Source organism: Pungitius pungitius, chromosome 9 (genome assembly GCF_949316345.1).
Source record: "Pungitius pungitius chromosome 9, fPunPun2.1, whole genome shotgun sequence".
Taxonomy (NCBI): domain Eukaryota; kingdom Metazoa; phylum Chordata; class Actinopteri; order Perciformes; family Gasterosteidae; genus Pungitius; species Pungitius pungitius.
The window spans coordinates 1,225,226-1,295,857 of NC_084908.1; the positions used below are offsets into that span (position 1 = coordinate 1,225,226).

Below are 70,632 nucleotides of genomic sequence, written 5' to 3' on the forward strand. Positions count from 1 at the left end.
TCTGTGAGCAGGGACGTACAAGGTAACCGCTGAGATCTATATAATGAATCCACGAGTAGAACATTACAGCCGCTGTCACTCGCACACGATGAACCAGAAAGGGCCGAGGCTGTGCCACGTGTCCGATACATGATGTTTGAAAGGTGTGAACACCAGTTACTTAGTTCACCACAGATTGCTCATTCATTCAAGTAAAGAAAATACAAATGTGCAAATGCCTACAATTTGCCGGAAACCACTTCTTGCACACGGCTTCTTGACCCAAACAGAAGGGGGTGATTATCAGTGAAATTGGTTGTATATACACTACATGTAACACATTAATATCAAAGTTTTCCCATTAAACTGTGCTCGTTATTCCTCAGTGTGATTTCAGAATATCATTCAGCTCAAACAAACATTTCTGTGTAGATTAGTTGTCAGAACGCGGGTGCGAGGGCAAGGAGGGAGGACTCAGACGCGGAGTAGTGTAGAAAAATAAAAGGACTTTAATAGTCAAAACTCGAACTCAAAATCGCTCCAACCAAAAAAAGGGAGGAAGGAGGAGAAAACAAAACAGACAAAAACAGGGACCTGGACTTGAAAACACGAAGCGACACAGACTTACTTGACACATGAAGAGTCGACATGTAATGACGCCACACAAGACAAGAGACTCACAGGGCTTAAATACACAAGGGGGGTGCAGGTGATTGAACACAGGTGGAAACCATCAGGCACGGCAGACAATCACAAGGGAAGACAGGACAAGGCAGGAAGTGAAGTTACCCAGGAACACAAGAGACATGAAAACTACAAAATAAGACAAGAAACAGACCCAAACCGTGACATTAGTAAAGGATCAGTGTCAATGAAAAAATAGAGAGAAATAAGAAACATCTCCAGGGTTGACTTCTACAATGAAGAGACTAACTAATTGAAACAGTCTTTTGACTGAACCTGAAAACCAAACAATGATGTGGGTGGCTAATAACATGCTGTAATGTTTTTAATGTTTTTAATCTGCAGCTGTGACAAGAGGACATGGACAGAAAAATCTTTTTCAATAACAAAGAAATCTTATGTGAGTTTAATTTCTTTCCCTGGATCATGTGACCGGAGATGAACAAAAAAGTAAAATGCATAATAATAAATGCAATAAACAGTAAATTGTTCATTACAAAACTGTCTGGACGGAGATGAACACACTGATAAATCCAGCAGTACAACAGCTTTATCTAGTGGTTGAAGTATAACATTGTTTTTTTTAGGTTTTCCTTTCTAAACAAGTCAAAATATCAATAGGTTGGTACAAAGCTGAAAAACCCGATGACATTATCATCCAGCAGTGTGTTACTAACAATTATAAATGTCCAAATGTTTAATGAGCGTTTTGTGCAGTTCACACGTCTTGCAGATGTTCTTCTCCTTGAAAAACTTGAATTTGGAATTATTATTTTTTTTAAACATGCGCCCTCCGTGTGCTCTGTGTCGACTGGTATGAGGTCGTTGTAACATTAACACCTGCCATAACAGACGTGTTCCTTCTTCTGCAGATGGTGTTTACACCCAAATCAGCTGGAGACTCACTTGACTGATCCACATCCAGAACATCCAATTACAGAGGTTTTGTTTCTATTGTTGGGCTGCCTGCGGTCTGAAATCATAATTTTTTTAAAGCAATGTTTTAAGAGATGTGTCCAGGGCTCTGCTAGATCTAAATCCGGTTGGTTGAGGATCTCCCCCGTCTGAACTCCATCACGCAGCATCTAAGCGCCTGAACAGTAAGAACTAAGAACAATAAGAACACGGGTCTACTCGGTACACACGAGGGTAGAGATGGATTGTAATGGTTCACTTACACAGAGTGGTTAAAGTTATAGTGTGCTCACTTCTCAATAACAGTATGACAACGACAACTCTACAGCGACATGCAAGGAAAGTGATGCACCGATGCAACTATCCACTTCTTCTGAAACACGCCCAACACCTGTATTCAGCCTGCAGGACGGAATCAACACACCGAACCCTCTATGCAGTCGACAACCTGTCGGCACATTGTTTCGTGGTTTGAGGGCAACAAATCCAACAAACAAATTCAGAAGCCGTGTTTGCCATTGCAATGATTTGCAGTGTTTTCAGACAAGAATCAAACATTTTGGATCTGTGTCTGATGAAGCATAAAAGGCTAAAAGGCATAAAGAGATTTATTTACTCACTTCTCAAAAATGTAGCAAAGACAAGGGAAACCAGGAGGGAAATTCTGCCAACATTTTATTAGGAAGCTTCATCTTCTCAGAACAGAAGATCTCAACAAAGTTGGCGCGTTTTGACATTTTACATCGGGACGGATTTGGTTGATTGAAAGACCAGGGTATTAGTTTGGTTGCAGTAGTCTTCATGTGAGTCTCTCTAAAGAGGTACACAAACTATATGAACCTAAATGAATGATCACACAACTGACTGTGGCAAAGGGACTCTGATCTCACCATTGTGTGAGAAGATGACCATTAGCAGCTTCATGTCTTCAATGATCCTTTTGATCTCTACATTGCAGACAAAAATGTAGTGCAATTTATGTTAAGCCATTGACAAGGTGCTTTGTTCCACTACTACCGACAGCAGGACTGAAACTGCTGCTGAGCCTCTTGTGAGATTGTAGTGAGTTTATTAAAGAAGTTGGAGTTTCACGTGAAGGAAAACAAAAATTGATTGATAGAGTTAATTGTTTGAAGGTCAACTTTGAAACATTGAAATTGTCCAGTACTTCAATTTGGAAAAACCCAGCACCACCAAAGAAAAGGACCATTATTCCCAGAATAATTAATAACATTTCCCCTCCAATTAAATTCATTTTCTAACAATCTATGAACTCGGCCACCATCATCACTTCCTGTTATCGCATTAGGCGTCCACCACCTCTGGCAAGATGCTCTCATCCTCCTCCACGTCCTTTTTGACCTTCTTCCCAACCACGTGGAAGATGTCCTCGGCGCCGATGCCCATTGGTTCGGCCACCTTCACCGCCAGCATGTCCTGAGTCAGGACAGTTCCTTTGGGGATCTTCACCTTAGCCACCAAGGACTTACCCAGCTGGAGGAAAGTACATTTATTATTATTACTCCTAAAAGGTTTGCTCTTTTAGAAATGTAATTTTACAAAGGCTCACATTACTTGCATCTTCTTTTGGTGAAGAGAGAATATCTCACCTTGTCATGGCACGGCCTCTCACACGGAAGCATCTGCTTGACGCCGTTGCCCAGCGCCCTTTCCACCAGTCGGATGGAGCGAACCAGCTCGGCCAGCTCACTGGGCACCAGAGAGGCTTCGTGGTCGTTTCCTTTCCAGCTCTTGTCCAAGGTCACGTGGCGCTCGATGAGCTTTGCTCCCAGAGCTACGGCCCCGACTGAAATAACCACGCCAGACTCGTGGCCAGAATACCCAATGGGAATATCGGGAAATTCCTTCTGGTATTCCTGTAGTTTACAAGGGGTTGAGTGATACTCAAATTTCTGAAGAGATTGACACTATATTCACTATTAAAAAAAACAACACAACGAGCCTCTCGTCTGTCAGAAGCTAGCGCGCATGCGTGGTGGCCTGACATGATTTATTTGTTTTTCCCCCCCAATCGAAGGGATCCACCCGCACTGCGTTGGTGACCGACCGGGTCCCCCGGTCTAATGCATGGGCTCATTCACAGAGCGCGACCCCCAGCGGACATTTTAGGAATAGCAGCCATTTTTTTTTTTTTTGAAATGCAATTCATGTCTTTCTGTAATTCTCACAATATCAAAGCCTTCCGGCGGGCCGAGCCGGACCCCCTGGCGGGGCGGATTCGAGGAGTTCGACACCTGTGTCTTAAAGGCTAAACACCTTCTAATCAAGCTTTAAATAAAGTGAGACCATTGGACAACTCTGGTCTTCTTGTTTTTGTACCCAACCTTTTGCTATCAGAGTAATGCTGTAATCTATTCTACTTCTCTCACCGTTAGCACTCTGAGGTTGACATCTTCTGCTTCCAGAGGGTAGGCGCTGGTGCACTGCAGGATGGCAAAGTTTGGGTTGTGCGCCTTCACTGTTTTGTAGACTCGACGCATCGTCTCCATGCTCTGCATCCCGCTGGACACCACCATGGGCCGTCCTGACACAAACAGGAGGACAACCGCCTGTCAAACGTTACGCCTTACATGGGCGACAGGGGAAAAGCAGTACTACTCCTTCCTCTTAGTGAACTCCTGAACATGACTAATATTCATATGGGTTTATGTTATTTAACATTAAATACATCTGCTAATTGAACTTCCTTCTTGAAACATCTCCCCCAGATATGACGGGTCATTGTCACCTTTCTTGGCCGTCTTCTCCAAATAGGGGAAGTTGTTGGTGTCTCCTGAGCCCACTTTTAAAAAAGGAACATTAAGATCATGGAGGAACTCCACTGCCATCTAGAGACAAAAACAACATATATGGTTAAACTTCAACCTGATCAAAACCATATAGAGCCTTCTTCCAGAATGTCTATCTCACCTCATCCATCCCAGACGCAGTGAAACAGATGTCCACCTCCTCGGCATATTGCTGCAGTTCCTTGTACTGCTCATGGCTGAACTCCAGGTGGCGTTTGTGTTCACCATAAGTCTTCCCCCAGGAGTGAACAGAAGTGTACGGGCGCTCCAAGGCTTTCTTGTTGAATTTATGATCCAATTCACTCTTCTGGAATTTGGCACAATCCGCACCGCAGTCCTGTGAAGGCACGAGTGAGTAAGGGGATAAAAAGAAGGTATTATGATGATTCATTTTAGGGCTCCTACAGATGGTCCCAAAAAACAGATTAAAGTCTTGGAAGGTACTTGGAGAGAACTGTTTGGTACTAAAAGGAGGAGAGTGTTCAATTACCTCATTTGTGTTTCATTATAATCCAATTCCAGTACAACAAATAGTTGTTTTTAATCACAAGGTGTAGTTGTCATGCAAAATGACATTATTCCTAACTAAAAGCGGCATATAAGCAACATATATGGGAATAAAGTTCACATTAAAAAATAAATAAAGTACTATACAGTAGTTTCATTTATTTGTTCTTAATGATTTTTTTTCAAGACACCAAATTCTTATAAACTTAAATCATTTTAAACGTAATTTTTCCTGTAACATGGGGCCAAAAAAGCCGACACAGTTCGTAGTTTGGGGATATTTCCTGGGAAATTATTAACGCGCATGTACAACAAGGCTGCTTTTTATTTTAGAGAAGTCATGGATTCAGTTTTTTTATGCTAAGTAGATTTAAATGTTCTTGCACCGCTGCTTCTTTAAGTAACTGTTCTCTCAATATAACACTATGGTACAATGCGCGTCTTTCTAATGAGAACATTTAGGCCCACTTGCAGAGCCTTCGTGGTCCATCCATGAGCACATTATAATTGTAATAACCGTTTATTTAAATTTCACGGTATCCAACCGCACACTTTAACTACTTTATTTTTAACTAGTTTATAGTGTATTCAAAGACATCATTCAGACGATATGGAAACCCAGATGTTACATCGGCGCACATTTGCATTGTTGTGGGGTTACGTTGATTACATCCAGGCTGTTAACGAACATTAAATACACGCATTTACAGTTTTCAGTTTTTTTACCTTTGCCATCTTGATCATTTTCTTGGCAATCTCGATGTCTCCCTGGTGATTTTGTCCAATTTCAGCGATAATGAAGCACGGGTGGTCTCCTCCGATCATACGACCGGGACACAGCTCGAACTCTAAAGGCATTTTGTCCACAAAATAGAAAACAAAACAAAAAAAACGATGCAAATATCGCAACTGAACGTGAACGCAAAGGCTGAGACTTAATTCTGTCCCGACCAGTTCATGTGCAGCGCATCCGGGACGTGGGAGGACTTCCGCGTTGTCACTGTGCGTCATATCCGGATCTTCTGTACAATAAAAAAACAGCGCCGATCCTGCTCCACCGGCCGGTCACGTGTCCTGTCCGCCAGCCTACGTCACGCGACCGCCTATCATTGAGCGCGTACGGAAACATCATGCAAGGTGGCCAACATTAACGCTCATGGAAAACAATGATAAGATCCCCGTGATTAATAAGTACACAACATTTTGGATGAAAAGAGTACATCGTGTGCCCATCCCAAATCACACAAGGAAACACAGAACAGATGCTTCTAAAAGTTGGCACTCACAAACTAGAACACGAAGGGCTTTTTAACAACACATACTTGTATGTGACCCCACGTTTCATTGAAGGAACAAAGTTATAGATTGCAGGTGCTGGGATGGTGTTGGCCATGAAACACACTTGAGCTGAAGTGTCTCACGATGATAGGAAGCCAGTCTCCTGGCTGTAGAGACACAACAAGTCGGTTTGGAGGCCACCTGCAGGTAGAAGAACTGCTTGTCCCTGGTGTGACGGGAGGCTACTGAGCACGTAGCTGCTGTGACCTTTTTTTCACTTTTCACAAGGAAATAAACGGAGAAAAACATTTCTGACTCAGAGCCTTTGTTCCTATTTAACGATTGTCTGTGCAAAATCTTGTCAGCATGTACTGACAAGTTGGCAGGATGCAGATCTTTTAAAATAGTGATTGATTAAAATATTAACTGTTTGAAAACACCAGACTAATGTATTTCCCAGCGACTGGTAGCCCAGCAGCACCAAAGAAAAGGACCATTATTCCCAGAATAATTAATAACATTTCCCCTCAAATTAAATTCATTTTCTAACAATCTATGAACTCGGCCACCATCATCACTTCCTGTTATCGCATTAGGCGTCCACCACCTCTGGCAAGATGCTCTCATCCTCCTCCACGTCCTTTTTGACCTTCTTCCCAACCACGTGGAAGATGTCCTCGGCGTCGATGCCCATTGGTTCGGCCACCTTCACCGCCAGCATGTCCTGAGTCAGGACAGTTCCTTTGGGGATCTTCACCTTAGCCACCAAGGACTTACCCAGCTGGAGGAAAGTACATTTAGAAAAAGCAGGCATTATAATTATTATTCTAATGGCGCAGAGTAGTACTCCCGAAACACTATTAAGTATTAGCTACTGGGAAGGGATTATTTGGAAGTAATTGAAGGAGATGGTGTTCAATTTATTTTGTTGTCAGTAATTATTTCTGGTGTAACAACAAAAAAACAAAAAACATTCAAGGCCTTCCTGAAAGGGGAAACTTTTAAATATTTTTAATTTCGGGTTAGATGAGGTGTGTATCCACTAAAAGGGAATGCGTTTAATTGAAAGACTCCCCTGGACCACAATGACTTTCTCGCCAATTTATTTTTCGTTTACAACCGTGTCACTAGTATCTCTAGTGTTATTCAGGTGATCATCTATAGTGGCAGCAGCCATAGAAAAATCCAGACAATAGGCCGGATTCTTTACAACTATCCCCCCAAAAAAGCTGATCCCGTTGGACCGGTGTTCTAACAACGAGAAGTCGTCTCCTGCCACGAGACACCTCCCAAAGAAGAGGTGGAGCAAATATTGTCACTGGACAGACCTGAAGCATTCAGACAGACCGCATGCGTTTGCACAGGAGACCACACCCCCCCCAGGTTCATTCCCTGTAGTTCCCATTGTTTCATGAGAGTTTTTGCAAAATAAATTGATCTATATGTTAATTTGCGTTTAAAGTTAAAATGTTCTGGTTCACCATTACAAGCAACCTACTCCCTATAACACAACTATGATGTGATCTGGATTAAAAAAAAAAAAAGACAAGAATGCAAAACGCAGGTCAAATATTGTTAACTTATGCAAAGACAAATTATTACGATAGCATCAGATTAAAGCCAACATTAGGACCACAGAACATTAACACACAGTTTAAGAATGACAGGACGACAGCTTTAATTCACTTTTTTACTGATGTTGAAATCAAATGGACAATGAACAGCTGGCTAATATCTAGTTCTTTAAAACCACAACTGTCTATAATTTCAGTGACAGACGGTTATATACTGTTTATATATATTGCCTTCTGTATATGTACATTAGGTACACGCATAAGAGTGCATACACAAACTTTTGAGGTTCAAACGCACACACAAAACGGGTCATATTTATTGTAATGGCTGGACTTTGTCAAGTTCCTGACTGGAGACACTTTTCAAAGGAAATGTATAGATTGGAACACGAGAAAACTCTAAACACACACACACACACACAGTTCAAAGTACACACACTGAATGAGTTGTCGAGTTTGGTCCTCAAAAAAAATAAAGAACAACAATTCTGACATACTTGCATGTCACATGTTTTTGCAAGGATGGGAAACAAACAAACAGAACCATTAAACATCAACGCGTGTGGGTCTAAGGGTTCACAAGGCGGACAAGAGCATCATGGGAATGATATTGTTTGGGTGTCGTGTGAAGCAGGTTTTAGTGTTCCAACTCACCAGCCTTACAAAGTGTTACACACGAGCATGGGACCTGGTGTGGCTCACACAGGCCTGGGGGGGGGGGTCCCAGCATTTCAAAAGGAGGAAGAGGAATTAGAGGTGAGCCGGTGCTTAAAGGCTGATCTGTATAGCCCTGTCAGGTGCAGATGGATGAGGTTAGGACCACTGGCTATATTCTTCTATTGGGGGATATGGGAGACACAGAATGGGTGTAAGACCCGTGTCCTTCAGAATACAGATTGTGGATGTTGTGCGTGTGTGTGCACGTGTGTGTGTGTGGACAACGATGATAGGAAATGACGACCTGAGCAGTCTTCCTCGCCTAGCGGACGAGCGGGGACTGCTTCAGGGAGATGAGGACGGAGCGCATGCGGGACACGTCTTTGGCCTGCTTGCTGGACTTTGGGTTGAAGTCGCAGAGCCGAGCCACCCGCTCCCACTCTGTGCCCGGGTTGTTCTCATCCAGGTCGGAAACCATTGCCTCCTCAGCCGCCCTACAAGAAACGGGGGTAGAGAAGGAAAGGACATATAGAAGCATACAATCAGTGGGGAAAGACACAAGTAAACCCATTCAGCTCAGAAGAAGTCCTCTGCTGATAACCAACCAATCACCACCAACACAGTCCGATTCATTTGTCACATATTTTGAGGAATTGTCCTCAAAACATCAAGCATAAAATCTTTTTTTATGGCCATGTGGGACTTTGATCGTTCAGCAGAGTCTCCCTCAGGGCAGGACGGTCCATGAAGAGCTACAACAGTTTCATCTCCTGTGGCATGCCCCCAACTCTGCTTACACACCACAGTCACCTGCACATGTGACTATCCACAACAATTAGGTGAGGTACAACTAACACACTGATGAAACAAAACAAAAAAATAGGGCTAAATAAAGTAATCAAAGTAGGGTGTGAGAAACATCTTTGGTTGGTTAAAAATGCCCACACCCTTGCATTAACTTGCCCAAATGGTTCCATCTCTTTCCTCAGCCTGTAACGCTCGCCCTTGATTTTTTTTTAAAAAGTTAGGAAAAATCAGGGCAAGTTGTATTCAAATCATTAACCATGCCCAAAAGAACTGCAAGGACTGCTGGGGCTTGGCCATGCATTGCAATGCAGCTGAAAAGCCAGCTATTTGGAGGTGTGGCAAAAAGAATGACAATTTAACTCAAAATAAACACCAAACAGATCAGTTACTCTCTAGAGGATTTACCACATCCCTTGAAATGTAAAACATTTGAAAGAATTTCAAACATAACTCTGGAAATGGATCGGTGCCAGTATTGCAAGACGTTTGGAGATGCAGGCCACAGATTATGTACAGCACCCAACCCACAAACTATTAAAGTAATAATTCCACTGCCCTAATACCTCTACTAACAAGGATTCTGTTCTATCCCCCACCCAACCGGCAAGCACAATCTCAGCTACCAACTACATCACAGTATACAAAGCAAAATGGGGATGAGAAGCCAATGAACATTCACCGTCACAAACTACAAATACACAGTAGGGAGTACAAGGAGCACAACAACACAGAAGGGACATTATAACACACCTCTTTCTAGGCAGTGGATTTAACTGTCGGGACAGTAAGCTGGGCACCTGTGCGACAGGTAATTATCTAACATACACAGAGCACTGCATTGATCCCCTTTCAAAGATGGAAAGTAGTTGGAGGTTCTGGGGTTTCATTGTTTTACTTAACTGGTCTAGGCGGTAGCAAGGATGGTTAATGTGTGTGCTTTAAGGTGCATAGGAAAAGAAAAAACAGGGAGAAACAGTTTCACAAGTCAGAATTTAGAAGAGAGACAGAAAGAAGAAATGGGGAGGGGGGGAGTGAAATGAAAGACAACAGAAATGAGCTCAATGAAAATGTTGAAAGCCAGCATGCAAAAGAAACCATTTTTTCAAAAAATCTGTCTTTTTTTTTTTCCTTTTCTTAAAAACTGATGTGCAGCCTTTGGTTTTGTTGATCCATGCCATATTTCTGCCATTAACACAGAAGGATTTATTTGTTAACGTTAAGGATTGTTATTGGGTCTCATTTCTACAACGGTTGATTTTTGGGCCGATGCTCAGGGCATTAGAGCTTTTCCCATCACACACGCTCGTCTGTTCCTACTTCATTTTTACCCGTGGAAATGTCAAACTAAATCTCTATTCATGATAGCCTTTAGCTTTATTCAAAGGTTAATAATAGCTTCCGATCAAGAGAGCTACATGTACACACCCAAATGCAGTCAAAAGGCTGCCTAATAGTCATTTTCCAGCAAAAGCCAAACGCTGCACAGTTGGGTCTGTTTGACAGCTGGCGTCAAACAGCAGAAGCTAAAAAGCCGCCAACATTCTCAAGCATGAAAACACAGTTCAGTTTGAAGCAGTTGTGTAACCGTGACACGAGCGACTGTTTGCTGTGCATTTATTCAGGAACAGATAGTGAGGGCTGGACCCAACGTCACAAGTCACGATATCTGCAGGTTTTAAGAAACTCAAATTCTGAACCGTTCACTTCGACATGGAGCTAAAGCAAGGAAAATACAAAACAGAACGTATTCCTGCGAGGACACAGGTTATAAAATATTCTTGAAGGCAGAACAAGACATCAAGTGAAGTTTCTTAAGCCTGCACATAATCCTCTGAATTATGTCTGAGGGGACTTGACCGTCACTGTCTAAAGCCATCGAATTATGCACATAGCCCTGGCATTTACATAACCGAGGGGCTAGGGGTGAACGAATGGGAAGTGAGGGTGAATACTCGGGAAGAAGGAATGCCAGCTCTGCACATTACTCATTGAAAAAAAAATTAACTTCAGGTTCACCAAAGTCAAAATGATTAATACGCACTTGCTTCAAACCAATCTATACGCATCCTACGCCTGAATAATATATTTTGGGAAAAGAAATAAACAGGTGTAGAAAACAAAACACTTTGTACCACCAATCATTAATTTAAGAGTGTTATTTCTTGGAAATGCATGTCACGTATTTGCAAAATGTTTGGCTGGAATGAAAAAGGAAAAGACTTTGGAAGTGGATAACGGATGAGTTCCAGTCACAATATGATTCATTTCACTTCCCTGGATGGGACTGAGGAGTGTGGCAGTGTAGTGACATGCAATCATTCCCTTTACAGCCGAGTTCTTGACTCCAAGGCACCATTTTGCAAATCCCATGCAGACTATGGGGGATTATGACTTTGTTTCACATTTGAAAAATAAAAGCCGTAAAAAAGGATTTAACCATTTCAAATCAATGCAATAGATTTAAAAAAATGTACAATGAACTAAAACATTGCAAAACAAATGGAGGAAACTACTTCCCTAACTGGTAATGAGATGATAATGGTTGGATGCTCGAAGTTGATGACAATGGAGGGGGGAAAGTAAAAGAAAAAAAGAACACAAGAAGGGGGGGATGTTAGTTGGAGCAACATACACATAACCAATGAGGTCAGAGAAGGGCTGCTTGTAGAAGTCTTCATCCAGCACCCTGGACAAACATCCGCCAAACCGACAGAGCAGCAAGAAGGCAGGAGAGAAAAGAGACAGCAGTAAAAGAGAGAGAAGATGATGGAAACAACAAGCGTTATAGGTTACCACACAACAAGCGGAGGCATATCATCAACGGCTCAGGGTTGTGGAAGAACTTTCACAGGAGATTGTGTACATCTCCCGGAAATGTTAATTATACCTCTGTCGTGATCCCTAAAACACGGTTAGCTCTCATATACAAAACTAATTCCAAAAGGGACAGTAACCATTGAAACCTGCATAATATGCAACTGACTTGTTAAGAATTAGTTTAGATAACGAACAGAAGATAAGACAATTTAGTAGATGCAGCTTTTCTTAGGGAGAACTAATTTGCTACCAATAATACTGGGTTCAAAACTAATTGTAAAGAGGGATTGGAATCTGTCATGTTTTTTTAATGTATAAACCAAGTGATTCATTGCTTGCTTTTCAAAAAGAATAAGGTTTTGTTACAGTTCCAACTGGTCATTTGTACGTCACTCACTCGTTTTTACCAGATAAAAGATCATCTATGTGAAAAGATTGCCCATCAGTGTCTTTCCACCAGACACGCACTGGGTTACCAGATGAGGAGGGAGTCGTGGCTGCAGGTGGTTTATTATTGATAGGGCGGAAGGGCTACATTACAGTGCAGGAGAAACTTTGACAATTGATGAGTTACCAAACCAGTCTACAGAGTTTATTTGTCTGATGTGTTTAACACAACAAGTTTCTTTTTAGCCAAAGAAATGCAGAAATAGGAGGAAGCCCAACCCAAAGTGAGTTAAAAGAGCCCCGTTGAACAGTTATGAAAGACAATACTATCAACATGATACGAGAGTCCTGGAAATAATCCACGTCTAAGTCTCTGTAAAATCAGACTTTAGCGGTTTAATCAACTGTAGCCTACGCCGGGCATACTACAGGGATGGGAAACAACAGAACTGAAACTGTTGAGGAGACACACCCCACCCCATGGAAGCATTTGTTGTAAGACTACTGAAGCTTGCGTATGTGTGTGTGTCTGTGTGTGTGTGTGTGCGCGTGCTTGCGACTGCTTTCTTCCACATGGTAATAAAAGCCCTCCCTCACTTCATGAAGCCAGTACCTGTTATTAGTTTTGGTTTTCTGCAGCTGCTCGTCCTGCCTGGCGTGCCACTCTTCCAGCTCTACTTTGGCTTTGTCCTTCCATTCGGACTCCTGCTTCACAGAGTTTTGATCTGGGGGGGGGAGGAGAAGATGAGGCTGGAGATTAGCCATAAATAAGTGAAGAGGCCGATGGAAAGGGAACCGCCGCAGCAAAGGACAATAATGTGAATGACAGGGCTGCACACATTTTACACAGTGGCACGTGTTCTTGAAAAGGGCTCGGCGTCGGTATCCTGATGATCGTTACTTCTCACAGCAGCGGTCCGTCTCTTTTCGTTATACAAGCTTAAGGAGGTCCGGGCTCACCTAGCAACTCCAAGCGCTCGCCTTGCTCCTCCCTCCACTTGCGTAGGCTCTCAGGTTCGGCCTGCAGCCGGTCTGCATTGGAAATGGCTGCATAGGCATCAGATGGACCGTTGCTTTCCTGAGAAACGAGGGGGATATGCAGAGATAGTCGTTACTTTGCTCAAATCTGTTGGAGAAACATTCTCATCCTGGATAATTCATCTCTCCAGTAAACCCTTAGTGAGACTGTTCTTAAAAGTTAGGTGTATACAGTTAGAAAGCCCAAGCTGATTAAACTTAGCCTTTCTCACTGCCAGGAGGAGTCCTGACAGTGCAAACGGCAGCAATGTTGCAATGTCAGCACAGGAAAAGGAGTTGGAGTGAATCGAAGAGCCGGATATTTAAACCTCTAAAGTCAGCACTGATGTCACACAACAAGCGCTAATAGGAAAAGTATTTTCCCCATCATCGCTTAAATACTACAAATATCTAGAGATAGAGAGAGAATATATTTCAGCATGGTGTGGCAAACATGGTAAAAGTCAGCAGTTTACTTCAAAAGCCTAACATTACATTTAATAAGCTTGGCACGGTCTCAGTAAATAGTTTGGTGGAGTAAATACAAAAACTAAGTCCTAACATGGTAATGTTATGTATTTTTCCTTGTCTACAACATTAAGAAAACAAATCTCATATCCGCAGTGAGGTTTGGCTATTCACCAAAACAAATAACCGTGCTCTTACAACCGGTGTAGAGAAAATACACCTTGGTTTTTAATTGAAGATTAAAGATGGTGTTTTGAAAATAATTGGACCCAAATAATTGGACCCATGCAAACATTGAGATAGTATTACCACATGTAGATCTCCATTGACAGCTCCATCTACAAAACAAATACAATAAAAAATGCAGTTAGTAATCAAGCACACAAAAATAAAACCTATAATGACAATTCTTTGGAAAGATGGGAATATTTTACTATAGCGGATTCTTCAAGATTTTCATAGATTGACACAAATATTTCTTAACATGATATGTCAGCACTTCTGCATCGTCAAGGAAGCGGAACATTGCAGGCCAAAGGTCGTCCAAAGCTCCCCGCAGCAAGTAACGTTAGTTAGTCGAGCCTAGTAGGAAGCAATGAATGACACCCAAGTACGCTGATCTGATGTTATCAGACTGCTTCATTCATTTGTGAAACGCTAGGACTGTCACTTGACACACATTAACACCGTCATCCAGAGTTTTTCGGGGAGGTTTAACCTTACATCGTCATTTTCGTTTGTCAGTTTTTACATAGCGTTGGAGTCAACACAGGTTTACGTTGACGCTAGCTATAAGCCCTCTTGGCTAATTTGCTAGCTAAGACAACATTAGCTATCAGCGTCAACCTTCAGTGTCGCTTAAGGACAAAACTGAGGTTTAAAAGGAAGAGGTTAGACCATTAACCCAAGATGAACTAACAAGGGAACCTATTTATTTTACACGGAGGGAAACTGCTTCTGCTTGACCACGACGGGCACCCACCGTTAGCGTCTCCCAGCGACGAGGGGATCTCCCCGCCGTCGAGGATGCTGAAGCCTTCGTCGTTTTCAATCCCCGCAATTTCGCTCTCCTGCTGGGCCAAGAACGCGGCAGCGGGATCTTCGTCCGAGCCGACGCCGTTTCCAGCTGCTGGCGCGTTCAGCATATCAAAATCATCCATGTTGTGAGTGCTTGAGGGAGGATCAATACGAGAAACTGTTAGCAGGTGTAGCGGTTGATCGAAGGCGACTAGCTAGCTTAACGGAAAAGAAGACTGCAAACCAAAAAAAACAGCCAAGCCGAAACGGAAGAATAACCAATCACAAACCACAATGTGTGACTGACTATATAGACAACCAATCAGAAAGCACCTACCTCGAAATGGAACCAATCAAACCTCTAAACGTCCCTGCATACGGGTCCCATGACCAGCTACGTGCTGTCAGCGGTGTGCCCGATATCTAGTCTGACATACACTACCTTTCGTGTGTGTGTATTTAATATATATATATATATATATACATATATAATTATACATATATATATATATATATATATATGCATATGCATATATATGCATTTATATAATGCATTTATGCATTTGAAACTGGTGGAGCACCTAGGTAACACCCGTTGTAGTCCATTGTGACCCAGCCCAATGAACAATATCATGGCAGTTAATTATTAACCTCTGAAAATCTCAAAGGGCTTAAGGGAGAATAAAACACTCATTGACTCTAGTTTAATTGCTGGGAGCGGAGTATAAAAAACACTAATGAGGCACGCGGTATTATCCGAGTCTCTTTTAACGCTAGAATTTTACCAGATTTGCGCTGAAGTGGGAATTTGTGCCGCTACATTGCGTCACACTTTACAGAGGAAAAGCAAAGGTGTTTTAGGTGATTACCTTTATTTATTTGTAATTTTTTTTTAAATTCAGGCATCACGCATCAAGAAGAAAATCAAGCGGGGATCATGGCCGAACATGACTTACAGTGCACATTGATTAATACATTGCATGAGTGAGTGGTGCAATGTGTTTTGAATGTTCTGCAGTCACAGCAGGGGGGACAGCAATGGAAATGTCCGATGCTCCCCTGTTGCTCCGACGGTTTCTGGATTTGGATACTCAATGCAGAAACCAGCGGTGTTTTAATGGGAGTTCACGATTGGATGACAAAGTCCCATTTACAGTACCTGTGTGACTGGCTATTTGATTTAATTTCAATATACAAGAGACTCACATGATAAGGTGTAATCACATTTGAAGAGTAACATTTGCAATGGGAAATAGTTACTCAGTAAATTGTAAATTTATTTATTACTTATATGTAAATCTATATTTACAACCATACATATTTTACCTGCTTAAACCAAAGACCTTTGTGTTTTGAACGAGCATCATAACTGCACTATTTCTGCATAGAAAGGCAAACTAAGAGCTTGCATAAAACCCAAACAAAGCAAACACATGGTCGATCAGGCTTTTGCAGAATTTGTACTACAAAAGTACATTTATTTAGAGATTAACCAAAAATTCCAGCGTTATTCAATCCAAAATAAAGTCCCATCATGATGTAAAGCACAATACAGGATGTAATAAAATACAAACAATGTGAATTATTTTGAGATGAAATACAAGGCACAAAAAAAAGAAAATTAGAATATGGTTGAATGGTAGAAAAAAAGAAACACCTGACACAGGCTAACGATTCAACCTCTGGCCATAATGTAGGAGCTAAATCAGATGCTCCCTTAATATTTCATTATAGTATTTCATCAAATTATTGATCACTATATTCTACCCCCTAAGCCTTCAATATCACCACCTACATTAACCATTTTTAAAAGGTACATTTCCCCCCCCCTCAAAAAAATAATTTAATGCATTACCAAACATTGAAATGTAACATGAGAGCTTGACATTTGATTGACAAGGAAAACTCCATACAAGAGAAATGGGAAAGTGAGATTAGGGTGAATGGAGAGGAAGCTGCAGGAAAATGTTTATTAAAATATTTTGGTCACATCTGATACGAGTTTCCATCCACCTCCATCACATCAAAGCCGAGTTGGTTAGTCCTACACTCTGTGGGTACTTTTGCTTTGAAGATGCCATAGAATACAAAAGTGGAAAGGCTTATTTTCTGAACAAAACAAAAGAAACGTTGGGTAGATAACAATGGAATTCGGTCACTCTTTACACTAGAGATGACCAGATTGGAACTGGGCACAAATGTTTCAAAAAAACATTCAACCTGTGCTTTACACTGGCCTGATGGTTTGCGAGCATTGTCTAGCATTCAAAATGGATATGCTTAGGGCAGTATAAGTACTACTTTTAGATGTTGAAGTCCTTTTGTCGTTAGCGGCCCATCTTACATCAGGGCGGTGTCCTTCAATACGTCCTCCTGGTTGCATAGTCTAACACCATGCTTGCCGCGCCGAGTAAAGCAGGTTCCTCCAACTCTGATGCGACCACTTTGATGTTCTTGGCACAGTCGAGGGCTCGCTCGGAGATGATGTGCTGCACTGGCGCCTGGTAGCAGGACGCCAAGATCCCAGACAGAATCACCAGCGAGGGGTTCACTATGTGAAGCATGTTAACAATTCCCACACCTAGCGCTGTGGAGGCTGGAGAGAGGAAGTTAAAGACAAATTAGTACGGTGAGGGGTTGGTAGGAATATTATATTCATTTCTTCCAGCAATGGAAAGCATTTCACTCCAAGGCGAAAGAGACTCATTCTCGTTCTTGTCAGGTGCTCTGACCTTTGTTTAGAACAGCGTCAGCTCTGCAGTTCCCCAGTCTGGCTGCGTTGATGAGGTGGGCCGCAGTGATTGGCTCCGTGAGCTTCATATCCATTCCGTCCACATTCAGCAGGTCCTCTGACACACACACAAACACACAGGTTAGGTCTTAGTTAACTTGTCGAAAACATCCAGCGCGTTTGTTTTTGTCAGCATGCTAGGTTTCAACTGAATAAAAGCTGCAAAATTACTTAAAATTCCTCTGACCTATCTATTTTGGCAGTATGCTTAGGGTCATTGTCCATTTGGAAGACCCATTTGTGCCCCCGGCTTTTTCATGTTTCTTTAGGAGTAATGGCGTCCTTCTTGCAGAGTAGCCTTTCAGCCCATGTCGGTGCAGGACTCGATTTACTGTAGATGATGACGCTTTCTTACCAGCTTCAGCCATCATCTTCACAAGGTCTTTAGCTTTTGTTCTGGGGTTGATTTGTAGATGTCGGACCTAAACACGTTCATCTCTGGGACACAGAGCCCTTCTCCTTCCTGAGCGGTGTGATGGCTGGACATTCGCATGTTTACACTTGCGTATAATTGTTTGCACAGATGAACGTGTCACCTTCAAGCATCTGGATATTGCACCCAAGGATGAAGCAGACTTATGGAGCTCCACGATTCTCTCCCTGACTTCTTTTGACCTTCCCATGATTTCAAACAAGGAAGCAGAGTGTTTGAGGTGTGGCCTTAAAATAAATCCCTAGGTGTGCCTTCAATTAACTCACATGTTGTCAGTTAACCTATAAGAAGCTTCAAAAGCGATGACATCATCACCTGGGCATGCCCACATTGTTTAAAGACATACTACTTTTGGTGTATGTGAACTTTTGACCTTGAAGAAAGTCATGAAAAAATCTCATTATTGGGACATTTAGCAAAAGTTAAATCATTTTGGTAATCCAAACAGCCCTGAAACAGGAGTTTAGTGAGAAAAAAAGTGTTATGTGTCTCTTTTCACAGTGTATGTAAACTTTTGGTTTCAAGTGTATATATCCAAGCCGTTTCATCTCACCGTCGTAGAGCCTTTTGGCCTCTCTCTGCAGCGCCATGCCGGACGCGTAGGCTTCGATGCATCCTCGGCTGCCACACGAGCACTCGGGGCCTTCTAATGAAACCATGATGTGGCCCAGCTCGGCAGCACAGAACGTACTGCCGTGAATCAGCTCGTTTTGATGGATGATCCCTCCTCCGATGCCTACACAAACATACGAGGTCAAATTACAAAGAAAAAAAGAGAGGCGTGTGATGACCACAGAAAGAACGAACATCCCCCAAACACTGTGGTTGGCCACAAGCTCCAACTTCCAAAGCGTCGAATGCTTCATTGAATGTTCTGAAACATGCTACCTCAAGGTGAGAGACCAGCACAACAATCTTTTGTCTGGCAAATTACAGACGTACATCATCTCATGAATCATTTTACTCATATTGAGGATCGTGTTGAAACAAAAAACACTTTGGTACGACCTTAATAAAAACACTTTTATTCGAGCCGGCAGTGATTGCTATCAAAAATTCTCCCCGGCGCTCACATGCCATGATGCTAAATCACCTGTTCCTGTGATGACAGTGACAAAGTCCTCCACCCCCTTTCCGTGGCCAAACTTCTTCTCGGCCAAAGCGGCGCAGTTGCCGTCGTTGTCCACCCAGACGGGCAGCTGCAGCACGTCGGCGATGGGTGTCCTCAGGTCCACGGAGGACCACTCCTCGATCAGCTTGGTGGAGTGAACCACCACTCCTTCTTGGGGGTTCACGCGGCCCCCGGTGGAGACACCTACGATGTCGACGGATTGGAAGAGAAGCAATGAGAGCTCACTTTGATAGTCGATGACATGTCGATGCAAACCGGCTGTCATTCATTGAGGTCAGCGTGCGTTAGTTTTCATACCGACACCGAGGACTCTGCAGTTCAGGCCGACGGCGTCTCGCGTGGCATCCGTACACATCTTCAACATGAGCTGCATCCTGTCCTCAAACTTCTTTGGATTTGGCTGAGTATACTTCTTCACTATCTTACCCTGTACAGATAGGGAGGTAGCACGAAGAAGGTTTCAGAGCGGAACAAAAACACAGCATTGACCAGAATTCTTAGTGGCTTTAAATCATGCTTAGTCACATCTTCAACTTTCATTTCTATCATCGCTTTATTTCTACGCGGCCTACCCTCATGCTGACAATGGCCACCCGGAGGTTGGTCCCTCCGAGGTCGATAGCCAGAGCGCTCTGGGTCTCCAGGATGTGATCGATGTCCTGAGAGATGGAGTCCTTCACGATGGGGAAACAGAAAGTCTTCTGCAGGGGCTCATCCAGGTCAATGGTCCGTAAAAACTTGAGAATACGAGGAACAGCGTTGCCATCGCCATAAATCTTGGAGCTGATGGGAGACAAGAGAGAGACTACAGTGTCAATGTCTCCTTTAAAAATTTTTTAAAAAGAGACAAAGCCACGTTGTACAAAATACATTGCTTTCAAGTAATGAAGAGACTCAATCCCATCGTCAAATGAAACATTTCCACAACCTTGTAGAGGCGGGTCACCATCGTCTCACAGAGCGATTAAACAGTGTCGCAATAATGATCACGCCCCAATAGAAATAATCTGCCAAACAGATAAATGTAAATGATGTCTCTTTAGAAAAACCTCTGGACTTTCACAAAATACTTATATCAAAGACATCATCGATTTTATAAACAGTATTTTAAAAGGATAAGGTGACGTTAAGACCCAGAGAGACAGACAAGCAGTACATTGGTCATACCAGGGGTATCTCTTCCCAAACTGCAGCTCCAGAGCGTGGTACACCTTGTTCTGAGTGTCGGCATCTCTGACATGTAGCACATTTTCACCTGGCAAGGAGATCAATGTCATCAACACAGCGGCCAAGCCCAGAGGTGGATTCATTCAGACGAGAGAATGCTCGCTTTGCAGCCGCTAACGATGTCTTAGCAGCATGCTTCTCTCCCGGCTTCCCAACCCGCTAATATTCCAAAAGACAACTCGTGTCAGATGACAAACTGTCGGCATAACACATAAAGAACTTTTGCAGAGCTGCGCCATACTTCAGCCTCATTAGTGCGTGAATCCATCTTCTGTCAGACAGACGATTGGGACCAAAATGATGGCAGAGGCAGCGAGGAGCTGCTGCTGTTGTTGTTGTTTTTCCTCTTACGTACCCGTTTCTCTGCCAGTTTGCCTTGTTCCCAGGTTGATGACGGGCGTGCCAAAGGCCCCCGCCTCTCGGACCCCACAGCTGCTGTTCCCAATCATGCAGCCGGCGTGGCGCACCAGCTGGATGAACTGATCAAAGGGAATGTGCTTCACTGCCCGGAAGTTGTGGTGCTGCTCGATGCCCTTCTTTCGCATCACGCGCACCATGTCCTTACTTCCTGTTTATACGGGAGGTTTGTTTTTTTGTAAAAAATGAGATTAAGGAGCCCGGAAGAAACCGGAAGTAAACAACGGGACACGCAAGTGAAACTAACCGGCATCGATGTTGGGGAAGAGAATGAGGGTCTTTTTGTTGAAGGAGATCAGAGCATCCAGCATCAGCCCGTAGATCTTAATGGAGTGCTGGATATCGGTGGTGACTGGGTGCTGCAAAGCCACGATGTAGTCCCGATCCTCCACCTTGTCCCCTGCAAAACCCCGCAAATAAAATACACACACACACACACACCAACGTCTCAGACTTTAAACTTCTGCCCTAAGACCCCATCCCAACCTACCCAGCCAGCTCTTGATGATATCCATGTAATCGTCTCTGTTATTTGTTGACAGCAGCTTGTCATAGGAGGGGCAGCCAGCCAGCAGGATGCGAGAGTGGTCCTCACACATGGCGATGAGGTGCTGCTCTGCCCTCCGCGTGCAGCAGGCGTGGTAATGGGCCAGTTTGGTGATGGAGTGGCGGATTGAGTCATCGATTGTGCCACTCACCTGGCAAAAAGCGAGCGAAAACATGCTATTTTGTCACAATTACTTAAACAAATTCAGTGGATTTTATTTCAATTCTAACTTTAACAGTCTAACGCTTATCACGTTCTCCAGCCCTGACTCCTCACCTCTCCGCCTTCCAGATGAAGTATTCTAATGTTCATCAGCGCCGCCGCCGTGGCTAGGGCCAGCGCGTCAAAGCGGTCGCCGTGGACGACCAGGATGTCGGGGCGGAGCCTCTGAAGGACATCGGGGAGCTTGACGAGCGCCAGCCCGACGCTCTCCACCATGGCCGCCTCGTCCTCCCCCCTCACAATGGTGTGGAGCTTGGAGCCAATGTCGAAGTCATCCTGCTCGATCATACGGAAAGTGTTTCTGCGGCGTGGAAAGGGAGAATTAAAAAAAAAAGACTTGAAGGAAACGCTGGTGGCCGGCGTGGACTGTTGTGTTGCGGACAAACGACGCCGTCCTACCCGTAGTCATCTATGAGATGGGAGCCGAGCACCACAACTTCCAGTTCAAACTCTTCGGGCTGTTTTTTGATGCCCGACATGATGGGGGCCAGCTTGGAGTAGTCCGCTCGGTTGCATGTCGCCACACACACCCTCAGCTTCCTCTGACCCTGCACCACAGAGGTGTAACCACCGCACACACAAGACACACAGACCATTAGTTGATCGGAGTTTTGTGTGCCCAACACGTAGAAACACGCCTCTCTCCAATAGTTAGGTTTAGTTATTCAAAAACAAATGACACGGAGCGAAAGAAACAAAGCAATACCTGATTCTTGTTTTCCATCTTTGTCTTCTCCGTTTTGTCTTTAGCCCTTTGCATTTTCAGAAAATACAACTCCTAGGAAACAAGGACAAAAGAGAAGGTGATATCCAGCAATGGGACTCGTGATGCATGATTTTCGGTATGCTAAGCCACACACAGGTCGTACTCACTTGGGCCTTCCGAGTAGTCAGATGCTGAAGCGTGAAAACACAAGAAAACTACAGTAAACCCTTTTATTTTTTTTATTTAACATAGGCTGACATTTCTTTCCCCCCAGGTGACAAAGATGCTGTGAGACAGTGCACACACACTCACACCTGGTGCAAGATGGCGCGTGGTGCGTGCAAAAGCTTTTCGCTTTTCTTAAAGACTGACGGTGACTCGTGCTTCGGATCCCCTGCAGTACCTGGATGCGTTTCAAACCGGTTTGTGTTGGGTCTAGTTAGTTGGAACAAAGGACTCAACCCCTCCATCATTCTTCCTTGATGTATTGGCAAACTAAAGTCCCCTGACGGGTGAGCTCCTTATCAACGACTAACTGGGGAAATCTAAAAGCGTCACAAGGAGAATGTTTTGTCTAAATTATCATTTTTGATGACAACATTGCACACCTGAACCAAAACTACTAGTGAGCTATTAAAACTTAAAACTGAAACAGATGTCAAAATTTGACATTGTTTATTTGAATGATTCACACCAGAGCTTTTCTTACGGTGGCATGTCAAAAAGTCCACGCCTTGAAAAAATACCTTGTTGATCCTCTTCTCTCTTTATCTGTCAGTGTGCACAAAAGAAAGACGACAATACTGCATATCAACATACAAGTTCCAGCCAGCCATGAGTTATCCAACCATGTCAAGGAGCCTCATTACACACACACACACACACACACACACACACACACACTCCCAGGGTAGATGGAGTGCTTGGAATTGTCAAACTCCACAGGTAAGAGTTAGTTATTTTTGGAATGGAGGGGGAATCTGCGGCATTAACGCTGCCTGTAATATTGTCCGTCACTACTTAAAATGCTGTTGGCTGTAGCAACCTCCGTGTTTTGTCCAGTGATTCTCAGCAATACATTTCAGCAATTATTGTGTGTATGACTGTGCAGTATAGAATCATGTGTGTCAGGAGTCGCTGAAGGAATGCTGTCATTCAGCCACACTCGTCCAGCCAGTTATCCACTATTGTTGGAGGAGGATTTCCTCACTGGTCATGAATCACTGGTTATGAATCACTCTGTGTCGTTGAAATTGGGTGGCACCTGTGTGTGCTCCGCGACGCACGCACGCACGCAATGATGAAGACAATGGCAACACCCGAGGGCTATTCACAAATATGAAACTTGATGTTATCGGTATTTGTGGGGTTTGCTCATTATTCTCACTGACAAGCAGACGTTTCCCATCCTTGATCTGTTAAAAACACCTTGTTCAGTTGCACATCGCAGTCAAACTTTTTTTTCTACAATTTTGAGCTTATACAAATTTTAAAAAATGTACCACAGACTAGAGAATTGACATGCACCATTAATGTAGGACTACTGACTAGTTGCTTATAGGGACTATGAGGTAAATTACATCATGACCGGAGACTGCGAGGGAAGGTGCAAAATAACTAATATTCCCATTATAATCCTATAATGATTCAGCCGCAGTGTAGAACTTCATCATTATAAATACTTTGCTGTCCTTGCTCCTAAATGGTGGAATGAGCTCTCCGACGACATCAGGACCACAGAGAGCCTTCACATCTTCCGCCGCAAACTGTAGCACTTAAATTGTACTTATAATGTGGTCTCATCTATAACAAGTTGTGAAACGGCTTATTTGGTGAACTTGCACTTTCGTTGTTCTTCCGAGTTTGTATCTCTACGGTTGAAATGCACTTATTGTATGTCGCTTTGGATAAAAGCGTCAGCTAGATGCAATGTAACTTACGGTTTGTGTTGGAACCCCAAAAGAAAAAATACATCTTCAGATTATTACTTTAGCATTTCTACCGCTTATCATATCCCTATTAGTAGTAAAAGGTGAATTTAATGGCATATATGAAAATATTCTGTACAGGTTGGGAATTTGAACTGAAATAGACGAGAACAAATGGGAAGGTGGTGAACATGTTTACTAACGTCATCTGCTGAGCAGACTGACAGTTCCTTTGTGATCATTGTCCAGAGGCGGGTGGCTAGAAATGCCTCAGCCATTACAAGGTGTGGCTGTTGCGAGCCAAAATGTATTTTTTTTTATGTCCTCGCATTTACGCCAAACTAAAAAAATGCTTTCTATACGTCATTGAATTGTAGATCCATAGATCTATATGCAGTAGAACAGAATGTCACAGATCGGTAATGTCACAGGAGCCACTGACACGTTAAAAGGTTTCTACAATGGAAGGTGTGGTGAACGCTCGCCTGCTTAAGTTGGGAGTTTAGTCACAGATTAATTTTCAAGGTCCTTCTCAGTGTCAAAGTATGTTGTTTTAATTTGCAGTTTCACCATTTGATAGGGAGTGACCTGGATTCCACTCAATATTAGAAACGTTACCGCTTCCTATTTCGGTAGATTGAACATAATTGCTTTCACATTTAGGCTTTCAGTCTGCAGGGTTTAATTCATTCATAATTCATTCACGAGATTTGATTCCTAATAGAATCGTTGCAATTTTAACGAATCAGGAAACAGACGCAGACACATCTGCTGCTGTCGGGTAAACACAAACACGCACGCGTAGGGAAACCAGTAGGGGTGTAACACCGGCGCGACTCAACGCAACATGCCGAAGCCTGTCCGCTGCTGCGCGGACCGCAGGTCCAACGCCGTCCAACACCACCGGACAAACGGTGATGACGCAACAACGAATGCACCACACAGGGTTAAGCTGCCAGTGCCAGCCCATTTACACGAGTTAACGTTGCAGTGTCGCTGAATGACGCTAGCGCTACCGGAACTACTCTCCGCGCGACCGGAACTACTTCCGGCGCTTTCCCAGAACTCCCCGCTCCACCGGTGTTACGGTGTGACAGGACACACAGCTAACTGGCGACTTTCCGCCCGAAAGAGTAGTCTTTTTTTTCTCTCTCTTTTTTTTTTTACAGCTGTTGAAAATAGAAGAGAACACGTATGTGTCCACGTGAATGACGCATTGTTTAAACTTTTCAATTCAGCGTCAAGCTTTCTCATGTAGCTCAACGTGTGTGGCCAAAACATACCGGTTTCCACTCGTCCACTAGAGTTCCAAACGACGCTTTACGTCGATGTGGTGTCAATTGGTATATTATATACTATATACAGGGTTCGAAATGAGGGGGGTCTGGGGGGGTCCCGGAACCCCTATAAGTCTTTAGGGACCCCCTATAAGAATTTATTTTTAGATTTTGGTGGGTCCTCGACAAATATTTTTAACATTAAAAATGATTGTGAAAAGGTCTTTAGCGACGTTTTATATTCATAACAATAATTATTTTATTTCCTAGCGCGAATGGGCAGCAATCGGGGCAGCTAATAGCATCACAGATTGTTGTAGTGGTCTAAGGCGCAGACACGTAGGTTATTGTTGAACGAAGCCTCACAAAGAGTGAAATCCCTCATGAAAATGCTGTAAGTGCTTCGATTATGTTTATATCTCCATAATAATTGCTTATTATAGTAAAATATTTGGAGTTGGTGTTCCATTAACTTAGATACCCAGTGTAACGTAATGATTAGAAGAGTTTCTTGCTGTACGTGTATGAAGCCAAACAACCTGCCAGCTGACAGCAGCACATTCACAAACATATTGCTGAAAATCTACAAAACGCATCACAAATCCATTGCAGCGTTCACGATTGCATAAGTGAGCACTACATCACAACCACGTATGAAAACATGTATTCAAGAAAATATATTTAAAAAAAAGATCGGAACGATCGGGATTCGAACCCCGTGGATCAAAACATCCTAAAGCCAACGAGCCCACTGCTCTACGCAGTGAGATGTGGAGAGTCACAGGTTCTGCTGTGCCGATTTAGTTCATGATTTAAAACCATGAAAAACATCCCAAGACCATTATATGTCAATATAATTTTGCCTGCAGTATATAGTGTAGCAAGGTAGTCTTCAGTATTTTTTATAGTTACATTTTAGGGGACCCCCCAAGAGTCCTAAGTCATTTCGAACCCTGTATATATATATATATATATATATTATAAAATAGTCTTTGGAACCGGTTTAGTGCAAACATGCGTCATCACCCGGAATTTACATTGTGTGTGTGTAATATATATACATACAAATTCCAAGTAGAAAGCTTTGCACACTTGGCATTCTTGGCATTCTTCATCAGCCTCAGGAGGTGGTCACCTGGCCTGGTTTTCCAACCGTCCTGAAGGGGTTCCCAGTGCTAAGCTACTGTTGGCAGCCTTGCCTTCCCTCTGTGCTTTAAGCCAAACAGCCCTTACGTAGCCTGGAGGTGGGTTTGGGGGTCATTGTCGTGTTGAAAATACAAATAGCGGTCCCCCCCCTAATTGCAAACCAGATCGGATGCCCTTCAGAATGCAGTGGAAGCCAGCAGCCACCCAGTTGTTCAACGGGAACTACCGTCGGTTCCTCCATTCCAAATCTAATGTCTAAATATTCAGAAGTATAAAAAAGCTCCTTGTTTTTGAAAGAACAGACTCGCATGATTATGCTATCATATTGTGATAATGTCGTGGAATAAAAAGCTCTTACAATAATATTGCCTAACGCGATTCATTTTGGTGCAATGACGGCACAACACAAAGTCATCGTGACAGAGATGCCGTGAAAGGAGGAGCTTTGTGCCGACAGGAGGGTTTTACGACATGAGTTAGATGATTGTTAAGTTGGTCGAGCTGGAGGCATCACTAGCAGCCACAGCAGCTAACGTGCTAACAAGCTAACTCGCCTGCCAGATGCGAACCAGTTGGCCAGCGAGCGGTGAACAGATGTTCAGGAGGCCAGCGGTCCTTTCAATGAATTAATGTTTACTCTTGATAATCTTATGAAACGCGGTGATTTGGATTTTGGGCCGTTTCCGCACACTCTAAATGTAGGAATGACTATTGAAGGGTTTTTTTGATGAGCAATTAAGAGTAAAAAGTGTGGAACCAACCTGCTTTCCTACTGGCACGCGTTGAAATGACGTTGCTTAATGCAAACTTCAAACTCAATCGAGTGGTTGTGTGACATAGTCCAGGCAACATGTATAAACTCTTGTAGGGAAACGTGGAGAGGAAAAAAAAAAAAAAACCTCCGGGACAAAATAATGTGATTTACCTCGAGTCTGATTCAACATGCCAGTGACTTCCGCTCAAGCATCACAAGACAGCATCAGCAGCCAGTGTTATGGGGGGGGGGGAGGGACACAAGCAGGCAGCCAAGAGGCAGAGATGGCACAGCGATACCATGCACACAGAATAAGAGAGGGGGGGGGGGAGAATGCCAGACAGTAAAACGGGAAGGAAGGTGACGGAACATATGTTAGAGCGATGACTTACATGTGGGTTTATCCACAAAGAGACCGGTTGCCTTTCCATCCCCCGCCTCCGTGGATTCTCAGCTAAAAAAAAATATTTAAAAAAATATTTTATTTTTCCCTTTTTTTGCCAAGTCGCATTAGGCAATGAAGGGAAGGCATGCGCGAGCCAGCAGCGCAGCAGAAGAAGGGAGAAAGGAGGAGAGAGAGAGAGGCAGATAGGGTGACAGACTGATTCAGCTGGGGGAGGGGCCAGGGGAGGGTTGGGTTTATTTGGATAGAAGCTTGTGATTGGCTGGAGTGAAAGAATATAAGAACATGTGAAATCCTGCTGGACATCAAGTTCAGAGAAAACCACAAAATGTCCCGAAATACCATTTTAAAAGGGCGACGACCACAACAGCACAAAGTTAAAATACAAAAATATAACGAGGGGTATTGGTCCCGGTTTTGTATGTGTTGTTTTGCACAGCAATTAAGATCATTTTACTGCTGTGAAGTGAAATGTAAACCATGGGTTAAAATGCAATGTCAGTTGCTTCGGATGAAAGCTTAAATGACATGTAATGTAAAGTGAGGCGACATGTACTTATTAAATTAAGTTATTATATTAGTTTGTGTTTACTATAATGTGATTCATTCAAAACAAAGAATATACGGCTGATTTGGGGAGGAGTGAGGTTGCAGGGGGCCGTCAATGTTCCCGTCATCATCACAGTGGGGAAAAGTGGGGGACGGAAAAGTTTGGGAACCACCGCCTTAACATCTCAATGCCATATTGAAACGAAGCCACAGCAAAAACGAAGAAAAAAGTAATAGAATAATAAATGACAGAACAACGTAGGTCTTGTTTTCCTACCTTCTCTTACAGCAGCGCGGAGGAGGATTCTGTGCAGCCGTCCAGCAGTTCGTGACCTGCTGATATTCCTTTTAACTTCACTTGTTGACTCAAAACCTCCCGGGACTCGCAGCTTTTTTTAATTTATTTTTTTACTTCCTGCTCTTAACTGCAGCAAAGGGCAGACCACCAACTACTGATGGGTGTCAGTCCTAGTGCACAGGTTTAAAGAGGAGCACTGGACCCACACACACACACACACACACACACACACACACAAAGTTTGTGTATAATTCAAGTCACGGCAAACTCTATACCACCACTGAATACCACTAGGGGTGGGAATCACAAGAGGTCCCACTGTACAACACAATACAACGTGGTTTAAAGAGATATTATGTAATAAGACTGTAATAACACAACACGTTTTCAGTCTATTCATTTCACTTCAATCATTTTTACTGCAGCAAAATGGGGTTGTAAAGCAAACTGACGCGCACTGTCATAAATGTTGCACCTGAACTGTTTGTTTTACAACCTACAGAGTCCAACTCAACTGAATGCAAGCATGTGGACTGCTGTACTATAGGTACTATAGGACCAATGAAACTTGTGGGCACGGGTCGCATATTAAGCAGCTGATATGTCGTGTTATTTTCTTAGCTCATTATAGCTGTGCGATGTATTGCAAAATGAGTTGTGATAAACATTATTATTGTAATTGCCGAAAGAAGAAGAAATCAATGGATGTCATTATTCTAGGGACCAAAAAGTTTATAATTCATAGCATGGACGGAAACACTGACGCAGCATTCGCATCACAGAGTAATGTGGCAACGATGTGTCTGAGGTTAACGACGGGACCGGTTCGACCACAGTGACCCGTTTCCATGAGCGGGTGCAGCGCCGACAGACCGGCTCCATTCAAAGGAACGCAAGAGCCACAGGACCCGTTTCTCTTGGGAACAATTCAGGTTTTTCCTCTCTCTCTTTTTTCCCTCCCCGTTTAGAATTTTGATCATCTTAGTATTATTGCGTTACAAACACAAGCTTATTAATAATAAGCATAGCTAAACCCATGTCGAAATTAGAGTCACGGCCCTCTTTAGTTAATCATCCCAGTTACCAGAAGTCTTTGTCAAAACTGCACACACACACACACACACACACACACACACACACACACACACACACACACACACACACACACACACACACACACACACACACACACACACACACACACACCAGCCAACACAGGTAAGCCTGCCGAGTCACTGCGAGCACCGACAGCGCGCACCACCTGAAGGCCTTCCGCTCACTGGTGGTCAGTGCCTTGGAATGCCCCCCCCCCCCACATTCATCGCATGCAGCTGTGGCCAGAGGTAAAACGATGACAGCCGCTCTCTGACGTGTGCCACGTCTCAGCTTCACAGGAGAGTTCACCGACTGACTACTGCGAGTGTTCTGTTTATTTAACAAGTGCAGGGAAGTACGCAGGTTGCCCCAATGTACAAAAAAACAAACAGTTAAATGTAACTTTCTGGCACGTTACAGAATAAGCACTTCATGGAGATAATAATAATAATAATAAGCGTGCAGATTTATTGAATATGCAAATAGCCATTGGCTGCCTCCAATGCTGTTTGCGGGTGTGCGTCGATCAAACATAATGGACTTCAGCAAAGGCGTACAATAACGAGTACGTGTAGAAGAAGTCAATGTCGGCGCCACCTCAAGAAGCCTGCCATAGATAAACTTGAACTGTGTACACTGATCCGTGTTGACACAGTTGTGACATCCTGCCACATAGGACACGGAAAAACTCCACATACGACATGGATCTCTCTCAGCGCGTGTTTGATTTAGCCCCGTCTTGTTTGCTCTTAGTTTCGTTCCGGGATCATTAAACTAAGCACTATCTTATGTCATCAAATTGTCTGGTAAGAAAGCGCTGTTCAAATGTTCCAGATCCCCCCCCACCCCCCCTTCCACTGGGACAGCTGTTGAGACGGCGAAGCAGCACAATGTGGAAAGACACTTCAGTACTTGTCACCAAAGTGACAACGCTGGCTACCATGCTAACAAGCCACCAGGCCAACAACACAAGGCCACTGATAAAAAAAAAAATCACAAAAAGGCAACTGAAGCTTCGTTTCGGAGCCGCACTATTTGAAATGAAGAAACAAGAAAAGTGGTTCCGAGGGGGTCTTGAAATAAACACTGAAGAATAGTCCCGATGCCATCGCTACCGTACAACTTAGGGGAAATTACGATGTTCAGTGAAATCAAGGAGAACCAGAGGGGAAGACACCTCGCTGCTGTATAAAAGACATGTGATACCTCTGGACTCAACACTCAAATGCTCAAATAGATTAACAGAAATATACGTTCCATGTTTAAATAGTCCTGTGTTTCCTACTATCATTGTTGTGGAAATTATTAATAATTATTGTGAGGAACAATTAAAATTGATATATACAGTATATTCAATTATTATTAAAAGGATCTGTGCAACTTAGTTATTAAGCGAGTTTTGTATCGAACAAGAAGCCCTTCGTAGTACTCGGTATTGTGAAAGTAGCTCAGAGTTTCAGAAAGGTTGGTGACCCCTGTTATAGTCTAATTACTTTCTCTAAGAAAAACATTTGATTTTGGACTTTACATACCTTATGCAGGCTTTTCTTTGGGGTAAAACTCAAAAAGCATTAAACTAATCTTCTGATAGTGTGGCTACATTGAGGCTACATACACACATGACAAACGAAGCTACGCGATACGTCATTCAATGACATGCTGCCATCTAATGCCCTTCAAAGGCAGCACAACTTCTGGGAATTCCTGTGATGAAAGCCCTGCAGGTGGCTGCCAAGAGGGAAGAACCAACTTTTTTTTGGCTCTGCATCTCTGCTCGTTAACTGTACGCTTCCGTTTCAGCGCTTTATGGCCGTCGCCGAACTTCGCCTCGCGTGTTAGCGCGGTTCGCTGCGCCCAGACGAATATTTACTTCGCTTTAACGACTTCACGTACGTGAAGTAAAAGCGTGTTTCATTTAACACAAATCACTTTATCCCGCTTTTCTCGTTTGTTTACACGAATCCCACAACTCCTTTGCGCAGCGATTCGCCGGTGTCCCCGTGGCACGTGAAACCGGAGCGAACTTCGCCCATAGCTTCGCTGCCCTGCCCCGTGTTTCACGGTTAGCTTCGGAAAAACGCGGCTAGGCCGATCGCAACTAAACAAACTAACGCTAAACACGGGGCCGACGCCGCCAACCCCCGCGCGGTGCTGTTGGAAGGACGTGGCTCGCACACGTCGGCGGCTTGACGTCGCCGCTGACGTTGGCCGAGGGGAGCATCGCTACAACAGTTAGCTGAAGTTATCGATCCCGTCGTTAGCAACGAACCACACGGCACCGAAACGCGGGACGCGGTCGAGTTAAAGGTTACCTTCAACTGCCCAGACGCGCGCTCCTCATCTCATGCTTCAACCGTCCGCGGCGTTACATCTTCTCCTGGACCCTCCTGCTTCGGGTTGGGCAGCGGTTCCTCTCCGAGGCGCCAGAGCGTCTGAACCCGCGCGCGAAGAGGGGACGCGATGTTTAGACCGGAAGTGCGTTCTTTGGACTGTCAGAATAATACAACAACAACAAAAATTGTCGATGAGAAGGAAGAAAAAAGAAAAAAAAAGCTCATGTCAGTGAACATCATGTCTTCTTTTGGGGGCACGAACCCGTCCTCACAAAACAAATGACTGAAACACGAGTGATTTACAGCAGCACCAGTGCGGACCTGCGGAGACGGTGGCGGCATGAAGCCCCGCGCTGCAGCCCATTTCATAACGGTGCTGCATTGCACCAATGGTTCATCACACGGGAAAGGACAGCAATGTGGTCGTTTTCTTATGAGCTATTTAAAGGGAAATGGGCGCAGGGGGCTTGGGTGGGATTCGCTTCGAGAGAAATGGGAAAGTTGAGAAAGAACTTGACAAGTTCTGATTGGGGAGGAGGCGCAGAGAGCCGGCACAATATGCAAATAGAGAAAGAAAGGGAGAGAGCAGCAGCAGATAGCAGCATGTACAGGTTGATGGTGAAAAAAAAGGGGTAAGCGGGGATGAGTCACTGTGTGTGTGTGTGTGTGTGTGTGTGACGCAGTGGGACGTGTACAGAGACTCAATTGCACTTACTTTATCTCCCCCTGTGTTCTCCTTCCACTCAACTCTGCAATACTACACACATTGCCATATATTTATTGTTAGTGTGTGTGTGTGTGTGTGTGTGTGTGTGTGTGTGTGTAGATTTAGAGGGAATACTCTTGGCCTCCAGCCCTCTGTGTCACAGCTTTAAAACTGCAGGACAAACTGCTGGCTCTGCTGACTTGCACTTGAAGACATGAACACACGTACTGCACGCTATGACAAAATGACATACAAGCGATGATAAGAAACCCGTTGTATAAACTCATTGTGTCTTACATCCCCACTGTGTCAGACTACGTGTGTTTCTAATTCAGTAACAGTTTATTTAACCTCATAACAACGTATTTACTATATTCATGTGCATGGGACACTGTGTCATCATGACAGCACACGGGAGTCAATACAGAAGCAACTTGCTTGACAGGGTCCCCTCTAGAACATATGAGACAATGTATTTTGCAACACCTATGGGGGGATGAATCTTCAATCGATACAGTTCAATAAAGCAATACATTAATATGATTTAATTTTGGCTCAAACTTATTTAAAGAATTAATAATAATAATAATTTGATAAATTCCAAAAGTTGTTTTCCTTATATCTTATATCTAAATAGCAAGACTTTATGACAGTAAAAGCACCTGTATGTGAGGACAAATGCATTACTCACCCAATTTATTATGACCTCTTTGTTTTTATTTGTGACTTCTCCAAAGTATCATGTTGCACTCTCCTTAATTCGCTTATTCCCACCAACTCAATGTCGATGTCATACTACCGTTCTACAGGTTGAAAAAAAACAAATATGGGCCTTGTGAAATGGCACGATGTTGTCATGAATGAAGCATGGCCCTCCTCTCAGATCTATAAAATCAGCTTTGGGAGGGAGAGGGAAGGAGCCGAGCCATTTTAATGCACTCACACAGGAAATGTACCCCGAGGGCCCGGCTGCCCTCCACTGCCTTCACTGTCTGGATCAGCCCTACTGTTTAGAGGCCAGTCAAATGGAAAAGTGGCTAAACCAGTACACAATTACTATTTGAAATGCAAAAAAGACAAATATAAGGCTTAACATGTTTCCATATTTGACATAACAATTGAATATTTAACACTTTTAAGAATGATGGGGGAGAGACAATTGACAATGTATGAGATGGCATCAATACACGCAAGCCACGAGTACATCTTGTGACGAGATCATGTGGTTTGGTGCTTGTATAGAAGCAGACTAAGAGCTGCCACTCAGGTCATGGGGATATTTTTATAGTACATATCTTAAAAGTGTAATCTTAAGAGATTTCCCGGTTTTCCTGACCGCTCCAGCAAATTCTGATACATGACCTAATTTCATCCTGAGAGCAAAGTCAATTTCTCTAAATCAATACCGAAGTTTTTTTAATAATTCCTTTAACACATTCTTTTTAAAGATTAGAAGAAGTGAAAACAAAGAAAGGAGCGATGAGTGTACAACTCATCGCTCCTTTCATAGTGCAATGAAATATGAAGCAGAAAACCATCAGCTTAGAGGGAATGTTATATGAATGTATTTTTACTTTTACTTTATTTGTTGTAGGGTTCTAAACTTACTTCATAAACGTCTTCACTTGTATTAATAATGAGAAAATAATGATTCAAAATTAAACATTTAATTTAACCTTTACAGAATAAACCACGTCAAATACCTAATTTCATCATGCCAATTATAATTGATAATACATTTTAAAAAATAACAAAGAGCATGCAACCACACATCGATCCCTATTGTACATTTTGTGTCCACGTGATGCAGAACCAGGCGTCTCTCTTTCTCCCAAAATCCGGCTCTTTTTGCGAGCAGCCGGGTCGGGACTCACAGATCAGCTCATTGTGCGTGAGATAAGAGGCAGGAGAGAGAGCACAGGATTCCCCTTCAGTGACAACAGCCAACAAACAACAGCAGATGAACAACGATCCCACCCAGAAAACAGATCACCCAGTGTGACTCGCTTATCTGCCGTTCCTCAACGCAACATCCTTTCTCTTTCTTTGTTTTTTAACGCTGTCACCGCTGCGTCGTAGAGACAAGGGAGGGTTGAAGTTCAAACAATGTCCCGTCCTGCCCCGTGAAAAGGAGAATCTTCCTCAGCGCTTAGATGGTGTCGGACAAATGTGGGGCTGGATGTTTGTCGTTGAAAAACTACAAGCCGCTTCTGCTGGCCTCCAACAATACTGACAGAATGTAAATGATCTCTCTTGGTCGCCAAATGATGGGAACTCGGAGGTAAGTGCCGACTCCCCAGCATTTTTAGAGATAAACAGGAGTTCCACGCTGTTTGCTGTTTCTTTTATCACATCGAATAGGCTACATTTAGATTAAAAATAGAAACCTAAATATTCCCGCCGGGGAAACCCATTTCAGTGTCACGACATTATGTTTCCTTCTTTTGAAGCGGTTCGGTAATTGGGTGACAGCAGGAGCTGGCACTTGTAAGGGGGGAGAAGAGATTACGCAATAAAAGGCTTAGGAACCTGTTTGAAGCGAGGACTTCCGCTGTTCAGAACTATATGCCAAAAACAACATTTAAACTCCTAAACAGCATGAAATATGGTGAATATAATATAATAGTAGTGTGTCATTTGCTCCATTAATGCAGGGTGAGACTGAAATCTGCACAGACTCTGTATACACCGCAGTGTGGTTTGTTTGCGGATAGAAATAAATGGAACGGGGCTTTAACGAGCCCACAGTTTCACATCATTGACTCACTTCCTCATTGGTTGTGGCACCTGTATTATTTCTGCAGTGGAGATGTTAAACGGATCCTACAGGGTCCCACACTAAAATCCAATAAGTGGTGATTTGTTTCTCAGACCAAACCAAATTTACCAACGCACACGTCTCCTGTTGGACAAATGCACTTCTCCCTTTGGTCCACCGTGGGGCAGCAGCGTAACCCGAGTGCTGATCCCACGGCCGTCATCGTGACTGCAATGCAAGCCAAGGTCTCTTTCAAGGGCACACATCATATCTGCAAAGTCACATGTACGGCAGGGGGGAGGCTGGATGGGCGTTTTCGGGCTGAAGCAAAGAGAGCAGCACCGAGGAAAATGAAATGCTTTGAGCCCCGAAGACATAGTCCACACCCTTCTGTCGGTGTACATATTTCAGATTAAAACTTCAATTAAATGTAGACAACAAATGCATGGTGAGTAGAGCTAAAGTGTGCTTTATATTACAGTCCTGCTACTTGTTTTTTCACAAAGAGGATTTTCTACTCGTCAATATTCTGTGCAGTTTGTCAACAACGGTGCATTGTTTTCTAAAGATATAAAGTGTGGTGCACTTCGAGAATGAGAGGCAGAGCCCCCAAAGCCTTACCTTTCCGAAGCCATCAAATATGCATGGCTCCTCTGAGTGTACATGTAATGTATTCACGGATTTCCACTGCACTAGAAAGCTCGCTATCAGCAGTTTGGGTGTGTCTGTGTGTGTGTGTGTGTGTGTGTTTGGCTTCAGGACATGACACAACACATGATCAATAAACACTAGTCTTGTGAAAGAAGGAGAGTGAGAGTGAGAGAGAGAGAGAGAGAGAGAGAGTCTTCGGTGGCAGGTCAGCAGTATAATAGTTATTCCACATTACAAAATCTCTCAATGTCTCATTAAAGAATTATTGAGTCTGTGGAATCTGGCCGTCGGTTTTCTCCTTCTACCTTAGAGCAAATTTCCATTTAGCCTATGCTTTAATAAGGACCCATCTCAAACTATTATATCAAAACCTCTCCAAAAACTGGGATTCATTCAAACCACGTCTTTTATCACATGTCTGCCATCATGAACATGGATATATTTTTGTGTGAAAATGCAGTGTAGAAAAAACAACTTATACAGGAACCTCTTGGAGAGAACTAACGTGCTTTCTGTGCTTACTCCGCCTCCTCCCTCTCCGTCATCCTATAGTAATGGACATAAGGGGGAATACACACACACACACACACACAGTTTCTCATTGGACGGGAGCTACGGGTGGTCACTGTAGGACTGCTCGGTCAGCGCAATCCTTTTTACACAAAGGATGGATGGATGGGTGTGTGTGTGTGTGTGTGTGTGTGTGTGCACTGTACATTTGTGTGTGTGTGTGTGTGAGACACGGGGAGAGAAGGATTGGGGTGACTGACACGTGAACATAAAAGGTGGTTGGGCCCATATAGCTACTATGGACCATTGAGTATTGATCACTGTGCCGAGGTCCACTTTAATTAGGAACACTACACACGCACTCACACGCACACACGTGCACACACCATCACCAGCACCCACTCCCTGCACCGCTGTTGCAGTCTCCTTCTTAGTGGTTGATGTTCACCATTACGTCAAAAGGGCTGCAGCTTAACCCGTTACCAAAGGGATGGATAGATCAGAGATGGATGAAGGGATCGATGGCCTGATTTTGTAGGGAAAACACAGCATTTCAAATGTCGCTTCTTCTCTTAACGAAGAGCACTTTGAAGCCTTTTGTTCATGAAATCACCCTGCAAAGATATTTATCATTATTATGACTCCCTGGAACATGGGTCCTAATGTGGCTAGTTTATAGTGCCAAGTTGGACAACAGAAGGTTTTCTAATTTAAGGAACATTGCTTTCAGCCAGACACTCTCGGCTATTAATTAGGATGACTTCACACAGCAGCCAAACACACACACAGTCCTCTGTGCTCTTTCTCACTTGTTGGGTCTCTCTTTGATGCTCCCATGCTCGCAAGAGGGAGCGCACACACATTCGCACACGCTTAGATGCACAAACACACATGCAGCCGAGGATGCACTCTAAAAGCTGCGGGTGGTGTGTCTCATATCTCATGCATCACTCTCCATGTTGGCTCATCTTCCTTTTCCTGTTTTTCTTTCTCACCTGAATCAGAAGTCTTCTCAGCTCTGCAGTCAGTCCAGCTCTTTAGCATCAGTTCAAACGATGAGCCTTTAGCACAAGGGCAAAGGATTGATGAAGTCCTGTCGGATTTACTAAATAAATTGGATTCAAGCTGAACTGTTCAAAATCATATTTCCTCTTTCTGCCAAAAGGACAGTTGTACAAAACGGAAAAACACCACACCCACCGAGTTGTAGGACAGTTTTACTGTAAAAACAAAAGCCAGCTAAAATAGTAAAAATGTGCCTTAATTCCACACCGTTGACTTATCTTTTTTCTGTGGTGTTTGAGTCAACCTTTATTTGTTCTGCACGGCTCTGTGTAAGTGATTGCATTGACAGTCGCCTCCTCTCGTCTCCCTCAAAGGAGCATCTGTTTAGACACGGACGACCTGTCAGGGCTCTTCTGCAGAAACCCGCCTCCGGTGCAGTTTGTCTCCTCGGGAAAACACGACACTTTGGTCCCGGTCCAACTCTCTGTGCCTCCTTCCTTTGTTCCCCTTTCTGCTGAGTGGACGACGAGGCGGTGTCACCTCACGACGACGAGGGGAACGTACGAGCGTTCACAGCCGCAGTCTCTGAACTCACTCTGCTGTCTGCAGAAAGACAAGAATCATCAGTCATAATCGGGGGAAATAAGTCTGAAGTCTGCTTGCAACACTTAGTTCATACAATTAGATTATAGGGTTAGTTGATTACAATATTTCAAAATATTTGTTTAGATGATTTTTTTAGCAAAGAATACTTCTTAAATCTACTCAGGGAAATCCAACTCTCTGTACCTGCTGCACACTGCACTGCCGTCACACTCGTGTTTATCTGTGGGGGGGGGGGGTGAATCCAGCTCCCACCACGCTGTCACGTTCCTCTCTCTCGCCTGCATTGCTCCGTGACAGTTCTACTGCACTAGCTTTCTAGGACACGATGCGCTCTGCACTGGATGCTTTCCAACAGCTTTTTTTTTTTTTTTTGTTAGAGGAGAGAGTGTGGGGGCCCAGCAGCCTCCTGCAGTATTTCATTTCTATTTCAGACAGGTTCCCGGGGAAGATACGGAGGAGAGAAGGAGGCAGCAAAGGGGATTTGCGCCGCTCACACCCTGCAGTCAAAGTGTGTGTGTGACGGTACAGGCAAACAGACTTGACCGGGCCACCGGGGAACAGACGGGACGGCGACCTGGAGGGGTCAATTCGGGGTCAATGTGCTTCCATCCGCGGCTCAATGGTACACGGACTCAATCTCAAAGCCTCCTCTCCTTTTGTGCCACTTATCGAGGCCGAGTGAGGAAAAAGCGGTTATGCATAAACAGCCACGTTAATGTGTTTCCAGGTGTCACGCTGAGCTGCTTCCCCCACCACGCCTTCGGCCTGCTGTTGGACGTCAGGGAGAGAGTGATCTCTTGACACCGCAATATGGCAAGATCGGAAACCATTGAAACTCCAACTGAGGCGATTCAAATGTTGAATTGAGCGATGAGTCTGTACGCTGCTGCGTGAAAATAACATGCACATATCGTATGTGTGTGAGTGTTGATTCAACATTTAAAGACAATGATGTTCACCGTTCTAAGAGTAGAAATGGTTGATCTGACCTTTCCATGGGACAACTAAAAAAAAAGCCCAATGTGTTGGAATTCAACAAGCTTATGGGTTGTGGATATTTGGGTGTAATGACACATTTTCCCCTAAATACTTAATTTACAAAGTCACCTTTTGGGCAATACCAGCAGATACCCACATGCGTTAAAGAAGTTTAAGGGGCTTTTGTGCATTGACGATGCTTACCTGTTGTCCATTGCAGGGCCACCTTTGGCAAATGGTGCACTAACAATAGATGTGTAAAAGAGTTGTGCGACATGTTGTTGTCAACATGTCATATAGTCTCTTTCAAAACCATTGGCTGTTGAGACTTGACTTCTTTGCTTCCCACTCGCAAAGACCCTCCTCACTCTGCCTCTGATTGGCTAAGTTTATCATGGTTATTTTTTCAATTCACATGTGGATGTGTTTATCGTCGCATCCCAGAATCAATTCTTCTGTTATTATATTTCACAATAAATCCATGCAGGAAAACTCTGTCCGGGCACATCACTCGTGTCGTGTTTTTCAGCTGCAGGGACGACTGGTTGTGATCGAAGGAAAGATGAATGCGGCCAAGTACAGAGAAATCCTGGAAGAAAACCTCACCCAGAGTGCTCAGGACCTCAGACTGGGCCGAAGGTTCACCTTCCAACAAGCCAATGACCCTAAGCACGCAGCTAAAATAACCAAGGAGTGGCCTCGGAAAACAACTCTGTGAGAATTGTTGACTGGCCCAGAACTGGAGAGGATCCCCAAATCCAGATGTGAAAAACTTGTGGCATTATGCCCAAGAAGACTCATGGCTGTAGTAGCTCAATGCTAGTCAATACTGAGCAATACTTATGACCAAGTGATATTTCTTTTTTAATAAATTTGCAAACATTTCTACATTCCTGTTTTTTTTTCCCTCAAGGTGGGGTGCTGAGTGTACAATAATGAGAAACAAAATGAACTTTTTTGATTTTAACAAATCGCTGCAATAAAACAAAGAGTGAAAAATATATTTATACTGTAATATATTTGTCCTTTAATATATTTATATATACATTTATATTGGATTTATAATAGTATGGTAGTTCAAATTCGGAAAACATTGTTTTATATATATAATATATTAATTGATATACTGCATTGTTTGAATAAGATGTCCTTATTATTTTAAACTGTTGGAATAAATGTTAAATATTTAATAATGCATGTTTGATACCCTTTTTTGCATTGAATCTGCTGGGATGTTTACTGATTGGCTGGCCCTACCCTAAAAAAACCACCAGCCACCACTGGTCCCCACCAACACTCAAAGACAAGCCTAGTTGAGGATTCCCCATTTTACACACATCCACTGACCACATAAATGATCAAACTCAAATCCTTATTTGAATTCTCAACACACACAATGCAGTTAAACGGTGACATAAATCAAACAACGTCCAAACAAACACATGGTAATGTCCAACTGATGAACCTTTAAATTTAAATTCAAAATCCTTCTATAAAAGAAACCGCAATTGGTTCTCCCTCTTGAGTTTTACACCTGCACCACAGCGTCACCTGTGGTCGTTTTAAGATGTGTGACACACAAAGTCAGCAAGGTAATCAGTTATTTCTGCGAGATATTTGGTTCATGAGGTCGTTATGTGGCATGTAGTTTGTTCCCGAGGAAGTCACTCAACCAGTCAGTCATTCGGCTTCTCAACCAGTCTGCAAACTGCACAAAGGAAATGAAACTGCAAGGCCTTTACGCATTGCAGCAGTTCACACCTCCCCCTGTCTGGGACTTCAGAGGTCCTCCGCGGGTTGATGGACACGCACAGAATTACATGCAATCCCTCCGCCTCCTTTCCCTCGTTCATCCCCTCCCACCGACCTCCTCCTTCCCCTCTCCCAGTGTCTCGGGGGACCGCAGAGTGCAGCAGGGATGATGGACAGCAGACTAATATCCAAAGCTAAAGGACTCCTCCCTCTGACTTCACAGAGGAGCCTGACAGAGGCCACCGTGCCCTTCAGATGGAGCAACATGACCCACTACGGTACTGAGGGAACGTCGGAGACGCCACAGCCCCAAAGCATGAGCACCGAGAAGGATAAGCCTGTGCTGTAAATTCATTAATATCGTAATCTGTACTTTGAAACAGGAATACTGTTCCTCAGAAAGATTTGAAATTGAATAGTAAAGTAACCAATGGCAGCTTTGAGTTTGATTAAATACTGGGAGGAATTAACGAGGCACCCGTCTAATGTAACGCCACGTACATTTCAAAATGTGACTTGATGATTCACAATTTCACCTTGAATAGTTCCTTTAGATTTTATGATCGTTAAAGGTGACTTGAACAAGTGGGCTAACAGATGAGGCAGCAGCTCTGGGGATTGTGAGTTTCACCTAAGGTTGCATTTGAGTCTGTTTCTGTATTTGGCAGCAAAATCTGCTGTTTTCTTTTTTTTTAATCAACAAAACAGATCGAAGGATAATTACGTCGGGTTCTTTTCTGCACACAACTAAATCGAGGCACCACAATCAAACAGTACAATATCTTTCATGACATTGTCAGAACTATACCTTTAAAGGGACATAATATTATGTAACATACTATTAAGAGTTTAGCCCATGTCATAGCTGTTGTTTGTGTTACCTTCAAGTAATCTGTTTATACCCACATACAGCCGGGCCTAACCCTAACCCTAACCCTAAACAAAATAGAGGGCATCAATAGCATTTTAGATGCCACTAGATGCCCCTAAAACCTTCACACTGCACCTTTAAAATAGAAATATTTTTCTAATTGAGGTAATGAGAAAAGGTATCTTTATTCGGACAATGCACTTCTCATAAGAAGCTCTACAGCCACTTGGCTGCCACGAGATACACGTTTCACATTTTTCATTGTGTGATTTTGTCCGCATGGCATTCAGCTAACACTCTAACACATCACACATGACACACTCTGCTGGCTTGTTATATCACAATGAATTTGGTTTGACAGAGTCTCTATGCACCCAACCGCATGCCTCAGTTGTGGATTTAATGAGTCAGAGAGGCCACAAGGTGAGACAGCTGGCTCTTTGTCAGCCAAACCGTGCTTTATGTACAGGGGTGACTGCTACACAAGGGACATGCATGAAAAACCCATTTAAGGCTTTTTTTTCTATCCTCTGTAGGGAAAGATAAAAAAAAAAAAAAAGGATATTAGCTGGATCGACACTGGCAACATGCAAACAGATGCACCAATCCAGCAAATAGTTCTGATGTTGTGCGACTAATGAATGGTTAGATATGAGTGAGTACATTCAATGGGAGCTTTCAGTGAGGACCCGCTGAGGCAGACGCCTAAATTGCTGCCTTTTTTTTTTGCCACGTCCTGCCCGCAGATATGGCACAGCGGCACTGAGATGCTGGCCTGAGACGCAGTCCGCCTTTTCACTGGACTGCAGCGGTGCCTTGAGGCAGATGTTCAGCAACTGATGCTGCTTCATTGTGAGGCACTTTTTGTCCCGGGGCAACAGCTTCAGCAGATCAGAAGCAGGTTAAAGTCTTTCCACAAATGTCACATGCACATGGAGAGGGGGAGTTGTTATGCACATGAATGGAATTGCCCTATTTCAAAAGCAAGTGCATAGTTGTTAGTAGGAGTAACAGCAGTAGTAGTAGTTCCCTACTTCACTGTTGGTCCTGTGTGCATTGCAAAACATTGAAAATGTTTTAGTGTTAGTTGTGAAGGGAGCTACAAAAACATCACTACATGTAACTGTTTGAATAATGTGTTTTTGAAAATTCAACGGAAGCATTTGAAATCCCAACAATTTAGACTAGCGCAGATATGGAAAACTCTGTAGTGAGAAATATAACTGTGCATAATAGTGTTGTACCTTGTTCATCACTCGTCTCGTGCTCTTTGTGTTGGATAACTGTAGGGATCGCTGTGGAGATACACACTTAGAGGATATTGTCATTTTAAACAATAGTACAGTAAATATGGGTCAAGAGGCCCACCTCTAAACATAAGATCGAGAGACTATAAATCATAGGCCCGTAAATAAAAAACACACTACACTGTGGATGGTGGATAGGCAGAGGACAAAAACAGCGTGTGTGTGTGTGTGTGTTTTATTGTGCGCGTGAGAAGGCACTCTGCAGTTATTTCGAAGCGGTTCAAGGCTGTAAACACGGTGATGGATGCTGGTGCCAGGGTGTGCAGAGTGGACACAGTCTCCTGCGTCTTGATTAATTGATTGGAGATACAGCGGTTTAAGCTCCCTCTGGTCCCCTTTGTGCTCTCCGCTCGTCTGCCTCACCGCGCGCAGAAAGTATGGCAACGACACTACGAGGAATAAAAAGGGAAGGAAACAGTTTCAGTGGCAAGAAAAGTGGCTCATTTCTGACCTAATGGCTTCTTTTGTATGGAGGACAGAAAATGACTTAAGTATAAATAAATAAATGCTTAAATAATAAAATAAATACATTGATGTATAAATATAACTTTACACCTGAACAGAACATAAAAAAATTAATTGATTTCTACACTTCTGTATTTCTACATTTAGTTTTTTATGACAAGAGAGTGAATCAAAATGACACAACTAACAAGAGATATGAAAAAACTACATTGACCAAAAACAACTACAAAGAGACCCAAATCAAGACATATCTACCAAGAGACCAAAGACACCGACAAAGAAACAGACCAAATAGAGATAGATACACAATTACCTCAAAGAAATGCAAAAAAGACTATAAATAGAGATGAACACCAATCAATCACAAGGAGACACGCGCATCTACAAAAAGACTCACACTATGTGCTGCTACAGACTCTTCTCCAGCTTGCCAAGACTTTTTTTCAAGGGACTGACATTATTTGACAGTACAGATGCCTTGTCCTCCACCAGAAAATGAAATACAAAGCTCCCAAATCTCTCAAGGAGGGGATTTCACTTGCCAAAAATGTAAATATCCTAAATATTTAAGAGCCTTGTTGTTGTCACGTTTGAATGCAGAGGATTTGAGAATGGAGGTGGTTATCAGGGAACTCACTTCACTCTAAGCCACAATTATCCACATCCAGATTTCTTTAACAATGCAAAACAGAAAATTATGGAATGAATAATAAAATGCAAGGGAACAGCATTTGTAACATCTTTTGGCTCTGTGTCATGGTCGATGAGCTTGCTGTTTCACTGATTTAGTTACTAATCTCTTTCAACTTAGTTTTCCAGCAGAAAAAGGCAGAACAAGAGGAAAAGCTCAGTTAAACCCGGTGGAGCATTTTAGCAGCTAAACAGCCAGATGTTTTCCTTCCTGGAGACCCAACGCAGCTAAAAAAACAAAACACAAGGATCTGGTCTCAACATGATGCTAATGATGCTCTGTGCTAATAGTGCAGATTGAAAGTTCTGTAGAATGTGCATCCACACAGAGAAGTCATCCTACTTTTGTCACTCAGTCCCTTCACCAGAAACTGCTCTACCACTAAGCTCACTGTAACTCCACGTCACCTCTCTGATCAGTTCTTCATCTCCTACTCTTCCGCTCTCCTATCTCCACTGTAAAAACAACCTCCTCAACCCCCACCAGTCAGGCTTCAAGGCGGGCCATTCCACAGAGACTGGAGCAGAACCCAGGTTGCCCCAGGCCGGGTCTATTCAAGGACGCTGATGGTTAAATGTCCCACATTAGACCCGCCCTTAACGCAGCAGAAATACACTTCCCTAAAAGCACATATTTTGCGCCGATATCATATTTTGCAACTGGGTGACACGAAACTTTTATCTGCAACTATTTCTTGTCTTGCAATAAATGTTGAATATTCGACTACAAATTAGTATTGATACCTTTACGGTTTTCCATTAGCACATTCTGGGATGCTTATGGAAATTGATTGGATGGACATCAAAAATGTTCCACCAGCCGCCACTGAAATGTGTTTGGAAAGTCGTGTTTTTATTGATTCGGTGCCTTTTCGTGATAGATGTCCTCTTTTTAACAATACTCGTGAACCGTGAACTAATCAGTTAAGAACTGCATGGGACATGAAGGGACATCTTTCCAAAAAGCTGATTGACTGTTGTGTTCAAAAGCATTTTGCACGGGTCTAATAACAGTCCACCTCAAAGGTACTTTTAAATGTTCAGATGTTCAGTCGTAATGGTGATAAATTAAAGAAATGAAATAAAATGGAACCCTCACTTGGGTGCTCTTGCATGTGCTCCCTCCCTCCCTCCCTCCCCCCCCCCCTCCTCTCTCTCCCTCTCTCCCTCTGCATGCTCTCATCTCGTCCTGCAGGAATAGAGCCCGTTCCTCCGCCGCTGCAGCCCTGACTCCGACACAAGCGGCATATCTGCGAACTGAGAGCCCCGCAATCCCTCCTTCAAGACGCACCACTCCGTGCTCCTCTCTCTCGTCGCCGAAGCCGAAGACAAGAGGCTCGTTATCACACTGCGACGAGGCTTTTTGTTCTTCTTCCATTTGGAGGGACAGAGACTTAAAGAAGGATCAAAACAAAAAAGGTAAACGAATGACGAACAGCCGAAGGGTGCGTGTCTTTTTTTTTACTGTACGGGACCAGCTCGCGCACGCCTGGTAAAAGATGCGGATGCCTCCATATACTCTTCGACACACGGTGCATTGGCTTCTGCGTGCGTGCGTGCGTGCGTGCGTGTGTGAGCTTTTGGGTGCAGTCATTTAAAGGGAGATCGCCCTGAACGCTACTGTAACAGTGGCAGAACGATGCGCCGCACTAGGAGCTTTGAGTGAATACTGTAAGGGTTCATGCGAGGGGGGGGGAACTGATGCTTCAGCTGCAGATGATAAGGAGGAAGAGGAGGATGAGGAGGAGGAAGGTAACCAGGAAATAATGTTAAGGACGTTGCACTGGTGCATAATCGACTTTGGGGCGAATGAGAACGATGTATTGTGCAGCAAGTTTTTCAGGAGGATGTTCCCCCCCCCCCCCCTTTAATCTGCTCTGCCGCAGGGATGCTGGCAAATGCAGCAAAACTACCCGTGAGGTTGCACGCAAAATGCTATTATACAGAAATGGCATTAGAAGTAAAAAACGTCTTGCACTCTGCAACTTCTAGATAAATATGCAGCTATATATACACTGAGTATAAAGATATTATTCATATAAATATATGTAAATATTAAAATGATCCGTCTGTCAACTTAAAAATACTTTAGACATAAAGTTTCAGCAGCAACATCACATGAAATAAAGATTGCATTTTTTTAATGTGATGTATTTATGAAACGTTATAGTCATATCAAAATGAATAAAATGCTTTTATGCTCAATATAAAGTACGACCTTGAAGGGAAGCGCAGCATCTTTTCCAAAAAGCCTTTTTTCTCCCGGTAAAGTCATGCCCTTGCAGTGATGGTCTCCAAGGCTCATGTACTGACTCAAACCAGGCTTCCACTTGCTCATCTTTGACCTCTGCAGCTGCTTGGTTTTTGAGGAGTTATTGCCACGAGGGAACCATGACAAGCCGCGTCAGCACAAATTCAGACAAGATGTAGTATTGGTTGTAAATCAAGGGCGCAGGTGCCTTTCGACGAGACTCGGGGACACGGTGCGGTACTGGAGGCTAAAGCCATCTGTGCTCAGTTTAGTCACCCTTTTTCTTCTTTAGAGTCTAAATGTAAATTCATACTCCTCGGGAGTTGAAGAGATCTAATTAAGATATTGTGATTATGGTAAAAGTAGAAGAGCATCTTTGTCCTTTGCCAAACACAGATCTCTCCGTGTGGAGGTCGTTTCTTGTCCGCATTGAGCATCACACGCATCACAAGCATCCTCCTCCCCCATCCCACCAAACACTTGTGTATCAGAAGAAAAAAAAAAATCACTGGAATGAATGTGCATGTCCCAACAGCGGTTTCCATGCAGTCACAGCTTGTGTATTCTGTCCCCTGGCTGCAGGACTGTCCCCCGATAACCTCACCACCGAAGGAAGAGAACACGGAACTGCTTCATCATGAATTTTGTAATGAAAGCCGCGATGGGAGGTGAGTGGTCGGCAAGGCTAGAGGTTGATTTAACAGCACTGCAGTGTAAAGGATTTAAAGGGTTGTTCAACAACAAAATCTGCACTACCGCATACTGGTAGTTTGTGGGGGGCCACTTGGTTGATATAATCCGCCCTGCACCAAACTCCTGACTTCAAACAACAATTGCGCACTGTCGCTCTGTCTCTCTCTCTCTCTCTCTCTCTCTCTCTCTCTCTCTCCATCCATCTTTTACAAACCTCTCAGAGCAGGGCATGACATCCTGTTGGTCAAATCCCAGACGGGTTCTGACCCGGTGTCTCCAAGATTATAGAAGCCTGTTCATGCTTTGTTGCCCTGCATTTCTACCTTTGTTGAATAAAATTCTTTGAGACCAGCGATTCCCTAAAAGCGTGACACGGATCTGTAAGGCTGCAGATGAAATCGGACAGTTGCAGCAGCAGCAGGTCTTTTCAGGCTCTTACACGCTACTGAAAATTTGCACAAAAAAAAAAAAGCACCTTCTCAGGAATGCAGCAGCCTTATTTCTTAGCTTGGTCTTTGAGCATCCTTTAGTTTACACCGTGGAATTTGCACAAGGAACGCAGAGTTCTCATCGCCAAATCCTCCCAAAATGAGAGCTATAATGGTTTCATATGACTTTACAAACCAGGCAGCCTTTGCTGTGTCTTTTATAGGCAAGAGAGATAGATGTGGGCTATTTGGAAAGAAACATTTTTAACAAGACTTCCTCGAAAGCCCTTCAAAGCCTTCAGGTATTATCCGTTATAATTATCCAGGATATTATCTGAGCTATTGTTTTCCCCTTAATTAGTCGTTACTATGGCCCTGTCATTCATCCGCCTCGTCGGCTGTGGTTTCACGGTGGAAAGGCGAGAAAGTGTCAGGGAGCGGTCGCACCACGCTGGGCTGTTGCTGTCCCGGGTAAAGAGGCGTCAGAGAGCTGCAGTTGGGACGTGGCGATGAAGCCGCTCCTCGTCGGGACAAAGGGAGTGACAAGCCTGCCTCGCTCTGCAGAGCTGCTTTGTGTCCACACTATAAATTCTTAAATCAACTGCAATGCATTAGATGCTTTTCTTTTCCTTTTTTTTTTTTACACCGCAGATGTCGGGTTCTGGGAATAGATCTGACAGTGTGGGTGTTGTGTGTGTCTGTGCTCTGCCTGTTGTACAGATGTCTTATAGATATTGTATAGGAGAGAGAGCGTTTGTTCCGCATGTTTTAGTCTTTAGATGGTTGTGTGTGAGAGAGTAAGATGAGAGAAGGAGCACGGATGCAAGAAAAGGAGCATTTTGAATATGTGTGTGTGTGTTTAATAATCAACATGTGTGGCTATCGGGGGGGGATTAGGCCTTTCTGGCGTTGGTGCCAGTCGTCTTTGGTTGTGGTCGGTGTTTACTGACGGGAACGGAGTGACCTCTTTCCAAAAATGCAGACGTTGCACTGGCAACGAACCGATAAGCAGGTAATCGATCTCCTCAGTTTTCAATCCGCTGGTCCATCAGTGCATCAATATTTGTGAAATGTGTTTTAATCGATAAAGGCTGCATTGTTGAGCGTACACCTGAGGCTTAGTCGACAAAGTCAGTGTGGTGGAAGCATCGAACCATGAAACCATCACAAGCTAAATTATTGGGATGGATTTTTCTTTGGGACAGTTAATGACTGACTTTACCTTCACACATTTCCTGTCTCGATCATTATCATCCATCAAATGAAGGCAAAACAAGAAAACAATGAATATACATGGTTCACCTACCACAGCCTTTCAAAGAGCACCTCAAAGTAGGGATTGCAATGCCGGGTTGGCCCTTCTACCTCGTTGGTCCCAATGAAATATCCCAAAAATATCTAATTAGTCATTAAATGTTCAAACAAAAATTTTTAGGAGGAGGGGCTGGGACATTAATGTGCCCTAGAGAGAATGGACCCTAATTACTCTGACCCCTGACTTGTCCTCTGTTGCTACGGGGATGTCGACATCTTGGGCTTTAAGTAAAATATTTCAACAACCTTTTGGATGGATTTCTGGGAAATAGGATGAATTATAAGGACTTTGGTGATCCCTTGATTTTTGGTCTAGTGCCATTTTCAGGGAAAAGTTGCGTTTAGCCTCAACAGCGTCGGGATGGGTGCTAATGTGCGAGTGCTGTTGTCCTAACACACTTAACTAAGATGTGTGAAAGAGAGGATGCTGCCAGTGCATTAACTAATCCTCCAAGGCATCTTTAGTTACAGATTCGTAACCGCGGTGAATCAGCCGGACTCGCACACATCTGCTTCCAGATGATCTTTGGATGCTCTTCTCTGCAGCAGCCATGTTAGCTCTTCAGTCCTGCTGCATTGAGTTTCATGTGTATGATCAGACACCTCTGTTTGGTCATGACATCAAATGGGAGTATCTTACAGGTAAATATAAGAAAGATTTGGCACTGAACACTATTTTTAGTATTTAAACATTTAGAACCATAAAGTTCAATTTAAAAGATTTTGAAGCTTTATTTGTTAATTCTCTAAATGTAGATACCTGGCTGCTCTTGTTAATACAACTTCCCTCATTCTCTATCTGGTGTATGGAAGCAGCGGCTACATATTGGGTGCTTTTTGTTGCAATGTATGCTCATGACTTCTGGATGCAATTTGGAACCTCCATTAATTTATTCGTGTTGGGATTTGGTCAGTTGTCATACAGACAACAATAAAGCATGTTGTTTGTTGTTATCTTTTACTTTTGCGACTGTTTGAGCTGAAGGCTGCAGTGTAGGAAACAGACAGGTGATCCAACACAACATACAAACTGTAGAGGAAACATGGCTTGTTGTTGCCATGTTGTTCCATCTCACTGTAATCTGCAAAAGGGTGGAAATGTGTAAGATCCATCTCGTTACATTGTGTTCACTTCTTAACATCACACCTCTCGACGTATTTTATAGTTATTTTGAATTATAAATAAAGGGTTTCTTCATTACCTGGATGCATTGAAATCTACTGAACTGGAAATGTACTCATTTTAAATGACTTAAAGAACATATTAACTGGCAAATAAGTTCATGGTTATTTGTGGTTTGATTCCTAAATGTTTTTCAGGAGGATTTCCATTTGGCCCTGTCCTTTCTACCAAACATGTTGATCACATTAAACTACAATTCCCCACCCTTTAATTTTCTCTTTCTTATTATAATTGAATATTGTTATTTTTTCTTCTTAAATTATAATTAATATTACTATTTTTAGTTTAGTCACATTGTATCTTTCCATCATTATTAATAGTTTAACTTTTTGAACAGTTAGCCACCCACTACTGAGTCACAGAGGGATCCAGATGTGTTAATGCTGATGCAACAACTCTCATAAGTAACCATGAAGTAATATTGATTTAACCTTTTGATTGAGTTTTGAAATTACGATATAATGTACTTTTCTTTACTTTACAATTGGGATTATTAGAAATGAATCCTGCAATCTTGTTATTTGGGAGCCATAAAACACACTCACACAGCTTTCGCACCCAACCATTCTAACTGTAGTTTTTTTTGTCCATTGATTTATTCCGCCTCTGCATATCTTATCTCCTAAAAGCTGGTTTGACAGAATACGGGGCGGTTGAATCATGCTGACACTAGTCCTGAGGTACGGAGCTCCATCAAACCCTGAAGGCCTCGAGCAGCAGTGAAATGTTGAGTCCATCAGCAGAGAGTCAGTGGTAGCTCATTAGTGAATAGTGAGGCTTAATTACGCAATCAAGAGACAATTTTGCGAACTTTCTCATTAAAGATATTAAGATAAATATGTGGTTTGAGAATCTGCAACAGAATCAAAGAGTTTCTCGCAAACAGCTACTGTACTGTACTTGCTTTGGTATCCTCCTTATTATCAGATTGTTCTCCACACATACCAGTAAGTTTGATATTAGGAAAATGTGTCAAGAAGACTGTCCTTTTTTCATGTTGGAATGCATCCCGTATGGATAATATTGCATGTTGGATTAATTTACAGCATCAAAGAGGGCGCTATTGCTATTGCAATGTGGGGGGCAATGGAGTTCAAAGGAATTATAATTTAAATTTCAAGTGTTTTTATCGATAACGGTTTCATTGGAGTGGCATCAATGCTACCAGTTGTTTTTGTCGAGGCATTGAATAATGCAACGCTGGTTAAAAGATATTCAAGCGGATCCTTTGATTGAGTGTTAAAGCCCCTTCAGGCCAATTTGTGTTTTTGGCTGCATCAGTAAATTTGACTTAACTTGAATGAGGAGGGACGTTCTTATTCTGCACTGCTAAATGAAGATGCAGAGTCTAATGGGAGCATTGACTCACTCATTGGTACAATGTGTGCGCTCTCTGGATAAGACACTTGGCTTGTCAGTAGTGTGGATACTTAAAATAGCTCATGGCAGTGAGTATCATTATCCTGATTGAAGCTTTTAGGCAATTGCCAGTGCTTTTTCTTTTTTTTTCCTTTTGCAAGACCATGCAAAAATGAAGTGTTTTTGAAAAGCTCGTCACTGCTGCAACTTGCAGAAAAGACAAATGAACTAGAGTGAACCCCACTATCTTCAATGTTTAGAATTAGATCACATGAAGAATTAGCCAATGAGCTAACGCTACTTTGTCATTACATTGAAAGGCAGCTGACTCCCATGTCACGTTCTAACAATATCAATTCATTATCTAACTTAAATTCACATAAAATTGATCATACGTTGGCATGTAGGCTTAACAAAGTGTCAGCAGGTACCTCGTTTCACACTAAAAGGTGATGCTTTCAGTGGTTAAGTGTGATTTGAGGTGAAATGAAAATAGAAGACACCTTGAGATGTTCTTTCCTCAGCCCGTAATCGTATTTAGCAGCACTCTAATATTATTGGCTGAGAGGATCAGGTCTTCACCGCTGACACAGACACACTCCCCCCCATCTTCTTCTTGGGCGCCACTCAGGCAAATCAGATTTACTTTATGAAATTGACCTTGGGCTCCTCCTACATTGTCTTGAAAGTCTTAAATTGCGTGAGAGAAATCAATGTAAATATATATAAAAATAATCTCAACCTTTTAGTGTGGAAACTGCTAACCCGTTGGTCAATTTTGTTATAATGTATTATTTTCTAAGCCTCACTACCTGGAGCTCAATTTTTGTATTTCAGGCTATTTTGGTATATTGTTTACCATATATTATTAATATACAGAAGATGATGCCAGTTGCATGAAGAGCAGTAGCGTTCGATTCAAATGGTTTTAGATCCCTCGTCAAATGAAGTTACTTTCCTAATTATATGAAAACACAAATATAATAAAATGCTGAAAAATGGAATGTTGTTGCAAATTTAATAAATTTAATTCATAGTGGTGAGTATCACGTAAAAGAGTAATCTCTGGTCCAGAGGGTGAGCCTGTCTTTGTCTCTGTCTTACGTCCCGGTGTCTTACGTCCCGGTGTCTTACGTCCCGGTGTCTTACGTCCCGGTGTCTTACACGTCACTTTGTCTGGCCTGACACGCATCTCAAAGCCGCTCCACCCCAGGAAGTTCAAACAGACTCAAACGTAACTGCGACCAATTAGAAAGCGCGACAACAATCAGCAAATCTCACTTCGGCTTTTTCCACCAGTTTTGCGCTCTGCACTCACGTTTTTTTCTCTCCCTCCTGTTCAATGAGCTGCAGTGAGACAAATCTGTTCCTGAAGGCCAAACCTAGATCTCTACACTCATCTGCCTTCCCACCACACTTTGGATTAAGAGAGGGGATTTGCCTAAAGAACTCGCAGTGGTAACGGAGCAGATAAGCACCGTTTATCTGACCAAAAAGTTCAAGCACTGGGAGAGTTAGCTAAGGTTAGTCTTATTTCCTCCTCTCCCTCCGAGACTGTGGATTTAACAAAGATTTAGCTAAGCACATTCAGAAGGAAAGGATTACAGCGATGACACCTTTTTAAAGCAAAGCAATGTCCGAGCATGCAGAGGAGAATCTTGGGATAACTTCACCTCGGCTGGTTGAAAGTAAAAATGTCTCACAAGGTCAAAGATCAGCTATTTTTTATATGTCTGAGATGACCTGAATGTTTAAACAGACATTATCATGCTGTACGAGATGAGCGGTGTTGAAGTCCCCAGTCAACGTGGCATTTTATTCAGTCTACGAGGCTTTTGATTGGCGTGTTAGAAAATGGCTCTGCAAAGCGCCTCTTTGTCTCTGCTGATGTTGACTCATCTGATATAATGCGGACTGTAATAAAAAGGAGGCCAAAGGCCAACCTGGCAGGCTTTTACTAGCTCACACATTGAATGTCATTCCGAGAACTACTACGGCCCTACGGAGTGCGCAGGGAGGAAGTGCGGTCACACTTTGATCAAAAAACATGGCTCCACACAGCTCACGTGATGCCTGGGAGCTTAATGAACAAAGACAATCCGGATGGTCTAATAAGATTTTGTGAAACCAGACCAAATCTGTTTGGGTTTGGCAGTTAGATGAGGTGCTGGAGGGCTCTTATTCCGGGCCGTGCACGGGATGCACGGGATGTTTTGACAATGAGGCTTTAGCTGGTAGTGAGTCACCGCTCCACTTACAGGCTTCGATGGCAGGCTTGGTAGATATTCAGGTGTGAGAAATAGGGATTGCGCCGATCATTTAAATAAGAAGCCGCGAGCCATCGCTCTGTCGGGCTGGACTTCAACGTGGCTCTTTTGTCTTTGTAAGACAAAATTCAAATATGCGCATTTAATACGAATCCATCAATGGACGCCAATTTGTCGGCTGCAAACGCAGATCCCTAATTGGTCTCTTTTTAATCCCCGTCGTGGCGTTTGCTTACATCAGACAGGTATGAAACGTTTCCCAGCAAACCAATTAAGATAATAAAATACTGTATACCATGGGTGTGCATGGCGAGTGGCGATTAAAGTTCAGGGCAACACTTGAGCAGGGAAACGTGCCACTACTGTACATGGTGATGCCCGCACATACACATACACACACTTTAATCTGCACATTCAAACACACATGAGGGGCGATTTGCTCAACCACTCATGCATGGGAGCCTAAAAAGGGAACGAAGCAATTATTTATATCCACACCCACACGGAGGGACACTCACTGCGGTCTGCAGCTCTCTTTCTTAACCTTCTTTCTCTCACGCAAACGCATGCACAAAACCCGTAAGAGAACAAAGATGGCGAACCACGAGCAGGTATTGCTTTGTCAGCGTTTTTTGTGCCGCTCATCAAATGCTGATGCAGCGATATGTTCTTTTACTGAGGATCGCTCTCTGAATGTCAGTCTCATCTGTCTCTTTCACTCCAAGCGGAGCGGCTCATTAAACGTGACTCGTCTGTCGCTTCGTGCGTTTTCTGTTCTAGTTCCGTCCTTGGTGCCGAGTCTCTGATGGGGACCATCTTTTTTTTTTTTGTTGGTCTTCTCAGACCAATGCGTCACAAACTATGGTTGTGCAATATTAAACAATGGAGGAAGTGTCAATGTTAAAGCTGCTTACCAGGTGCATATGGTGAAACGTTTCTATCACAACCTACGATTGTGCTCCTTTAAGTTTGACTGAAATATCTCTTGATGGTGCATTAATTAAATAATACGGTCAGTCTTTTGTTCATGTAAATGCCCAAACCAAATCTCATCATTTCAAACCATACATACATCCATAATTGGTCTCAACCTAATTTTCTAAAGCTCAGTGCGTTTCCATTTCAGGAGCATTTCGCCACATCAGGAGTTGGTTGATCGACCGGAACACCTGGTGGCGCTAACTCTGCAGTCGAGTGCCCTTTGAGGTTGATCGGCATCCAACAGGAGAATTAGTGCCACCGAGTGTTGATGCGTTGACGAACCGCTGCAGAGCAAAAGGCTCCATTGAGACGACGTAATCACCCGAACGCAGACACAGAGTGAAATAGATGTTTTATTTGCTCATGTGTGGATTAAACAGATGTGATCAGCTCGTCCCTCCCAAATGACTATTTGCACTTGATAATTCAAGTAGACTGAACTGTTGCTTATTTTACTTTTACTATACAGTGCTGATAGTCATAGCTAAAAAGGACCTCTAAAGTAAAAGATTGTGTCTTTTTAGGGCCTTCTTTTTCTCCTTCTTCCCCTCTTTCCTTCGCACTTTCCCCCCCCCCCCTCGCATTCTGCTGGCGTTTTTTTGTTTTGTTATGCTGATGAGTGTAAAATGGGAACGACACCGGAGGCAGCGGCAGACTGAAAGAGTACTCGGTCTCTTTCTTTTCCCGGGTCGTGTGCTTTCTCTCCTCAGATGCCCCTTGTCTGCCTGACAACCTTTCCCTCCTCTTCCTCGTGACTTAACTCTCCCATTCAGTCTTCGTCGCTCTTTTCCTTCCCTCCTTCTCCGTCTATTCATCCGTCACACTCTCTCCTTCTCTGGTTCCACAGAAACTGCTGGGTAATCCCACTAACTGGAACAGCTCAGCTCACATAGGACCCAATAGCTTCTGACAGATTCTCCCCCCTCTCCTCATGCTCCGCTTGTCTTTTTTTCTAAATATGTCTTGTTTTGTCACAAAATTCTGCCGCACACTGACTCCCCATCTCCCGTTTGCTAATATCTTCCCCGGCTTTTCATCCCTCCTCCCCTTCACTACTTATCTGCTCCTGTTTTTAGCCAAAGTCCTTCACACTTTTGGCTCTTCCTCGTCCTGTTTCCTGTTTTTTGACAGCTTATTCAGCATTTCTGTGGTATCCCAGGGCATTATGTGGAGGTCCTACAGCCACGGTAAGAAGGCCTGCGTAGGACATATACCACAGCCTGTGCCTTGAAGATTAAAAGGAAAATCCATAATGTGTGCGTTGCTTGACCTGCAGGTATCAAACCATCAGGGCGTTAAAGCTACCACAGTGGACACCAAGGCTCGGGATGGTTGATGAGGAGGGGGGGGGGGGGGGGGGGGGACCCAGCCTCGCTGGAGGAAGTTGGGCATATTGCAAAAAACACCAGAGAATGACACATGAAATATGCAGGAACATACCACCCTCACTGGGAAGAAGCTCAGCTGAGGACTCTAACACCAAAGGACTCAGTGAGCTTCCCACATACACATACTGTCTCTACATCCACCACATGGAGAGACAGAAAAATAAACTTTATACCATGGCAATAGGTTCAAAGTTGTAACTGAAGATTTAGTATCAATGTAGCAGATAATCATGGTGAAACTCTGTAACGAGTGCTTTGATCATGGTGTTAAAATACGATCCATAATGTCGCAACCATCCAAGATGGACCGACACCGAGCTACGGCATCGTCAAACCAGGGTTTATTCTCATGAAGAAGTTACAAGTTGGTGTTTTCGTAAAATCGCAAAGTCAATCAGCGACGTCTCTAAATTAAGTGGAGCTTGCCGTTTGGGCTTCACAATTTATTTGATCCAAATTGTAATCTGGATCGAATTGTTAACAGCAGGATGTGAGACCATAAGAAATTCAAAATGAAATATTGGAGATGGAACTAAATCTGCAGGAATGTCCTGGTGTTAAACATCACATTCTGCAGGCTTTAAAACCTTTTGTATGTATGTATGTAGTGAATGAAAACAATATTTTTAACATTGTTCATCCCTGCTTACTGTTACCATGGAAATGTTTACCTCACACACACATGAACATAGCAAAGGTATCTGCTTTGGGATTCAAATTGAGTAGCCACCATTCACAAAGGTTTGAGGGAGGATTAGTTCCTTCACCCTCAAAATAATTCCATACACGGCCTTTGCCCCATTTTTTTCATTCTTTAATTCAAATGCTTTACGTTGGCCGTTCATCTCGTGATTGGTTGGCTCACTTCCACGCTAAAAACTCTTTTCTGAACGTAAATAGATCCAATAAATGGAAGATATCCTCCCAGAACCAGTCCTACAAATAATGGGCGCTCAGTGTTGAGCTGGCATGTTACGAGATTCCGTAAGCAACACATCTGGAAACCAATATTCTAAACAACATATGACCAGTGCAGCAGCTCTCCTAAGGTTCACCTGAAGTTTGGACATTTCTGCAGGTCCCAAAGGTCCATGTTTTTGACCTTTCCTCTGTATCACACAGATCCTGGTTGACCCCGTGTCTCACGCTTGCATGTTCCTCTCTCTCCTTCTCAGGAGGTCCTCCCGATGTGGGCAAGATGCTGGGCGGGGAGGAGAAGGAGGAGGACCCCGACGCAGCCAAGAAAGAGGAGGAGCGACAGGAGGCGCTCAGGCAGCAGGAGGAGGAGAGGAAGGCCAAATATTCCAAGATGGAGGCTGAGAGGGAAAGCATGAGGCAAGGGATCAGAGACAAGGTACAATGACAGGATGCTGTATAATTGCTGAAACACTACCAGCGTTGCCTTAACGCAACACAAAGAACCAATCAGCAAAACAACCACTGATACGAAGAAAAACATTTTTGTTAACAGAAATGTGAACACTGATCTGTAAAAGTGTGTCAAGAAGCTTTGATGACTAGACGCCATCCTGTCCTTTTATGTTCAAGTCGCTTCTAAGGGCTTCTAATCTTTGCTGTGTGACAGCAGGTTTTTAACCACAGACCTGTGTTTGAAATCGACTGGCATCGGACTATTTTTGTTTGCTTTCATGTCATTTTAAAATAGATCAATGCGTGCAGACGTGACTGAAGTAGGAGTAGGAGGAGACGTGATAAACTCATATAAATTAGAATGGAAAGAGAGGATTGCTTTAGAAATGCAAACCACCAATAATTCTTGTTCAGGAAACCGTACCAATTATTCTGCCACAACATTGTGTTGAATGGAAGATCTCATTGTGTCCCGTTTCTGATTGTCATCTTTTCTGCATTTCCTTTCGAAAACACAACGTTCCTTAATGACTTTTTCTATTTCAAAATTCGATTCGTCTACAATCGCACTAGTTTTCCCCCCCACGCTACAAACGTGAAGCTGTGGGGCCGCAGTGTAACCTCCTCACTGCAGAGGCAGTGCTAAAGGCAGGGGCGGCCTGTGGGTGGGGCACACTGAGGGGAATACCGTGCATCAGCGGGTGAAAGCCACCACTCCTTGTCTGGCTCCTCGCCGCCTCCGTGGCGCCCCGAGGTGAGCCAAGAGCAAAGGAACGACTCCCAAAGTGCTTCCTCCACAGCCTGGTTCCCCTCCGCCTCACATAATGCGAGAAATGTCCATATTAGAGAGGTTTTATCCAGATGTTGGGAAATAGAAGGACACTATTAACAGCTCTTAATTCCATTTTACCGACTCATATCCCGAAATGAATGGTTATCGCGACTGACAAAAAAAACCCTGTTTCCAAGCAAATCACATCACTCGGAGACCATCATTCAATTTAATACAACCTATTTATTGAATGTAGCGTTACGTGGACAATGTGCAGCATTTTGCAACCTTAACACACACACACACACCAATCCGTATCACATCCCATGCTCACAATGCTCTTCAATCGGACATGTTGGCTTCAGCAGAAATTGGTGTCAAGCTTTTCAGGGTCGGGGGGGGGTTAGTCCATTCTTTTAATAAAAGATGTTTTTTGGCCATTTGAACTCCACGACAACCATAGGATCTCAGGAGTAGCGCTGGGACGCACAGCAATTGTTGCTAGAAACAACAACAAAAAAAATCTCCTTTTCCGTTGCACACTTCTCTCGTCTAACCACTTAAATATTTCTGTGTTGGATCAACAGTATGGCTTGAAAAAGCGCGAAGAGGCCGAGGCCGAGGCAGCGGCCGCCGCAGAGGAGTCCGCGGAGGGCAGCTTGACCCGACCCAAGAAAGCCGTGCCGGCCGGCTGCGGCGACGAGGAGGAGGAGGAGAGCATCATGGACACAGTGATGAAGTACCTGCCGGGCCCGCTGCAGGACATGCTGAAGAAGTAGGCTAGCTGGGTTAGCTAACGGCTGACGTCACCTGGCTTAGTCCATAGGCCACATTCACAAAGCTGCTTCAGATCCGGTTGAGTTGCACCCATGTGACAGATGTGAACGTTGCTTTGTAAGTAAGGTTCATGGTGGGGAAATGAATCCCATGTGAAGCAGCAGTGTGAGTGGCAGCCGTTAGACTAAAGCTGGCCAGGTGAACGTCGGCCATGTTCCACCAACGAAGCTAACGCCAAGCAGAGGGGCTGAAAACACAACGTAGGGTCGCTTAGCCTTCCACCCGGAGACGTTTTAAACTCCTTTTTTTCTCCTCTGCGGAGCTCTCTATCAGCACTGAAAAATAATCCCGTCGTCCACCGTGCTGTTCACTCAATTTGTACATAAATTAATACATAACAAGCCTGAAGGTGGACAAACAATCATTAAATATTATATAAAATTATTATATTGTGTGTCTGTCTCAACAAAAAAAAGGTGTGATAACTTGATAAGCCATATTTTAAAAAGGAAATTTAAAGACTACTTGTTGTGTGCTCCTAAAGCAGCTGTTTTGTGTTGGACCATGTCTGTTTGCACACAGTGTTACACGTCCTCTGTCAGATATAACGTCCATCTCTCTTACACACTAGTGTGATAACATTCATGAAGTGTGGTCTTTAATGTCCGTATCCCCCTTGTTGAGTGCGTCTCCTTCTTACGTCTTGCATGCCATTTGTCTGGACACGTTTGGTGTGTGAATATCTACAAACTCTTCCCCACCCCCCCCCCCACCCACCCCTTTTATCCTCTTCTTTATCATGCAAAAAATATTAAGGCAATAACTCCTAAGTTTAAATGTGTGTATTCACTTCCATGCAGATATAATTGTTAATATTAGTAATGACGAAAACTATATGTAGGCATTCAGGAAATTTCATTTACAGGTTTGCAGGGTTTTCTTTTATGTTGTCTTGTTGTTTTTCCAATAAAGAATGACCGTGCAGCCGTTCAAACAACAGCCAAAACCTTAAGCTTTCAGCCATAAAACCAGATACAACTATATATATATATATATATATATATATATATATATAGTCATACACTATTACTATCAGGATCAATAAAAAGGAGAGTATACTGAATGAATATGTATGAATAAAGAGGAAACATGAGTTTTATAATAAGCAGTATAAACTTGAAGGTAGAGACCACCCTCCCTCTATACACACACACACACACACACACACACACACACACACACACACACACACACACACACACACACACACACACACACACACACACACACACACACACACACACACACACACACACACACACACACACACACACACACACACACACACACACACACACACACACACACACACACACAGAGTTTGGCTACTGGTTCAGTTACACAGAAAATCCAGTCACAAAGTGATGCTTGACTCCTCGTCTTTTTGTTGGTTCGGATGCGAGAATGAGCCGCTGAGCGCGGCACAGGATGCCATTGAGCAATAAAGGATTATCATGTATGTTTCTGCCTGAGATTCAATAAAAACTTAAAACCTAGTTCACAGACATTAAAACAGTGTCATCTTCTGTTCTCCGGGGCGCGACGTGGACTTTTTAATTGAAGTAGAGACCCTGATCCTGATCAACAGCCAGTTGATTACCAGTATTTACAATATATACAACTAGTTATAGTAGTATATTAGTCTTGAGAAAAACAAGGTAGCGGTACTTCTTATTTTTGTTTTCATTTTCCCAAGATCTTCCGGTCAATTTGATTTCCAAGTAAAGATGTAAATATAAAAACACCAAATATGATTCACAAGTATTATTATCTTATAAATTGTTTATTGTAAAATAAATTAGTTAACTTGGTGTATTTCTGCCATACTGCCACAGGGTGGCACTGTTGTCTTTATATGGGAGTACAAAGACATATTTCAGGTTTTATTTATTCCTTTATTTGCAAAAATTCAACCCAAAAAGGTGGACTATCTAGCAAAACAGAATCAAGCACTAATAAATCAGAAAGAGATACAGAAGAACCAGACACACAAAGACTTTGAGTAGCCTTCTTTGCCTCTAAGCATTCAGTTACTCACTGCTTTAACAAATGTTTACATCCATAATGACGATCCGTTGTAGAAACACAGCCCTGACGAGCGAGTCGCAAAGCATCGATATTAAATAACAGCAGCCTTCGGTACGACTTTTGGTATCGAGGAAACGTGGATGATGCAATCAGGTCAGATTTACCTTCCACTCTGCAACTTGTAGTTTACCATTTTTCTTTAAGCGGAAACACACGTTTCATTTGGAGCCAATGTAACCGGACTACGGATCGTTTTTAAAGAGATTCTAAATGCAGCAGTTTTATTTTCAGACAGCAACATATTAGCTCTGGTTTCCGGTTTCATCAGCAGCGCATTCTGTTTTTAATCTCAATTAAGGGCTGAAAATGATACAGCAGAGTAGATCATCATCATGTCATGGGGTAGGTTTGTCCTAATCAAGAAGAACATTTCCATTGTGAACTCGTGAAGTATCCATCCAGCATCAGAGCATAAACTAATATTTAAAATGTCTACGGTGTTGATTTAAGACCCGTCAGCGCTATCAAGCATTTTAAACTGCTGTTGACATTAATTTATTTTACACTGGATGGGATTTTTGTAATCTGACAGCTGTAAAGACATTAGAGGTTTCCTGTGTTTGTAAATCTGTGTCCACGGAAATATTCCAAACCTGGATTGAGGAGTTAACGTGAAACCTGTAACGTAGAGTCGACGGTACCAACCGTTCTGTATCAAACCACACATTTCAGCTCCAGTAAATATGAAATTACCACAAACAATCCACAAACCAGACCTGGTTGAAAGTGTGACAGAAGCCCACTCAAATACTAGCGGTTACTTTGGGTTATTACAGTCGGACTGGCAGACAAGAACCTCTATATAACCTCACTGTATTCATAGGATATGAAACAGTGGGTTCTTATGTCAGCAAATAGAAGCTGTCATCATAAATCAATTGATGATGTCGAGTGTTTGAGTGGCTTCTGACTCTTTCCCAGGTCTGTCACAAATAAATATATTCTGTATATAGCGACAATCCTCACTGTAGCCAGGTTAATGAATCCCTCTGACTATTACTAAGGAATCTGTAAAAGCTTGGTATTTGGAGGACTGTATGTCCTAAAATACTCTCCTGATCGAATCAGAGAAAAAAGGCTGCAACATCAGAGGTTCCCCATGCGGCAGAAAATCCAAAATTAGTTAACTTTAGGTCTAGTAAATTAAAAAATGGCACATCAGCTTTGGTGAACTTGACATCAGACGCGTTTGGGAACAGCAGCAATGAGCGCACAACTCATTTACAGCATTTTAATAATGATATTATTGGTAATTGGCGCTCATTCAACTCATCAATAGAAACAGGGAATTCTGAAAGTGTCCTGTCCCCATTCAGTGGGCCCTAAATCACAACCCGACCTCCAGCACCCGTCATTAAGGACTCTGGACTCTCAAGGAGACACGAAAGGATTCACAACGGAAAAGCACAAAAAATAATCGCACAATCCTGCCTTCTGCTCAGAAAGACACAGGTGATGGATCCCACTGAATCCTTCAATTTCTACAAAAGAAAAAGAGTCTGGAAAGTAGAGAGAGTTCGGAGACCGTTGAACCCCGAAAGTGGTGGCCGTGGTCTTCCGGGCGCCATCGGAGGGTTGAGGGGACGCGGTGGGAAAGGCGGTCGGGTCAAAGGGCAACGAGGGCCGCCCTGGTCTCTACACATTCGTCCGACACTTAGGGAAGATGGGACCTCCCTCCAGCCTTTTCTTTCGCACTGTAGATGGAGGAGATGGTGGGACGGAGAAGAGACAGATTGGCCAATGAATTAAAAAAATAAATAATAATGTCATGAGGAGGAAGGAGGAAGGAAGGGAAGCCCAGAGGAAGAAACATTAGGAAAAGCACAGTGGTTCATCCACACCATAAACAACTTGAGCCAAAGCAGAGCAAAGTTCAGCGGCGCTATTTGCTTTGCATGCATTACAGTAACAGGTTTAAAAAAAGATAAGAAATTAGAGCTCTTTGTCTTCAAGTGGCTTTAGCAGGAGCTCTTGGAGGAGAAAGCCAAACAGCATACCAAGGTAACACATTAAAAGGAGAATAGCTGGATTGCCCCTTTGTGGCCCTGGGACAACGGATCCTCACCATCAAATGTAACAAAATGCACCATGTGACAGTACATACTGAAGCAACAACACGAAGTTGAAACTAAATTGGTTTTTTATTTGCCCTAAAAGGAGTTATCTGACGTAGCATTGCACTCCTAAAACAAAACCAAGGCAGCACGACCAGAGGTATATTTAATATACACAAAACCGGGGGGCTACATCTCCCTCATTGGTCCCTCACTATTGAGGTCCACTCAACTGCCATCGAGCCCTTTGTAGAACGTTTGCCTGTCTGACTGACTGTGTATCGTGCTTCTGGGTCCGAGTCCCGCTGAGGCCTGACCAGCAGGATGGTTCTACTGGGAGCCCCTGATTCTTCCACTCTCTGCCCGAGCTGACGTCGCTCCAGGTGACCCATCAGAATCCTCTCAGCTCTTTGGTGCCGCTGAAAGCTTTATTCAACTTTTTTCCACTGGCGGTGCATAAAATATAAACGAGCTAATCCGCATCGTACTGAGCGATCACGGACTCGTCGCCACACAGTAAACTGCAAGAATTTAATGGAGCAGAGCAATTGCCCACACGGAGCGCTGGACAAGAGCAGAAGGGGGGGGGGGGCCTCCAGACAACGCAGGCATAGAAGATATCCAGCACGCCACGATGAGACAATCAAACAAGGAAAAAGGCCAAATAAAGCAGATATAAAGTGGCCAAAGAATCGGCCAATCGCACTGATGCATTACTGTGAAAGTGATGCGGAAATTGGAGCATGAAGAGCATTAAAGTTTCTGCAGCCAAAAGAAGGAACTTCCTAAAGCTATGGTCTGCTGTTCATTCCTCTGTATCTCATATGCACTGCTAATTCTAGCCAAGCAGTAACTTATATTAATAGTAATATTTCAGTTAGGTGTCCTTTATCATTCTTTTACATCTTTTGAGCAGAATATAAAATTCATAATCATTTTTAGATACGCCCTGTCGAGCAGACATCCTCATACCTCCTTCGGGGAGTGTAAAGAAATAGATAGAACAAAAAATATATTCTAACTATGTTGGGGGCAGCTAAATTTAGAATCCAGTGTCAGTGGTCTCTGCAGAGACTTCCAGCTGAATAGAAGGAAAGTGATGACAGGTACTGGGGAGAAGCAACAGAAACTCGCAGAGGAGCTTGACAGAAGATGGCAGAGGATTCCAGGTGGTTTTGGCAGAAGAGAGGGAAGCCTTTTTTTAATTTTCTTTTACTTTGTCTTGGACTTGAACTTTTTCCCGAAGGCCCTTTCCAGCTCCGGAACAGACAGCGTGAGGGTGAAGGAGCCGTCTGACTCCGACCTGACAACCCGGGCTTCAAAATGGCGCGGGGAAGGAAAACGACACGATTATGACACAGAGACTCGGCTTCAAGTGCAGACTACTAACCCAAACAGGCCGTAACACAAATGCAGTAATCATTGTGAACTTCATCTCTATGCTCTTTTAACCTTCTGTGGTGGTGAATACAACCAAGTTATTCCCTCTAAAATGTAAAAAGGTCTTGCTGGATTAAGTTCTAGAGCATTCACACACAAATTCAACAGGCGCTAAATACACACTTCAGTACAAAGACAGCAATTCAAAACATTAACGTAAAAATGTGTGCATGTGCATAGCAAGAACCCCTTCTTCCACTAGCTCCATTTTGTTTTCTCTCATGCAGACTCTTTTCCTGGTGCTGGTCATAGCTCAGGAAGCTCCTGTTTTGATTGGCCGGTGCTCTACGGCCACACTACGGAGTTATCAGCAGAGTATATAACTCCAAACCTTCTATTACAGTCTGTTTATTTAAAACCCAAGGAGATATAGAAAAGATGAAGGGTCAGCACTGACGCATGTTACAAACAACACTGCCAAATGCTGCAGAAACACAGTGTACAAGTTACATAACCAGCAGTCCATGTACTTCTGTCAGAAATTTAAAAAAGTGTCCGTAACCCACCCAGGTCGTTGTTGTTCATCATGGCGTTGGAGCCCCGCAGGCGCGGGCCCTGCTGGGTGAAGTGATATCCAAACTTCAACAGACTGGTGTTTTTCTCCAGCATGCTGGCTATCTCCATCTCCACCTTGTTGCCCAGCGGCTGGCTCTGGGGTTTGGAAAGGAGGAGAGAAACGGAGGAGGAGGAGGAGACACAAAAAGAGTTGCATCGGCATGGCTTCAACGCGGTTGAAAGAGGGCGACGAGGAGCAAACTAAACAAACTCCGAGAGGTGGTGATCTCCATGGCAACAGAGGGCGATCTGAGAGGCAGGGGTACCGTGCTTCTCTAGGGTCATTCAACAAGTTCCACGTGTGAGCAAGACGTGAGTCACTATGCAGCGTGACACCTGGCAAAGCAATCAGGGAGCGTCAGACTGAAGTGTCAGAGATGGCCTGTCGCACACACACACACACACACACACACGTTCACATTAGAGGACGCAGCGCTCAATTTAAAGGGACAGATTTTTTTAGCCAGTAAAGTTACATACAAGAACAGTGAAACAAACAACAGAAAAGATGACATTAGCGAGATAGGCATTCAGAGAATGACATTTAGATGAAACAGCCCTGGAGGCATTGATTCGCCCTGGAGGTCAGATGACAAGCTGTCACGTGATGAGGATGAGGGCGGAATAAAGGGCAATACAAATCTCCTTCCAGCTCTTTCTGTTCCATCTATTCCATTCAAGTTGGTTTGTGTGTGTGTGTGTGTGTGTGTACCTGATTGTCTATCTTGAGCTCCTGTAGTATGGTGTTGTACTGTAGTGATGCTATGAGGGACAGGATTCCTGTTCCTGTGATGAAGTTGGACTCAACGTTCAGGCTCTTCAGTGTCGTGTTCACCTTCAGCATCTCTGCCAAGGCCTGAGGAGGGAAACTTTATCTTACTCAATGACGGTTGTTTGAAAAGGTTACACATAAGGTTACAAAGAGACATTGTTTTCACATGATACCGTAAGCTGCTACTTGAACTAGACTTTAGACAAATGGAGCGATTAGGCAGATAATATGAATTCTGTGGACGGTAGTTGTGACTCACAAATGCGACGGGGTCGTTGCTCCTGGTTCCTACGAGACTGAACCGCTCCACCACAGTGTTCTTCATCAGAGCCTCAGCGTACGCCTTCAGAGTCTTGACGGGGATGTTCTGGGTACACAAAGATGCAAACAATGCTTGACTTCAGAAGTTATTCATTGTATTTTGTGTGCCATTAGGTACAGAAACATGACTAAAATGTGTTTCATGAACTAAGATGTTGTGCTAACATTATTCATTTTTATTTAATTTAAGTATTAATTGAAACTAAAAAACTGCACAGAGCTTCTGCTTTTTGGAATGTAATCAAACGTGGTATCAATCCTTTGTAGGACTAAGTTCTATGGAAATAACTAGAAAATATGATCAGGGATAAACGGCTGTTTCAGATCAACAACAATAAGATGTTGTTTTTCAGTTTAAATATGTAGCAGCTTTAACTCGTATCCTCAAAGACACACACAGACACACACACACACTCTTACCTTGATGTTGTTGAGGTTGACCTCCACCAGGTCAGGGTCGTTCCTCTTCATTCTCAACAGGGTCTCTTCTACGTCAGTGGAGTTGGGCTCCTCATCCGGGACCGGTTTGTACTGGGTGCACTGGATCACACCTACAACAGCGTTACGGTTTACACCAGCGCTCACTGTAACTTTATCCCACTTCACAGGCAACAGAACAACAATGAACAAATATATGAATGCAACACTTTTGTTTATGCTCGGATTATTCTTGAGTTGAACTAAAAATATCTAAAAAACTTTAGGTGAGGCATATTAAGATGCAGATTAAACATAACTTCATAATTTCATCGACCTGTGAATGAAATGTTGATTTAATACCATAAGCCGCCGCAAGTGTTTGGCAGTGTATCCAACTGGCTCTACATCACCAAGGCAGCCACCAGCGGCCACGGCAGCTGATGATTAAGTAGAGACCTTCTCGAGCTGCCAGCTGCTCAGTGTCTGCAGCAGGAGGGGCCCAACAAGCAACTCCATGCAAACCAGATGTGTCCAACACAACACGGCCAACGTGGGGGTCACACCAGCCCACGGACTCATTCTTTGGGTTATGTGCGACCAAAAACAATTATTGTTTATTGCATCCCGTATCATGTGAAAACGAGAACATTTTTATTCCCCGTGTATCAACGCAGGTTTCATGAGAGCCGGTCATATTTGGAAGTGAGATGCTCTGTTTGGTGGCCGGAGGTGAATCTATAGGACGATCCTCTACGAAGGATAAACAATGGCCCATTGTAGTAATGCACCAGAGTTTACACTGAGGAGGGCAGACAGAGCAATCATCAGTTATTCCCTGAAGGAGCTGCAGGTCAACGTATGTATACAGTTAACATCATCTACCGAATTGCTTATTACTTTGTGTAACTGTGCAACAAAGAGCTGAGCTGAACGTCTTTAGTGAAAAGGAACCGACATTCTGCCAACGTGAGATCATTCCACTTGATTCCAAGTCCAAGTCGACATTTTACCTCGATGAGGCGATGGAGCGGAATGGAACGGAGTCGTCTGCGTTACGGAAGGACGCCGTTACCTGGGACTTGAAAAGCCCTCCTTGGATCCGTGATCGGACCGAATTGAGAGGGATTTATTCAACGGATTTACGAGCGTGTGCGTGCTTCACATACTGTTCAGTCCTTGCTTGTTGACTATGGTGCTGCTGGCCAGGGCTTCGTAGTACTGCTGATTACTCATCAGGGTGTGCATACCCAGGATGGCTGGAAGAAAGTAAGAAGACCGAATGAAGATGAAAGAAATCAAAAAGGCATGAACACAGAGGAAGAGGAAGAAACACAGAGAGAGAGAGAGAGAAACGCTAAAAAAAGAGCATTGATTTAATTATTGTCTATTTACAGCCGACCGTTAATATGGACGGCAATCTGCACTCTTGCATCATAACAAGCAGCTGACTGTCCTTTTCTACCAGTAGGCTGAACGATGCGGGTTAATGGGCAACGTGTGCTGGCTTTGTTTCGGCCCCTGGCAGCAGTGATTATGGACCATGGCTACTCCGAGGACACAAGATAATACAAAGGATTTAGAGATAATGATCAACACGACCCGCTCGTCAGCGACAGGAAAGAACAGAGAGACACCATGAGTTGGGGAACACGAGCTACCAAGCTGCTCTTAGACGAACTGGGGCCTGTTACTTTGAGCAGCGCCAGGGACTCGTGCTCTGAAAACGTTTGTGCAGGAGGCACACTCGATAATATATTTCTGTCATTCCGATGCAGGGAGAGAAGACCGAATGTGTTTACACTTTGTAATATCTGCCTCTCACGCGGAGCCATTACAGTTACGAACTCTCAACGTACTTCACGTGAGATAAAGATTTTCAAAAAGCCTCCTGCAGCTAAATCCATCTTGATCACTCCTTTAAAATGTCACTCATCCTTACGGCAAATGCGGCAGATGTTTTGCACATGCAGCAGGCATTTTGCGCCATACATTGCACTGGAACTAGGACGTGTTACGCAGGTACAGCGCATACCCCGGCTGATGTGCAGCTAGCGAACAGAGATATCCAGCAGAGATGAAGGAGGTGGAGGAGATGAAGGGATGAAGGGGAAGGGTGGAGGGAAGATGGAAGTGTTGCTGGAGGAAACGGAAAAGATTTGGATTAAGGAGGAGGAAACGAAATGAGGGCGAAGGACGAGGCAGCTGATTAGTGAGAGAAGATGAAGAAGAGGAAGAATATACACACAGCTGCACTTTAGCACATGAGATCCAGTCCATGAACATCCTTCACCCAGACTATATCATGAGGAAGTCATGAAAAACTGATTCTGGGTAAAAATAAGATTAAATCATCCCAATTTCTTTCTTAAAAATACAACTTTTTGACAAAACAATTCTTTTTTTGTTTGTTTTATGTGGCTAAAAGCATGAGACGAATGAACCCTGTGACCCTCGTGACTACTCTGTATCTCTATGGGACATGCGAGTGGTTGAGTTACCTGCGATATCACAGAGTTCAGCATCCGACGCGCTGGCCAGGGCTTCCTCCAGCTCCGGCTCCAGAGTCACATTCTCCATGATGGGGTCCACCCTCTTTTTTGGCACCCAGGCTTTCCCTAGAACGCCAGTGGACGCGCTCAATGCAAATACACCTCCACTGAAAGGAGACCCGTGGTCATCCGTCCTAATTCAAACCCGGATTCCCTCAGGTGGCATGAAGGCAGCGTCAGCGCTGGGCGGGGTGTATCGTATGTATTTTTTTTTCAATGCTAATCTGTCTCTAGGAACAACATTTCCACATTACACCATTAAAAATTAAAGCCAAAATCAAGATCGTTAACTTAGAAACTCATATGGAAACAGAGGAGTTCACATCATTCTTTTAACCAAACAGATGTGTACGTCCGCTGTTGTTCTCGTCTTTTCACTTGATAACAACAGTGAGAAGAGGCGTTCATACCTCTCTTCTCCCCTGTGAAGGGCACCAGGTCCTCTTTGTCAGGGTGCTCGTTGGCCTGTTTCTCCAGATGGGCCAGCAGGTTGTCCCTCTGGAACGTTCCCGTCGGGGTTTTCTTCGTCTGGTCTTTCTGCCGCATCCCAGCTGGCAACAATTCATTCTAGACAAAGAGTGACAATTTAGAATGTTTTTTTCTAAATTTCCTCCTTGCAATCACATTAGTCAAGTCCTACCAGGCAGCAGTGGTGCAGGACAGTGTGGAAGGAATGACAGCCCAACACAGAACCAAGACATTTCCCAGAGCTCTGCTGCTAATTTTCAGCCTAAAAGGAACGTTCAAAGCAAAGCTCTCACAAGTGCTGCTTATAGCTTCATATCTTATCAGTCCTCTCAGCACCCACAGCCTTCTCTACCCTCGTGACTCACTCTCTCTGCCGCTTTCAGACGACTATTTTCAAAAACATACAAATTATTTCCCCCCCCCCCCCCCCCCCATTTAGCCCCAAATTTACATTATTGTTCCATTTGAAAGAAACTCTTTGGAATTCAAAGAACATCATCCATTTGTTCCTCTCGTTATGTTTCTCCGGTGGTGGTCGTGCAAATGTTACGTGTTGTATTTTTAGTAAAGCCAGGAGCATACAACACCGTCACTGCCAGGCTTGTTATGTCACACCTTATATCAGCTGTCGATAGCAAGGTCCAGTT

General features: G+C 43.5%; 5 protein-coding genes across 19 annotated transcripts in view; 1 reads left to right on the forward strand and 4 right to left on the reverse strand.

Annotated features, from left to right (window-relative positions):
* Positions 1-2,132: 2,132 nt before the first annotated feature.
* nansa (N-acetylneuraminic acid synthase a) lies at positions 2,133-5,904 on the reverse strand. Its single transcript, XM_037472820.2, has 6 exons — positions 5,622-5,904; positions 4,510-4,725; positions 4,328-4,427; positions 3,969-4,123; positions 3,189-3,455; positions 2,133-3,072 (listed from the first exon to the last, which is right to left on the reverse strand). Exons 1-6 carry the CDS (start codon positions 5,751-5,753, stop codon positions 2,884-2,886), a joined length of 1,059 nt encoding a protein of 352 aa, XP_037328717.1. The 5' UTR covers positions 5,754-5,904; the 3' UTR covers positions 2,133-2,883.
* A 1,945-nt stretch (positions 5,905-7,849) lies between these two features.
* Positions 7,850-15,184, reverse strand: clta (clathrin, light chain A). 3 transcript variants are annotated; one of them, XM_037472421.2, is made up of 7 exons: positions 14,883-15,184; positions 14,210-14,238; positions 13,376-13,493; positions 13,029-13,140; positions 11,844-11,897; positions 10,112-10,147; positions 7,850-8,898 (listed from the first exon to the last, which is right to left on the reverse strand). In XM_037472421.2, exons 1-7 carry the CDS (start codon positions 15,058-15,060, stop codon positions 8,727-8,729), a joined length of 699 nt encoding a protein of 232 aa, XP_037328318.1. In that variant the 5' UTR covers positions 15,061-15,184; the 3' UTR covers positions 7,850-8,726. The 3 variants fall into 3 exon arrangements, with proteins under 3 accessions (XP_037328318.1, XP_037328319.1, XP_037328320.1); XM_037472422.2 differs by lacking the exon at positions 10,112-10,147; XM_037472423.2 differs by lacking the exons at positions 10,112-10,147; positions 11,844-11,897.
* Positions 15,185-16,361: 1,177 nt separating this feature from the next.
* gne (glucosamine (UDP-N-acetyl)-2-epimerase/N-acetylmannosamine kinase) lies at positions 16,362-32,525 on the reverse strand. 10 transcript variants are annotated; one of them, XM_037471327.2, is made up of 16 exons: positions 32,155-32,525; positions 27,890-27,951; positions 22,560-22,583; positions 22,393-22,464; positions 22,086-22,234; positions 21,741-21,987; positions 21,408-21,615; positions 21,165-21,317; positions 20,856-21,068; positions 20,441-20,528; positions 19,846-20,056; positions 19,571-19,700; positions 19,235-19,456; positions 18,695-18,877; positions 17,650-17,766; positions 16,362-17,513 (listed from the first exon to the last, which is right to left on the reverse strand). In XM_037471327.2, the coding sequence occupies exons 2-16, from the start codon at positions 27,926-27,928 to the stop codon at positions 17,278-17,280; spliced, it is 2,292 nt and encodes a 763-aa protein (XP_037327224.2). In that variant the 5' UTR covers positions 27,929-27,951; positions 32,155-32,525; the 3' UTR covers positions 16,362-17,277. The 10 variants fall into 10 exon arrangements, with proteins under 10 accessions (XP_037327224.2, XP_037327225.2, XP_037327226.2 ...); XM_037471328.2 differs by lacking the exon at positions 32,155-32,525 and adding an exon at positions 31,375-32,006; XM_037471329.2 differs by lacking the exon at positions 32,155-32,525 and adding an exon at positions 28,727-28,750.
* Positions 32,526-45,653: 13,128 nt separating this feature from the next.
* cplx2a (complexin 2a) lies at positions 45,654-60,814 on the forward strand. The gene is made up of 4 exons (XM_037472348.2): positions 45,654-45,893; positions 47,308-47,393; positions 57,514-57,692; positions 59,069-60,814. The coding sequence occupies exons 2-4, from the start codon at positions 47,363-47,365 to the stop codon at positions 59,258-59,260; spliced, it is 402 nt and encodes a 133-aa protein (XP_037328245.1). The 5' UTR covers positions 45,654-45,893; positions 47,308-47,362; the 3' UTR covers positions 59,261-60,814.
* Positions 60,815-61,079: 265 nt separating this feature from the next.
* tmod1 (tropomodulin 1) overlaps positions 61,080-70,632 on the reverse strand; it is a 15,505-nt gene continuing 5,952 nt past the window's right edge. For 2 of the 4 annotated variants that reach the window (XM_037472346.2, XM_062564578.1), the window contains 9 exons: positions 69,928-70,084; positions 69,467-69,583; positions 68,135-68,224; positions 66,969-67,099; positions 66,487-66,594; positions 66,168-66,311; positions 65,407-65,551; positions 64,677-64,776; positions 61,080-63,100 (listed from right to left, as the gene is read on the reverse strand). In XM_037472346.2, the coding sequence (XP_037328243.1) occupies positions 63,061-63,100; positions 64,677-64,776; positions 65,407-65,551; positions 66,168-66,311; positions 66,487-66,594; positions 66,969-67,099; positions 68,135-68,224; positions 69,467-69,583; positions 69,928-70,084 (1,032 nt within the window). In that variant the 3' untranslated portion in view covers positions 61,080-63,060. Of the gene's footprint in view, positions 63,101-64,676; positions 64,777-65,406; positions 65,552-66,167; positions 66,312-66,486; positions 66,595-66,968; positions 67,100-68,134; positions 68,225-69,466; positions 69,584-69,927; positions 70,085-70,157; positions 70,394-70,632 lie in introns of those variants that run through there. The other 2 variants (XM_062564580.1, XM_037472347.2) reach the window with 2 other exon arrangements.

Excerpts from the sequence above, each read along its gene's own strand:
- clta (XM_037472421.2), bottom strand. The coding sequence starts at position 15,060 with ATGGATGATTTTGATATGCTGAACGCGCCAGCAGCTGGAAACGGCGTC. Across the intron at positions 13,494-14,209 it reads TCAATGGAGATCTACATGTG|GAAAGCAACGGTCCATCTGA; the intron begins GTAATACTATCT and ends CTCGTTTCTCAG. Across the intron at positions 13,141-13,375 it reads CGAGCGCTTGGAGTTGCTAG|ATCAAAACTCTGTGAAGCAG; the intron begins GTGAGCCCGGAC and ends TCCCCCCCCCAG.
- cplx2a (XM_037472348.2), top strand. The coding sequence starts at position 47,363 with ATGAATTTTGTAATGAAAGCCGCGATGGGAG. Across the intron at positions 47,394-57,513 it reads AATGAAAGCCGCGATGGGAG|GAGGTCCTCCCGATGTGGGC; the intron begins GTGAGTGGTCGG and ends TCTCCTTCTCAG. Across the intron at positions 57,693-59,068 it reads GGCAAGGGATCAGAGACAAG|TATGGCTTGAAAAAGCGCGA; the intron begins GTACAATGACAG and ends TTGGATCAACAG.
- nansa (XM_037472820.2), bottom strand. The coding sequence starts at position 5,753 with ATGCCTTTAGAGTTCGAGCTGTGTCCCGGTCGTATGATCGGAGGAGAC. Across the intron at positions 4,124-4,327 it reads GGAGAAGACGGCCAAGAAAG|GACGGCCCATGGTGGTGTCC; the intron begins GTGACAATGACC and ends TGTTTGTGTCAG. Across the intron at positions 3,073-3,188 it reads AGAGGCCGTGCCATGACAAG|CTGGGTAAGTCCTTGGTGGC; the intron begins GTGAGATATTCT and ends ACTTTCCTCCAG.
- gne (XM_037471327.2), bottom strand. The coding sequence starts at position 27,928 with ATGGAAAGGCAACCGGTCTCTTTGTGGATAAACCCACAT. Across the intron at positions 17,767-18,694 it reads GGCCAAAAGGCTCTACGACG|AGGACCTGCTGAATGTGGAC; the intron begins GTGAGATGAAAC and ends TGTGTGTGTCAG. Across the intron at positions 17,514-17,649 it reads TGACGCTGTTCTAAACAAAG|CCTCCACAGCGCTAGGTGTG; the intron begins GTCAGAGCACCT and ends TCCTCTCTCCAG.